This window comes from Jaculus jaculus, chromosome 9 (assembly GCF_020740685.1).
Source record: "Jaculus jaculus isolate mJacJac1 chromosome 9, mJacJac1.mat.Y.cur, whole genome shotgun sequence".
Taxonomy (NCBI): Eukaryota; Metazoa; Chordata; class Mammalia; order Rodentia; family Dipodidae; genus Jaculus; species Jaculus jaculus.
Window position 1 is genome coordinate 108389795 of NC_059110.1, and position 70363 is coordinate 108460157.

At 46.0% G+C, this 70363-nt stretch overlaps 3 protein-coding genes across 4 annotated transcripts; 2 read left to right on the forward strand and 1 right to left on the reverse strand.

Moving 5' to 3' along the window:
* The first annotated feature begins 3987 nt into the window (after nucleotides 1-3987).
* Nucleotides 3988-10031, forward strand: LOC101607719 (gastric inhibitory polypeptide). The gene is made up of 4 exons (XM_004655534.2): nucleotides 3988-4073; nucleotides 8474-8620; nucleotides 9187-9276; nucleotides 9926-10031. The coding sequence occupies exons 1-4, from the start codon at nucleotides 3988-3990 to the stop codon at nucleotides 10029-10031; spliced, it is 429 nt and encodes a 142-aa protein (XP_004655591.1).
* A 7993-nt stretch (nucleotides 10032-18024) lies between these two features.
* Snf8 (SNF8 subunit of ESCRT-II) lies at nucleotides 18025-34586 on the forward strand. 2 transcript variants are annotated; one of them, XM_045158086.1, is made up of 8 exons: nucleotides 18025-18118; nucleotides 18415-18465; nucleotides 19873-20011; nucleotides 21809-21913; nucleotides 26552-26624; nucleotides 32337-32478; nucleotides 33227-33301; nucleotides 34360-34586. In XM_045158086.1, the coding sequence occupies exons 1-8, from the start codon at nucleotides 18065-18067 to the stop codon at nucleotides 34495-34497; spliced, it is 777 nt and encodes a 258-aa protein (XP_045014021.1). In that variant the 5' UTR covers nucleotides 18025-18064; the 3' UTR covers nucleotides 34498-34586. The 2 variants fall into 2 exon arrangements, with proteins under 2 accessions (XP_045014021.1, XP_045014022.1); XM_045158087.1 differs by lacking the exon at nucleotides 21809-21913.
* Ube2z (ubiquitin conjugating enzyme E2 Z) lies at nucleotides 32592-60151 on the reverse strand. Its single transcript, XM_045158085.1, has 7 exons — nucleotides 59725-60151; nucleotides 57566-57638; nucleotides 54776-54963; nucleotides 51776-51887; nucleotides 45737-45849; nucleotides 43765-43855; nucleotides 32592-38136 (listed from the first exon to the last, which is right to left on the reverse strand). The coding sequence occupies exons 1-7, from the start codon at nucleotides 60060-60062 to the stop codon at nucleotides 37966-37968; spliced, it is 1086 nt and encodes a 361-aa protein (XP_045014020.1). The 5' UTR covers nucleotides 60063-60151; the 3' UTR covers nucleotides 32592-37965.
* Between the last annotated feature and the right edge of the window lie 10212 nt (nucleotides 60152-70363).

Below are 70363 nucleotides of genomic sequence, written 5' to 3' on the forward strand. Positions count from 1 at the left end.
AAGCACTTTCTTTATTTTATTTTATTTTTTTGAGGTAGAGTCTCGCTTTAGCTCAGGCTGACCTGGAATTCACTATGTAATCTCAGGGTGGCCTCGAACTCACAGTGATCCTCCTACCTCTGCCTCCTGAGTGCTGAGATTGAAGGCATGTGCCACCATGCCTGGTTCTCTTTGGGGGTATTTAAAATTTTTATTTATTTACTTGACAGAGAGAAAGATGGAGAGGGAGAGAGAGAGAATGGGCATGTCAGGGCATCCAGCCACTGCAAATGAACTATAGATGCATGCGCCACCTTGTGCGTCTGGCTAACGTGGGTCCTGGGGAATTGAACTTGGGTCCTTTGGCTTTGCAGGCAAACACCTTAACCTCTAAGCCATCCCCCCAGTCCCATTCTTTGCTTTTTAGTTTTTAAAAGCCAAACAGATTTTGTTTGTTTGTCTTGTTTTTCTGAGGTAGGGTTCAGGCTGACCTGGAATTCACTGTGTAGTTCCAGGGTGGCCGTGAACTCACAGTGATCCTCCTACCTCTGCTTCACAAGTGCTGGGATTAAAGGCGTGCGCCCCCACTCCCGGCTTGCAGTACTTTTCACCCCTCTTGATAGCATTGTCACGGTGCCAACACTGTGAGTCACTGTCCAGCGCTGGGGTTCAGACCACTGTGGCCCTTTCTGTTCTGAAGTCACTCGTGACCTGTGGGAATGCCCCTTCTCCATCAGGAATCCTTCACCAAGAAAACCCTTTCCATCTGCAGCACCCAGCAGGAAGCAGGGCAGAGAGGAACAGTGGGCCCTGTGCCCAGAAGAGAGACGAGGTAGAGAAAGGGGTTCTTAGGGTGCCCTGCTCACCAGGCATGCCCCTGATAGCACTGGAGATATCCAAATGTTAATCACCAATTAGCACAGCCCAGGCGGAAAGGGCGACTTCATTAGGTGTAGAAAGGCCTTTATGGGGCAGGAGCTGTGGGCTTAATTTCTTGAGATAAGGGGCTTTTAAGCTAATCATCAGGTCTTCGATGCCTGTATATAAAGGAGGCAGAACAGACTCTTGAGGTAGGATCCGAGGACCCTCAGGTTGGAGGAAGGGACCCCAGCCCATCCTTCTGGAAGAGCTGAAAAAGGAGTAAGGTGAGAGAGGCTGGAGTTGGCTGGGGTGGGCTGGTCAGAGACGAGGTGGGTCTGTGCAGCCTGAGGTGTGGCCCCTGGGCACCTGGTGCTCTTCCCCCGATAAGATGAGAGGCTGACTGGAAGGTAGCTTGGAGGTACACGTACAGCCTGTGCAGTGTCCAGTCTACTTCTGCTTTTCAGGGATTGTGAGAAAATTGCTCCTGCTGTTCATTGTGTGTGTGTGTGTGCGCGCGTGTGTGTGTGTGTGTGTGTGTGTGTGGTATGCATGTATAAGCACATTCTTTTTTTTTTTGGCTTTTCAAAGTAGGGTCTCTTTCTAGTCTAGGCTGACCTGGAATTCACTATGTAGTCTCAGGGTGGCCTCGATCTCACGGTGATCCTCCTACCTCTGCCTCCCGAGTGCTGGGGTTAAAGGTGTGCGCCACCATGCCCGGCTATATGCACATTCTTATATGTGTGTGTACATGCAGGTATGTTTGTGTGTCCATATGGAGGCCAGAGGCCAACATCAGGTGTCAGGATCAATCATCCTTCACTCTTTCTTTCTTGTTTTTTTTTTTTTTTTAATTTTTATTTATTTTTTTATTTTCTGAGCTAGGGTCTCACTAGCTCAGGCTGACCTGGAATTCACTATGGAGTCTCAGGATGGCCTCAAACTCACAGCAGCCCTCCTATCTGTGCCTCCCAAGTGCTGGGATTAAAGGTGTGCGCCACCATACCTGGCTTTTATTTTATTTTATTTTTATTATTTTTTAATCTTATTTTTCTTTTTCTCAATTTATTTTTAAAATTTGGTTTATTTTTATTTGAAAGTGACAGACAGAGAGAGAAAGAGGCAGAGTGAGACAGAGAGGGCGCGCCAGGGCGTCCAGCCACTGCAAACAAACTCCAGACGCATGAGCCCCCTTGTGCATCTGGCTAACGTGGGTCCTGGGGAATTGAGCCTTGAACCAGGGTCCTTAGGCTTCACAGGCAAGCGCTTAACTGCTAAGCCATCTCTCCAGCCCTTTTCTCAATTTTTTAAAACATTTTTCATGATTATAAAAAATATCCCATGGTAATACCCTCCCTCCCCCTGTTCCCCCTTGAAATTCCATTCTCCATCATATCCCCTCCCCTATGTTATTATTATTTTTTTTATATATTTATTTATTTGAGAGAGAGAGAGAGAGACAGAGAGAGAATGGGTGCTCCAGGGCATCCAGCCACTGCAAACGAACTCCAGATGCGTGTGCCCCCTTGTGCATCTGGCTTACGTGGGTTCTGGAGAGTTGAACTGGGATCCTTTGGCTTTTGCAGGCAAGTGCCTTAACCACTAAGCCATCTCTCCAGCCCCAACTATGTTATTTTTTAATGTATAATTTTTATTGACAACTTCTATACTTATAGACAATAAACCATAATAATTCCCTCCCCTCCCCCACTTTCCCCTTCACAACTTCACTCTGTCACATCTCCTCCCTCTCTCCATTAGTCTGTCTTTTATTTTGATTCATTGTCTTTCCCTCCTATTATGAGGGTCTCGTGAAGGTATTGCTAGGCACTGCGAGGTTGTGGATATCAAGGCAAATTTCTTCTCCTTCTTTTTTTTTTTTTTTTTTTTTTGGTTTTTCGAGGTAGAGAATCACTCTGGCCCAGGCTGACCTGGAACTCACTCTGTAGTCCCAAACTGGCCTCAAACACATCCATCCTTCTACCTCTGCCTCCCAAGTGTTGGGATTTAAGGCCTGCATGCCAGGCAGGGAGAATTTCTTTTTTTTTAATATCTTATTTCTAGCTGGGCATGGTAGCGTGCTTTATCTAGGGCCTCCAGCCACCACAAATGAACTCCAGACTCATGCACCGCCTTGTGCATCTGGCTTACATGGGTCCTGGAGAATTGAACCTGGGTCCTTTGTCTTTGCAGGCAAATGCTTTGATTTCCAAACCATCTCCCTAGCCCCCCTTCTTTTTATATTTCTTTTTATTTATTAGAGAGAGAGAGAAAGAATGGGTTTCCTGGGGCCTCTTGCCACTGCAGAAGAAATCCAGATGCATGCACACTTTGTGTATTTGGCTTTACATGGGTAAGGGGGAATTGAACTGCAACCAGCAGGCATTGCTAACAATCGCCCTTAACCCCTGAACCATCTCCTCAGCCCCATAAAAGGGGAAATCTTGCCAGTCACTAACCGTCTGATGTCTGGTGGCTGGAGCCAGAGAAGGGAGGTGTCCGGTACCCAGTTCTTCACTGCTCTATTTTGTCTAGAAATCTTGCTCCACCACGCTCCTCCCACTCACCTCAGAATGTAAACACAGAGGCTGGGGCTGGAGAGATGGCTTAGCGGTTAAGCGCTTGCCTGTGAAGCCCAAGGACCCCGGTTCGAGGCTCGATTCCCCAGGACCCACGTTAGCCAGATGTACACGCGTCTGGAGTTCGTTTGCAGTGGCTGGAAGCCCTGGCACGTCCATTCTCTCTCTCACTCTGTCTCTCTCTCTGTTGCTCTCAAATAGATAAAAATAAACAAAACAATTAAAAAAAAAAACACAGAGATTGAAGAGTTGGTTTAGCAGTTAATGCACTTGCCTGAGAAGCCTAGGGATCTAGGTTCAGTTCCCCAGAACACATGTAGGGCCAGACGCACAAGATGGCACATGTGTCTAGAATTTGTGAGCAGGGGCTTGAGGCCCTGGTGTGCCCATTCTCTCTCTTAAATAGAAAAAGAAAACACAAAGCACCCCCACCTACCACAGTCCCCCCTCAGCTCTCAGGACTCACTGACTCTCTAGCATCATTGTGTGGCCTCTCAAACACCCCATTCAGCATGGTGCTTTTTTTCATCCGGGCCTTTTTCTCTCTCAGCTCAGGAAACAACCTTGGAAGATGATGGCCTTGAAGACGTGCTCTCTGCTGCTGGTTCTCCTGTTCCTAGCAGTGGGACTGGGAGAGAAGGAAGAGGCTCCATCCAGGTAGGAGTGGTAGGGGGGCAGAGGGCCAGGAGATGAGTTGGAAAGAACTATAAATAAGACCCACATCATAGAGATGTGATGGAATAATCTGATGTACCAAAAAGCTTATATGGGTTGAGGATGTAGCTAGTGGTAGAACACTTGCCTACCTTGTGGGAAGCACTGGGTTCAACCTCAGCCCTGGAAAATGAACAGCAAAAAAAGCCAGGCGTGGTGGCCAATGCCTAGTCCCAACACTTGGGAGGCAGAAGTAGGAGGATCACTGAATTTGAGGGCAGCCTAAAACTACATAGTAAATTTTAGGTCAGCCTGGCCTAGAGTGAGACCTACCTCAAAAAAAAAAAAAAAAAAAAAAAAAAGCTTATTAAGTACACGAGTCACAGTAGTAAGGAGTTTTCCATAACTACTACTATTGTTCCTATTGTTATTATTATATTAAGACAGTCTCAACATGTAGCACAGACTTGCCTAGAAACTGAGATCCTCTTCTGCCTCTTGAGTGCTGAGATTACTGGGATGTGCCACCACGCCGGGCTCTGTGATTATTTATTTATTTATTTATTGGTCTTTTTGAGGTAGGGTCTCACTGTAGCCCAGGCTAACCTGGAACTCAGTATGTAGTCTCAGGGTGGCCTTGAACTCACGGCGATCCTTGCGCTGGGATTAAAGGCATCACGCCTTTAATCATCATGCCTGGCTGAGCTCATTATTTTGTTATTACTTTGTCTTGAATTTTTAAAATGTTCATTTATTTACTTAATGTAGTTATTTGAGAGGGCAGGAGAGGATGGGCTCGCCAGGGACTTCTTTCTGCTGCCACGAATGAACTCCAAATGCATGCACTACTTCATGCATCTAGCTTCATGTAGGTACTGAGGAATCAAACCGAAGCCATCAGACTTTGCAAGCATTTTTAACTGCTGAGTGGTCTCTCCAGCTCCTCCCTTTTTAAAATTTTAACTTGGAGCCGGGTGTGGTGGCACACGCCTTTAATCCCAGCACTTGGAAGGCAGAGGTAGGAGGATCATCATGAGTTCGAGGCCACCCTGAGACTACATTGTGAATTCCAGGTCAGCCTGAGCTAGAGTGAGACCCTACCTTAAGAAAACAAAACAAAATAAAATAAAATAAAATTTTAACTTGGGCTGGAGAGATGGCTTAGCAGTTAAGGTATTTGCCTGCAAAGCCTAAGGACCTTGGTTCGATTCCCCAGGATCCACGTTAGCCAGATGCACAAGGGGGTACATGTGTCTGGAGTTTGCAGTGGCTAGAGGCCCTGGCATACCCATTCTCACTTTCTCTCTCTCTCTTTCCCTCCCTCTCTCTGTCTCTAATAAATAAAAATCTTTAAAATTTTAACTTATTTAAAATTTTTAAATTTTTTATTTATTTATTTGAGAGAGAGAGAGGCATATGGGGGGCAGATAAAGAGAGAGACAGAGTGGGTGCATCAGCACCTCCAACCACTGCAAATAGACTCCAGATACAACCACTACCTTGTGCATCTGGCTTCCATGGGTTCTGAGGAATTGAACCTGGGTCCTTTGGCCTTGCAAGTAAGTGCCTTAACTACTAAGCCATCTCTCCAGACCCATTAACTTATTATTTATTAGCAAGGCGAGAGAGAGAGAGATTGCGAAAGAGAGAGAGGGGAGGGGAGATAGAGAGAAGAGAGAACAGAGAGGGAGGGCAAAAGAGAGCCTGGGTATTCCAGGACCTTCTGCCATTACAAATGAATGGCAGATGCATATGCCACTTTATATATCTGGCTTTAAATGGCTACTGGGGAATCAAACCTGGGCCCTCAGGCTTTGCAAGTGTCTTTAACCACTGTGGTGGTTTGGTTCAGGTCTCCCCCATAAACCTAGGTTTTATGAAACTAGAATCCCAGCTGATGGAGATTTGGGAGTTCACGCCTCCTAGAGGCAGTGTATTGTTGGGGTAGGCTTATGGGTATTATAAGCAGTTTCCCCATGCCGGTATTTGGCACTCTGTCCTGTTGCTATTGTCCACCTTATGTTGGCCAGGGGGTGATGTCTACCCTCTGCTCATGTCATCATTTTCCCCGCCATCATGGAGCTTCCCCTTGAGCCTGTAAGCCAAAATAAACCTCTTTTTCCCATAAGCTGCTCTTGGTTAGGTGATTTCTACCAGCAGTGTAAATGGCTTAGTGGTTAAGACACTTGACTGTGGAGCCTTAGGACCAATGTTTGACTTTTCAGATCCCACGTTAGCCAGTCGCACAAAGGTGAGGCAAGTGCAAGGTTGCACATTCCCACTAGGTAGTGCAAGTGTCTGGAGTTCTGTTGCAGTGGCTGAGGCCCAGGCATGCCAATTCTCTCTCTCCCCCTCTGTCTCTGGCTATCTCTCTCAGTCTCTCTAAAAATAATAAAAATAAATATGAAAAAGGTCTCATTATGTGGCCTAGAATTTGCAGTAATCCTTTTGCCTCTGCCTCTCAAGTGTTGGGATTGTAAGAGCCATCATGTCCAGCTGAATTCACTATTTTTAAAAAATATTTTATTATTTGGTTTTTCGAGATAGGGTCTCACTCTAGCTCAGGCTGACCTGAAATTCACTACGTAGTCTCAGGGTAGCCTCGAACTCACAGTGATCCTCCTACCTCTGCCTCCCAAGTGCTGGGATTAAAGGTGTATGCCACCATACCCAGCTTTAATATTTTTTTTTAATTTACTTATTTCAGAGAGAGAGAGAGGGAAAGTCAGAGATAGAGAAAGAAAGAATGGGTGTGCCAGGTCCTCCAGCCACAGCAAATGAACTCCAGATGCGTGTGCCACCTTGTGCATCTGGCTTACGTGGGTCCTGGGGAATCAAGCCAGGGTCCTTTAGCTTTGTAGGCAAGTGCCTTAACCACTAAGCCTTATCTGCAGCCCCACTATTATTATTATTGTTTGTCTTTTTGAGGCAGGGTCTTGCCCTGGCCTATCTGACCTGTTATTCACTACGTAGTCTCAGGTAAGCCTCGAACTCACGGTGATCCTCCTACCTCTGCATGTGTCACCATACCCAGCCCCCCACTATTAATTTTTTGAATTAATTATTTATTTATCTTATGACAGAGAGAGAGGTAGATAGAGAAGAAGAGAATAGATGTGCCAGGGCCTGTAGCCACTGCAAATGAACTCCAGATTCATGCACCATCTTGTGCATCTGACTTTATGTGAATACTGGGGAACTGAACTTAGGTCCTTAGGCTCTGCAGGTACCTTAACTTCTGAGCCATCTCTCCAGACTGAATTCACTATTATTATTACTAAGTGTGAACCAAAGAAGTGAATCAGGGAAAGAGGAAGAGAACTGTGTTTCAGTCCTCTGGGGATAAAGAGATTCCTGACTCATCTTTGCCCAGAATCCAGACACACACACACACACACACACACACACACACACACACACACACATTTTCTCTCTCTCTCTCTCTTTCCTGGAGAATGCAGTAAGTGGGCCACTGAGCCGGGGACAAAGTCCTGGGGGTTGCTCTGTTGACAACAAGGTATCTCCATAAAAACTAGCAACCAAGGGGCTGGGGAGATGACTTAGTGGTTAAAGATTAAAAGTGAGGTCGGGCGTGGTGGCACACACCTTTAATCCCAGCACTTGGGAGGCAGAGGTAGGAGGATCATCATGAGTTCGAGGCCAACTTGAGACTACATACATACATATATATATACATACGCCTTTGATCCCAACACTCAGGAGGCAGAGATAGGAGGATCACCATGAATTCAAGGCCACCCTGAGACGACATACTGAATTCCAGGTCAGCCTGGGCCAGAGTGAGATCCTACCTCGAACAAAAAAAGCTGATGGTGGCTCCTGCCTTTAATCCCACACTGGGGAGGCAGGAGGCCGAGGTAGGAAGATCACCTCATCATGAGTTGGGGGCCACTTTGAGACTACAGAGCGAATTCCAGGTCAGCCTGAGCTAGAGCAAGACCCTACCTCGAAAAACCAAACACAAGGTTAAAGGTGCTTTTGGCAAAACCTGCTGGCCTGAGCTCAATTCCCCAACAACCATGTAAGGCCAGATGCAAACTGGTACATATATCCATGACACCAATCCATTTCTGTGGGCCAGCTAGTCTGACATTGCTCTGCAGTCTGGCTGCAGCAAGAGACCCTGCCTCATAGAAGGTGGAGTCCAGACACCTCAAAGTTATCAGCTGGCTTCCATGTGCACCATGGCATGCATGTTCACACAGACACAAAGAAATAAAAATGAACCCACACACACATCCACCCCAAATCTGGCTCTTGAGAATGCCACTGGCTTGTTTTCAGATGTTTGCCTTCTGTTGATGACAGTCATTTATTTAATGATTTTCCCCCTTACACCCACCCATTCACTGGCATCCTGGTTTCTATCTCTCACTCATCAGATCCCATGCTAAACTGGGAGGCCCCCGACCTCGAGGCCCAAGGTATGCAGAGGGGACGTTCATCAGTGACTACAGCATTGCCATGGACAAGATCCGCCAACAGGACTTTGTGAACTGGCTGCTGGCCCAGAAGGGGAAGAAGAATGAGTGAGTGTCACCCACCGCCCGCTCCCATGCCCCAGCTACACTGCATTCAGACTTCACAGGTGGCCATATGGGCTGTGAGATGCACAGATCCAGTGGCACTTTCCACTAGGTGACGATGGGGTGTTGGCCATGCTGGCTGCGGCCTGGACCCGGAGACCCTGGGCAGCCGTGTAGTCTGAGGCAGGATGAAACCTGTTCCCCTGTCCTTTACCGCTCAGGGGAGGGGTCATGGACATGCGTGGAAGCCCCAGAGAGGAGCTGGGCTACCTCTCATCCCATCACTGCTCGGGGGTGCTGCTCACTCGAGGCTCTGGAAATAAACCACTCAGGAGCTTCCTGCTTCCTACTTCAAGTCTCTTTCCTTACTGCTTAGTCAGCCTGGGAGATTCTAGAAAGCTGTCCCTGATGGAGTCAACTGAAGATGGTGGTGTTGGGGGAGGGGATTGAGGAAGAGGCACCAGTGCTCCTAGTGTTAAGGTACCGAAAGAAAGATCCACGCGTTCCTGAGCAGCAGGACTTCCATCACCTCCCTCAGCCCACTCACTCCCAAATCTTCATGCTTTCAGCTGGAAACACAACATCACCCAGCGGGAGGCCCGGGCCTTGGAGCTAGCTGGGAAATCTCAAAGGAATGAGGAGACAGTGGAGCAGCAGAAGTGAGTCTCCCATGGGGAAAGAGAGGGCGCAGAGTCTCCTGTCCACTCATCTTTCTGCTCCCTCTCCCGCACTGCAGAGCAGGACAGGGGTCCATGATAAACATCCCCTTAGCTCTAAGAGGGGTCTCCACTGAGCAATGTCTTGGAGGTCAGTCTTGGGGGGACTTTGTAAGATCCATGCCATATTTAGTGTACACATGGACTCATGAATTACAGAGAGGCAGGGAAGGGGAGACCTCAAATCAGGGTGGCCTCTCCCCGCCAAACCTTAGGAAGGTTGTCTGGGAAATGGGGTATTTTCCCAAAATCACCCCAAAGAGTGAGCTTCCTCAAATCTCCCATGGGACCTTTAGGATGCATTCCCAGATAATTTTAGAGGTAGGTGGGTGGGTGCACTATCTCATAACATATTTCTGATTGGTTTTGCCTGGACTGCAGAACCCATATTCCCCAGGCAGGAAGAGTTGGGTCCCCCCACATCCGCCCCCCCCCAGGAGACTCAAGATCTGAATGCGGAGATAACTCACCCAGGAACAGATAGCTTTGTTTGCTCCCTCCCCCTGGGCCCCTTAGTGTCCTAGGCTCTGTATTTACACTTTGAGAGTGAGGCTAAGGCCAAAACAGCTTCTGAACTCTGTCTCCCTTGCAGACCCCTCCCAAGAAACTCCGGTGATGAGGATCTGCTAAGAGACTTGCTGATTCAAGAGCTGCTGGCCTGGATGGTGGACCAGACAGAGCTCTGCAGGCTCAGGTGAGGGAGCATAGTGGCCATGGGTGTGCTGTAGGGAGGAGGTCAGAGGTTGGAGTTTCCACGGGTCTGTGTGTGTATATGTGTGTGTGTGTGTGTGTGTGTGTGTGTGTGTGTGTTTCTGAGGATTGAACCCAGGGCCTTCCACATGCTAAGCAAGTACTCTACTACAGAGCTGCCTTATTTTATTTTTTATCTTTTGGTTTCTCCAAGGTAGGGTTTCAGTAGCCCAGATTGGTCTGGAACTCACTATGTAGTATGGCCTCAAACTCATGATCCTTCTACCTATGCTTCCCAGATGCTGAGATTAAAGGTGTATGCCACTATATTCAGTGCTATTTTGGTGGTTTTTTTTTTCTTTTTTTTTTTTTTTTGGTCTTTATTTAGCTCTTTATGTCAATACACACTGAAAAATTACTTATTCTTGGGGCTGGGGCAGTAGTTCAGTCAGGAAAGCACTTGGCTTGCCAGCATGAGGAATTCAGTTCAACCCTCAGAATGTATGTTTTATATATAAATATATAATGCCAGGGGGGCTAGAGGGATGGCTTAGCCATTAAGGTGCTTGATCCCCCAGGACCCACGTAAGCCAGATGCACATGGTGGCTCATGCTTCCTGAGTTCATCTGCAGGAGCTGAAGGCCCTGGTGTGCCCATTATCGCTCTCTATCTGCCTATTTTTTTTTTCTCTCTCTTTCTGAAATAAATAAAAATTTTTTTAAAAAAGCAAAAAAAAAAAAAGCAAGCCAAGGGTTGGAGCCTGGCTCAGAGGTCACGCCTGACCAGTTTAGTCCTACTGCTGGGAGCTAAGAAGAGGGAGAAAATCTGCGGAGTGCCCTCTAGAGGGGCAGAGGGGAGAGAGGAATGTGACAAGCCCAATGGAAGAGATCTGTGTGTGTGTGTGTGTGTGTGTGTGTGTGTGTGTGTGTGTAGTGGGGTATTATGTATAAATGTGTGTGGGGTGCATGTGTGTCATGGTGTACTTGTATGGATGTGTAGATTGGGGGTGTACACATTGTCAGAGGACAACCTCGGGTGTCAGTCCTCACCATCCACTTTGTTTGAGGCAGGGTCTCTTCTTCCTGGCTGGTATTCCAGGCTAGTTGGCCGGCAAGCGTCTGCGGGGTCTTCTTTCTCTGCCTCCCATCTTGACACAGGCGTGCTGGGGAATTACAGAGCTGTCTCACCATGTCCAGCTCTGTGTGGGTTCTGGGGATTTGAACTCAGGTCCTCACGCCTGTACAGCAAGCATTTCCTTTTCCCACTGAGTCTTTCCCTCAGCCCATCTGTACTTTTGTGAATTATTCTGACTATTTACCATTAAGAAGATCAGTTGAGGGCTGGATAGCTGCCTCAGCGCTTAAGGCACTTGCTGGCAAAGCCGAAGGACCCAGAGTTAATTCCCCAGTACCCACATAAAGACAGATGCACAAGTTGGTGCCCGTGTCTAAACTTCCTTTGCAGTGGCTGGAGACCCTGGTGTGCCCATTCCCTCTTTCTACCAGCCTTTCTCTATCTATCTATATCAAATAAATAAATAAATAAAATAATAAACAAAATAAATAAATAAAGAAAAAAGGTTAGCTAGGTGCGGTGGCACACACCTTTAATCCCAGCACTCCGGAGGCAGAGGTAGGAGGATCACTGTAAATTTCAAGCCAGCCTGGGACTACAGAGTGAGTTCCGGGTCAGTCTGGGTTAGAGTGATACCCTACTTCGGAAGAAAAAAAAAAAAGGAAGGTGAGTTGAAGGTAGAGTGGTTTAATGATGGGAGATGCCAGGATAACCTGGCTGGGCTGATTCCATGTTGATGGAAAAGCTTCTCTCTAACTCCTCCTCTCTCGTCGCCCTTCTTCCAGGTCTCAGTGACTGACCTAGCCCACAGCAGGACTGGACTCTGCCTTTCACTTACTCAGCTCCTGCTTCCACCCCACTCCAGAGTCTCCAAGAGAAAGCAAACCAATAAAGTCTTGCACTGAAATAAATCATGGCGTCCATTGTGAAAAGTCACTCAAATGTCAGCTGAGCACTCTCAGGGTATGTGAGTGTTGTGTATCTGTGTGTGCTGGCACCTCCCAATGCAATGGAACACCTCTACTTTTCATGTCCTCGTTTTATGACCACTCATTGGACACTTAACATAGGCAGGGACTATGCTAAAAACACTATGTACAACAGTGAAGGAAACAGACCCAGTGCTGGCTCCTGAGGAGCTTACGTTAAAGCCTAGTGACAGATCTTTAACCTAGCTTGGTGTGGTGGCACAAAATCTACGATCCCAGTACTTAGGACCTAGATGCAGAAGGATCAGTAGTTCAAGACCATCCTGTGCTACAGGAGACCTTGTATGAAACAAAACAAAACGAGAAAAAGAGTCAAGTACCCTGGAGCACACCTGTGATCCCAGCACTGGAAGAAGGAGGAGCAGACCTTCAAGGCTATCCTTAGCTACATAGAAAGTTTGAGGCTAGCCTGGGCTACAAAAGATTCTCCCTGGCTGGAGAGATGGCTTGGTGGTTAAGGTGCTTACCTACAAAGCCAAAGAACCTAGGTTCAATTCCCCAGGACCCACGTAAGTGAGATGCACAAGGTGGTGCATACCTCTGGAATTCATTTGCAGTGGCCAGAGGCCCTAGCCCGCCCATCCTATCTGCTTTTCTTTCTCTCTCTCAAAATAAATATATAAATAAAATAAAAACAAAACAAATTTTTGAAAAGGGCGGGAGTGGTGGTATACACCTTTAATCCCTGCCCTAAACTGTTACTGTGGACCAGTCTGAATTACAACCCCAAGGTATAAGAGAGGTTTGGATCTCTGGAGGAGATCCCCTGCTTGGTACTTGGTATTTGTTGGCTGGTGGTGATTTCTCTCTCTGGTTCTTTTTTTTTTTTTTTTTCCCCCTAAGGTAGGGTTTCACTCTAGTCTAGGCTGATCTGGAACTCACTCTGTAGTCCCAGGCTGGCCTCAAACTCACAGAGATCCTCTTACCTCTGCCTCCCACATGCTGAGATTAAAGGCATGCATCACTATGAGTGGCTATAGATTTATTTTATTTATTTTTTGGTCTTCTGAGGTAGGGTCTCACTCTGATTCAGGCTGTCCTGGAATTCACTATGTAGTTTCAGGATGGCCTTGAACTCACAGCCATCCTCCTACCTCTGCCCCTGACTGCTGGGATTAAAGGCGTGCATCATCATGCCTGTCTGGCTGGATTTTTTTTCAATTTTTATTTTTATTTTTTAATTTAATTAATTAATTAATTAATTTATTTATTTTGGTTTTTCGAGTTAGGGTCTCACTCTGGCTCAGGCTGACCTGGAATTCACTATGTAGTCTCAGGGTGGCCTCGAACTCTCAGCGATCCTCCTACCTCTGCCTCCCGAGTGCTGGGATTAAAGGCGTGTGCCACCACGCCCGGCTTTATTTTATTTATTTTATTTTATTTTTTTGAGGTAGGGTCTCACTCTAGCCCAGCCTGTCCTGAAATTCACTATGTAGTCTCAGGGTGGGCTTGAACTCATGGCAGTCCTACCTCTGCCTCCCAAGTGCTGGGATCAAAGGTGTGCGCCACCATGCCCGGCTTTCTGTTTTGTTTCTGGTTGGAGTTATGAAAGGGAGCCAGATTCTTCTGTCATTAATGGAACTTCCCCTGGATCTATAAACTTGAAATAAATCCCTTCCTCCCATAAAACTGTGTTTGGCTGATGTTCATGTCTGCATTGTGGAACTGTCTACTATAGCAGCCAAGGCTGGTCTTGAGTTCCTGATCATCTCAACTCTCCAGGTGCCAGAATTATGATTTTGTGTGCCCTTTGCCAAATTAATTTTTAAAATATATTTTATAAATATTTTTTTTGTTTGTTTTTTTGAGGTAGGATCTCACTGTAGCTCAGGCAGACCTGGAATTCACTATGTAGTATCAGGGTGGGCTTGAACTCACGGCAATTCTCCTACCTCTACCTCCCAAGTGCTGGGATGTGACACCATGCCTGGCTTATTAATTATTTTTATTTTAGAGAGAGCGAGCGAGAAAGAGAATTTGGTGTGCCAGGGCCTCAGCCACTGCAACTGAACTCCAGATGCTTGTGCCGCTTAGTGGGCACATGCAACCTTGCACTTGCTTCACCTTTGTGTGCCTGGCTAACATGGAATCTGCAGAGTCAAACAAGGGTCCTTAAGGTTCACAGGCAAGCGCCTTAACGGCTAAGCCATCCTCCAGCCCCACCCCCTTTTTTTGAGGTAGGGTCTCACTGTAGCTCAGGCAGGCCTGCAACTCACTCCTAGGCTGGAGTCAAAATCACAGCACTTCTATGTCTGCCTCCCGAGTGCTGGGATTAAAAGTGTGCACAAGAGCCGGGTGTGGTGGCGCACGCCTTTAATCCCAGCACTCGGGAGGCAGAGGTAGGAGGATTGCCATGAGTTCGAGGCCACCCTGAGATTACATAGTGAATTCCAGGTCAGCCTGAGCTAGAGTGAGACCCTACCTTAGAAAACCAAAACCAAAACAAAACAAAACAAAAAGTGTGCACAAGCACCCAGTAGCATTTTACTTCTTTGAAAGACAGAGAGGGTGGGTATGGGCACACTTGTACTTTCTGCCAACTGCAAACAAACTCCAGTCACATACACCACTTTGTGCAGCTGGCTATGTGTGGGTACTGGGCAATTGAACCTGGGCTGTCAGTCTTTCTTTGCAAACAAGCTGCCTTAATGTCTGAGCCCTCTCTGTGGCTCCATTTTTTTGTTTGAGGTAGGGTTTCACTCTAGCCCAGGCTGACTTGGAATTCAGCTATGTAGTTTCAGGGTGGCCTCAAACTCACAGCAATTCTCCTACTTCTGCCTACCAAGGGCTGGGATCAAAGGCATGCACTACCACACCCGGTCTCACCAAAATTTTTTGTATTTTTTATTTGAGATAGACAGAATATGAGTGAATGAATGAATGATTATGAGCACACCAGGGCCTCTTGCTGCTGTAAATGAACTCCAGGTGCCTATGCCACATTGTGCATCTCCCTTTACATTAGCACTGGTGAATTGAATTCAGTCCTGTAAGCTTGAAGGGAAACACCTTTAACCACCACACCATCTCCCCAGTCCCTAGAAATTCTTATTTTTATTTTTTAAAATTTTTATTTATTATTATTATTATTATTTTGCTTTTTCAAGGTAGGGTCTCACTGTAGCCCAGGCTGACCTAGAATTCCATATGTAGTCTCAGGGTGGCCTCAAACTCATAGCAATCCTCCTATCTGTGCCTCCCAAGTGCTGGGATTAAAGATGTGTGCCACTATGCCTGGCAAAATTCATATTTTTAGAAGACATAGTCTATTGATTCTACATTATAAAACTTATTGTCTTGGGGAGAAGTTTGGTTTTCCATTTATGGGGTCTTGGGTATCTAGGGGGTAGTATCAATGAGTCAAAAAAAAATTAAGACTTTTGTTTTTCTGAGGCAGGGTCTTACTGAAGGTCAGGCTGACCTGGATACTCATTCTGTAGCCTGGCCTCAAACTCATGGTTAGTCCTCCTACCTCAGCCTCCCACATGCTGAGACTGTGGGCATGTACCAAAATGTCCCACTTAAGTTAGATTTTTCTTCTTTCTTCATTTGTAGAATGTTCTTCATATGGGCCAAGAATTATGAATGGTATTTTATAACCATGTCTTTAAGCATAATGATCTTAGTGAAAACCTCTTCACAGCCCTTTAAAATAACATAGCAGGCACTGCCCTGCCTCCATCGGCTCATGGGTTAGAAAATCAAAAGTCCATGCACTTAGCCACCCTGCCCACGGATGAGTCACTTAAAGCAAGGGAGGCCACCTGGGATGGTACCTGTCCAACAGTGTGCTGAAGCAGAGCGGTAGGGAAAGCCATTGTTAGTCTTATCAGGAATTTTGAAAACAGGTTGTGAAATTAATGACATCTTGAAATTGAACTTAGATAGAACATTGACACCGAAGATATTGGCAAATGCTGTAAATCAGATTTTGTCTCTTCCACAACTGGAGTGGTGGCTGTTAAACATTTACCAGCAGGGCTTGGGATGCAGCTCAGTTGGCAGAGTCCCCAGCACTCCATAAAACCAAGTGTGTGGTGCACACCTGAGGTGGAGGCAGAGGGATCAGAGGTTCAAGGTCATTTTCCACTACATAGTGAGTTCAAGGCAAGCTGGGGATATAGGAGACCTGTCTCATAAAAGGAAAAATAAATGTACAGAATGGGGCTGGGGATCTGGATGTGGTGACACATGCCTTTAATGCGGGCACTGGGGTGGGAGGCAGAGGTAGAAAAATCCCTGTGAATTCCAGGTCAGTGATCCTACCTGGAGGTTAAAAAAAAGAATGGGGCTGGGGGATGGCTTAGCTGTTAAGGCACTTGCCTGTGAAGCCTAAGGACCCAGGTTCAATTCCCCAGGACCCATATAAGCCAGATGCACAAGGTGGTGCATGTGGCTAGCCTTCCTTTGCAGTGGCTGAAGGCCCTGGTGCACCCATTTTATCTGCCCCTTTCTCCCTCTTTCTCTCCAGTAAATAAATAAATTAAATATTTAAATTTGTTTTAGAAGATGCTTGCTAGCAAAGCCTGATCAGGGTTCAAGTCGCTCGAGTCCCTAGACACCCATGTAAAGCTGGACATTCATTTATAGCATATCCTCATGATCCCATACACAGCCCCCCCCAAAAAATAATAAATTAATTAACTTAAAAGTAACTGAGCCGGGCATGGTGGTGCACACCTTTAATCCCAGCACTCAGGAGGCAGAGGTAGGAGGATTGCTGTGAGTTCGAGGCCACCTTGCCACTACATAGTGAATTACAGATCAGCCTGGGCTATAGCAAGACCCCACTTCGAAAAACAAAACAAGAGAAAGAGGCAGATAGAGAAAAAATGGATGCAGTAGGGCCTTCAGCCACTGCAAAGGAATTCCAGAGATGCGCCCCCTTGTGCATCTGGATTACATGGGTCTTCGGGAATAGAACCTGGGTCCTTTGGCTTTCCAGCCAGTAAGTTATCTCTCCAGACTTTTTTTTTTTTTTTTTTTTTTTTTTGGCTTTTCGAGATAGGGTCTTACTGTAGCCCAGGATGACCTGGAGTTCACTATGTAGTTTCAGGGTGGCCTCGAACTCACAGTGATCCTCCTACCACTGTCTCCCAAGTACGGGGATTAAAGTCATGTGCCACTATACCCGGGTTGTTGTTTTTTTCCCCTCGAGGTAAGGTTTCACTCTAACTCAGGCTGTCCTGGAATTAACTATGTAATCTCAGGGTAGCTTCGAACTCACGGTGACTCTTACCTCTGCCTCCCGAGTACTGGGATTAAAAGGCGTGCACCACCACACCTGACTAAAGTTCCTTTTTAAAAGTTTATTTAATTTATTTGAGAGTGACGGACAAAGAGGCCGATAGAGAGATGGGGGGCAGGGGGAGGAAGGGAGAGAATGGGCGCGCCAGGGCCCCCAGTCACTGCAAACGAACTCCAGACGCGTGCGCCCCCTTGTGCATCTGGCTAACGTGGGACCTGGGGAACAGAGCCTCGAACCGGGGTCTTTAAGCTTCACAGGCAAGCGCTTAACCGCTAAGCCATCTCTCCAGCCCTAAAGTTCTTAATTGTACAAGACCGTCCCCTAGTCAGAGCCTCTGCGAACGACTGCAACAGACAGGCTCCTTGATGGCCGCATAGGTGAGATTCAGGCTTTGCTCAATAATGGAACCTTGCACGGTCACCAGCCGGGCGCTGCGGCAGTAGTCCCGGCGCGGCCAGGAGCCGAGGCGTCAGAGTCGGTGGCAAGCGCGGGGACCAAGGCGACAAGGACCGGGGCGCCCGGCCCCCCGGCGTCCGGGGCTTTCAAAGAAAGAGGCGGCCAGCAACCCCCGCGGAGGGAGACCTTTCCGCGGCCGGAAGTGGGACGCGCGACTTCCGGCGCGCGCGGATGACGCGCGGCCCCAGCTTCCGCGTCGGGAGCCGGCGGTTGGCGGTGGAAGCGGAGCCGCGGGGTCCCGAGCGCCGGGCGGCCCGCGGGCCCGGGCTGGGGATGCACCGCCGCGGGGTGGGCGCCGGCGCCATCGCCAAGAAGAAGCTCGCCGAGGTGACGCACCCCGCCCCGTGCCCAGCCCGCCCCTGGCCCGCGAGACACCGAGTTCTCCCGGAGCGCGGTTCTCTCTCCCCCTGAAGTCGCCTCCCCGGGCGCATTCGAACGTCAGGCTCCCCAGACCCACCAGCCTCGCCGCTTTCGTTTCTCCAAATCTGATCATACGCGGAAGCCGTGGTTCTGCTCCCTTCCTCTTAACCGCCTTCTTGTACCAAATTATTGCAGATAGACCCGCCTCCCCCTCTCACAGTGAGCTCGCTCCCTCCACTCATGCTGGTCTCTTTGTCTGACAGGCCAAGTATAAGGAGCGAGGGACTGTCTTGGCAGAGGACCAGCTGGCCCAGGTGAGTGACTGGAAGTTCAGGAAGGATGACCAGACAGGTCTGATCCGCACACTTTTGATGTGTACAGATTGTTTAGATGGAGTTGAAAATACAGTGTCTGGGGCTGGAGAGAAGGCTTGGCGGTTAAGGCGCTGGACTGCCAAGCCTGAGGACTCATGATCGGACTCTCCAGGTCCCACATAAGCCACATGCCCAGTTGACTGGAAGCGGGCAAGATCGTGCATGCACACAAGGGGCGCACCCGCCTGGTGTTCTGTTGTACTCGCTGGAGGCCCTGGTGCGCGGGTTCTCTCACTCACTCACTCACTCTCACATAAAGAAAAAAAATAATAATAATAAAAGGAATCTGTTGGGTTTGCCTTAAAAATTTTGAAAAAAATAGTGTCTGACATACCTGCATTTTTGAGGTGCTGTGCCCTTTTAGGGTGATTTTCTAATAAAATTCTTTTGTATGGCTTTTTCAAGATAGAGTCTCAGTTTTAGCCCAGGCTGGCCTCAGATTCATAGCGGTCAGTTTCTCCCTTAACCTCCCAAGTTCTGGTATTAAAGATGGGCAACACCAAGCGTGCATTTTTTTTTTTTTTAAGTGTTGGGGAGATGGCTCAGGGATTAAGGTGCTTAGTTAAACAAAGCCTGTTGTTGACCTAGGTTAAATTCCTCAGCACCCATTTAAGGGTTGACACAAAGTGGTTCAAGCACTCATTTGCAGTGGCAAGAGACCCTGGCACACTCGTGTGTGCACGTGCACACATACACACATTCAGAAATAGATATATAGAGAGAAAAGGTACAGTAAAAAGCATAATGGGCCAGACGTGGTAGCACATGCTCTTAATCCCAGTATTCTGGCAGAAGTCAGAGGATCCCTGTGAATTTTAGGCCATTCTGAGACTACAGCGTGAATTCCAGGTCAGCCTGCGCTAGAATAAAACACTTCCTCAACAAAAAGAAAACAAGAGAGAGCTGGGTGTGATGGCTCACACCTTTAATCCCAGCACTCAGGAGGTAGAGGTAGGAGGATTGCTGAGAGTTAGAGGCCAGTTTGAGACTACATAGTGAATTCTGGGTCAGCCTGGGCTAGAAGGAGAGCCTGCCTCGAAAAACCACAAACAATAACAAGTGCCTAATGTTACAACTTGAAGGATACAGATATTTGGACTTTCCTATGCCATTGACCATTGTCTAAGGACTTTTTTGTTGTTTTGTTTTTTCAGGTAGGCCTCACTCTAGCACAGGGTGATTTGGAATTCACTCTGTAGTCTCAGGGTAGTCTCAAACTCAAGGAACGTCCTACTTCTGCCTCCCGAGTGCTGTGATCAAAAGTGTGCGCTACCACACCTGGCACAGGACTATTTTTGTTAGTTGATTTTCACCCAGGTTTCCCCAATCTCCTCATCCATTCAACAGATGTCAAAGCAGTTGGACATGTTCAAGACCAACCTGGAGGAATTTGCCAGCAAGCACAAACAGGAAATCCGGAAGAATCCCGAGTTCCGGGTGCAGTTCCAGGACATGTGTGCGACCATTGGGGTGGATCCTCTGGCCTGTAAGGAACTGTCTGTAGGGGTCTAGTGTCCTTGTAAGGCTCTTAACATCAGGTCACCTAGTTGTCATTACCATTCCTAGAGCATCGTGTCTGTGAGCCTGCAGGGAGATTCTGAGAATGTTGTATTGCAGGAACATCCAGTAGGATGCTGCATGCCCAGTCAGAGGGGGGAGGATGGAGAACCAGGACTGCAGGACAAGTAGCCTGTAGGCATTATCCTCTGGATAATCTATAGTACGCTGTTTTTGTGTTTGCTTTTCTAAGTAGGGTCTCACTCTAGCCCAGACTGACCAGGAATTCACTATGTAGTCTTAAGTTGGCCTTGAACTCACAGTGATCCTCCTACCTCTGCCTCCCAAGTGCTGCTGGCATTAAAGGCATTTGCCACCACGCCTGTCTTTTTTTTTTTTTGGTTTTTCGAGGTAGGGTCTCACTCTGGTCCAGGCTGACCTGGAATTAACTATGTAGTCTCAGAGTGGCCCGAACTCTCGGCGATCCTCCTACCTCTGCCTCCCAAGTGCTGGGATTAAAGGTGTGTGCTACCACACCCGGCAACCTGGCTTTTTTGTTTGTTTGTTTCAAGGCAGGGTCTCACTATAGCCCAGGCTGACCTGTAATTTACAATATAGTCTTAGGATGGCTTCAAACTCACAGCAATCCTCCTAATTCTGCCTCCTAAGTGCTGGGATTAAAGGGTGCATCACCACTCCAGGCTGTATGCTTCTTTTTTTAAAATTTTTTAAGTTGAAAAAATTTGTTTATTTATTTGAGAGTGACAGACAGAAAGAGGCAGATAGAGAAACGGCACCCCAGGGCCTCCAGCCACTGCAAAGGTACTTCAGACACTTGCGCCCCCCCCCCCCCATGTGCATCTGGCTAACTTGGTTCCTGGAGAATTGAGCCTCAAACTGGTGTCTTTAGGCTTCACAGGCAAGCGTTTAACCACTAAGCCATCTCTCCAGCCCTCTATGCCTCTTTTCTTTCTTTCTTTCTTTTTCTTTTTTTTTTTTTTTGGTTTTGAAGCCCAACAGACTAGCTTTTAAAAAAAATTTTAAATATTTTTATTTATTTATTCTTTTGACAGAGAAAGAGGCAGAGCAAGCAAGAGAGAGAATTGGGCACGCCAAGGCCTCTGACCACTCTTTTAAAAACAAACTTTTATTTCTTGGGGTGGGGGGGAGGGAGGGAGATAGAGAGAATGGGCACACCATGGTCTCCAGCTGCTGCACACGAACTTCAGATGCATGCAATAACTTGTGCATCTGGCTTACATAGGTCTTGGGGAATTGAACCTGGCTCCTTTGGCTTTATAGGCAAGTGTCTTAACTGCTAAGCCATCTCTCCAGCCCCCTGTTCTTCTTTTTTTCAAGGCAGAATCTCACTCTATCCCGGGCTGACCTGGAACTCACTCTGTAGTCCCAGGCTGTCCTCAAACTGACATCTGATTGTTCTACTTCTGCTTCCTGAGTGCGGCAATTAAAGGCATGTGTCACCCCACCAGGTTCTTTTTTCCTTTTGAGATAGTATCTCATGTAGCCCAAGGTGGCCTCAAACTCTCTTGTATCACCAAGGATGCTCTTGAGCTCCAGACCTTCTTGCTTCTACCTCTCAAGTGCTGGAATTACTGGTGTGCACCCTTGTATCATTATGCTTGGCTCCAAGGATCTTGAGTAGGAAGTACAACAGGGTTTAGGGTTAGGTGGGAAGCCTTCCCTCAGGATAGATATTTAATCCAGTCTTGAAAAATAAGGAATGAAAGTTAATGAATTACCTGGCTTTTGCTTTTCTGTCTTGTAGCTGGAAAAGGATTTTGGTCTGAGATGCTGGGTGTTGGGGACTTTTATTATGAGCTGGGCGTCCAGATTATTGAAGTGTGCCTGGCCCTGAAACACAGGAATGGAGGTAAGGGTGTCTGGTTCTTGTGGACTGGGTTTTGGAGTTTTTTGTGGTAGGGTCTCACTCTAGCTCAGGCTGACCTGGAATTCATTATGTACTGTTAGGGTGGCCTTGAACCTCTGCCTTCTGAGTGCTGGGATTAAAGGCATGTGCCACCACGCCCGGCTTGGAGCTTTTTTAAGGGGAACAAGCTTCAAAAGGTTGTCTTTTCCTGGCTATAGTGTGTAGACCTGCAGGGTCTGAGGTGCATCTTGCTGCTTCATGGGGTTGACTTCCATTGCAGGTCTCCCCAGCCCAGGGCAGATAGGAGGGAGTGGGAAGCAGGGCCTTGTCCTTTGTAATGCACTTAGTTTGGGCTATGGTTTCTCACTGTGACTTGTAGATCTGCCCATAGTGTCTGAGTTCCCTCAGACCTGATCATCTAGGGCTGGAGAGATGGCTCAGCAGTTAAAGGCACTTGATTGCAAAGTCTGGCAGCCCAGGTTGCATTCCCAGATCCCATGTAAAGCATGTGCACAAAGTGGCACATGCATCTGCAGTGGCGGGAGGCTCTGGTGCTTCCATACTCTCTCTCTAGTTCTTTCAAATAAATAGACGTTTTATTTATTTGAGAGAGAGAGTGCACATGTGCATGCATGTTAGGGCCTCCAGCCGCTGCATACCAATTCTAGACACCTGTACCACCTTCTACAGATGGCTTACATGGGTACTGGGGAGTTGAACCTGGGTCCTTGTCCATCACAGGCAAGATCCTTAATCACACAGCCATCTCTCCAGCTCTAGAAATTTTTTTTTTTTCAAGGTAGGGTCTCACTCTAGCCCAGGCTGACCTGGAATTCACTATGTAGTCTCAGGGTGGCCTCGAACTCATGGTGATCCTCCTACTGCTGCCTCCTGATTGCTGGGATTAAAGGTGTGCGCCACCATGCCCAGCTAGAAACTTTTTTTAAGTGCTTATGCACCGAAGTAAAAGCTGCAAGTCAAAAGTGAGAAACATCTTGCTACAAGAGACCCTGGCATGCTCATACATACATATACACACCCATAAGATACATACATACACACATATGCGTACATACATACTATATATATGTCTTGCCCAGCCTGATCTGGAATTCAGTATGTAGTCTCAGGTTGACCTTGAACTCACAACAGTTCTCCTACTCAGACTCGAGTGCTGGGATTAAAGGCATGTGCTATATCATGCATGACTGGCAATTACATGTATGTATGTATGTGTGTGTGTGTGTGGTATATATACACACATATTTTCAAATTATCTACTTTTATTATTGATAGCTTCTACAGTTATAGGCAATAAACCATAATAATTCCCTCCCCCCTTCACTTCCCCTTCACAACTCCACTCTCCATCATATCCCCTCCCTCTCTCAATCAGGCTCTCTTTTATTTTGATGTCATCATCTTTTCCTCCTATTATACTGGTCTTATGTAGGTGGTGCCAGGCATTGTGAGGTCATGGATATCCAGGCCATTTTGTGTCTAGAAGAGTGTATTGTAAGGAGCCCTACCCTTCCTTTGGCTCTTACATTCTTTTTACCATGTCTTCTGCAGTGGACCTTGAGCCTTAGAAGGTGTGATAGATAAAGATGTTTCAGTGCTGAGCACTCCTTTGTCATATCTTCTCAGCACTATGGGGTGTTTTTAGTCATCCCAAGGTCACTGCCATCTGAAAAGAGAAGCTTCTCTAACCAAGAGTGAGAGTAGCATTAATATATGAGTATGAACATTAAGAGAAGTGCTTACTAGGCAGTTTGGTGAGCATAATATATGCACTTAGCCAGACAGCAGCAGATGTTACACCCCTAGGGCTCATGACTACCCCTATTGTAGGTTTTCGCTATCAGGCATTATATTCCCTCCATTCCAATTAGAGAGCAGTTGGTTTCCCCCATAATGGACATGCCACTATTGCACCTATTGTTGGCTCATTTGGCCTGGCTGGCCAAATTTAAGGCTTGTAGTGTCCAGTGTTGTTTATCTCTACTGATGACTTATCTCTCTCCCATTGAAATGCATACAGTGTGTTTTTTTCCAGCTTTCTGTCAGGTGGTCTACAAGGAGGAGGTTTTTAGCTCAGCTCCAGCTTGATTTCTCAGTGGCCTTGCAGCCCAAGTATGTGGAATCTTTAGCAGTAGGGCCTTACCATCTATTCTGGTAGGAAACCAAGAGCCTTGGCAATGGCCTGTAATGTTTTGAGGGCATCAGGGACCTCCCTGACCAACAACTCACTGAAAGGTACCCTATCCCTGGCACTGAAAATTTTCTAATAACAATCTATGACTTCTGAATGCTCCCTTGTGCAAAAAAGGAGGTTTCCATATGACTTATTCGTACCCTCTTAGATTTTGATTAACCCTCCCACCACCTTCCATTAAAAAAAAATTTTTTTTAATGTCAGCTTTGTTTTTTATTATTTATTTATTTGAGAAGAGAACATGGATGTGCCAGGGCCTGCAGCTACTGCAAATGAACTCCAGATGCATGCATGCATCTTGTGCACCTGGCTTTACATGGGTACTCAGGAATTGAACCTGGGTCTTTAGGCTTCACAAGCTAATGCCTTAACCATTAACTTAACCTTAACTTAAGCAATCTCTGCAGCCCTAGAAATATTTTTTTTTAAAAAGCTGATCATCTGGCTAGGTGTGGTGATGCATGGTTTTAAAACCAGCACTTAGGAGGCAGAAGTAGGAGGATTGCCATGAAGTTAAGGCCACCCCAAAACTACATTTTGAATCAGCATGGGCTAGCATAAGACCCTACCTTGAACCCCCCCAAAAAAACCCAAAATAATAAAATAAATTATAAAATAAAAGTTAATCATCTGGCCAGGCCTAATGGGCATGTCTGTAATCCCAGTACTCGGAGGCTAAGGCAGGATCATGAACTGGAAGCCACCTTGGACTACACAGTAAATTTAAATCTACCTGGGTTACATAATAAGACCCTATCTCAATAAAACTAAACAAAACAAAGCTGGATGTGGTGGCACATACCTATAATCCTACTAGTACTTGGGACGTAAAGGCAGGAGGATCACAAAATCAAAGTCATGCTTGAGTATATAGTGATTCGAAGCTTGCCTAGGCTGAGAGACCCTGCCTCAAACAAAACAAAACCAAGCAAGTCGGCCATCTGGCAATACCATTTATATTTTATTTATTTATTTTATTGTTTTTTTTTTTTGTTTGTTTTGTTTTGTTTTCCAAGATAAGGTCTCTTTTAGCTCAGGCTGACTTGGAACTCAATCTGTAGTTCCAGGCTGGCCTCAAATTCGCAGCTGTCCTCCTGCCTCTGCCTCGCAAATGCTGAGATCAATGGCATATCACCATGCCCGACTTGATCTTCATAATCTTATTTTTAAAATTATTTTTATTTATTTACTTACTTATTTTTTGGTTTTTCAAGGTAGAGTCTCACTCTAGGTCAGGCTGACCTGGAATTCACTATGTAGTCTCAGGTTTGCCTCAAACTCATGGCAATCCTCCTACCTCTGCCTCCTGAGTGCTGGGATTAAAGGTGTGTGCCACCACGCCTGGCTCATAATAGCTTATTTTTATTTTTTAAATCATTTTATTTATTTATTAGAGATAGAGGGGTGGAGGGAAGAAAGGAGAGGGAGGGAGAGAGAAAGAGAGAATGGTGCCCAGGGTCTCTAGCCATTGCAAATGAACTCCAGATGCATGTGCCACCTTGTGCATTTGGCTTACGTGGGACCTGGAAAATCGAACCTGGATCCTTAGGCTTCCAAGGCAAGCACCTTTAATTGCTAAGCTCTCTCTCCAGCCCATGTTCTTAGATTTTTCTTAAGTCTCCTCTAGTGAAGGTCCCAACAAGGTTTCAGGCTTCATTTTTCATGATACAGCCAGTTATTTTAGGAGAGAGAGAGAAAAAAAAGTTCAGGAACCAGAATGTCTTTTGTTTTTATCTAGACTGTAAGGCCATCCATTTATTTCTGGTTATTACATCATACAGGTAATTTTTAAAAAATTGTTTTGTTTGTTTACATTTATTTATTTGAGAGAAAGAGGGGGAGGAAGGGAGGGAGAAAATGGGCACACCAGGGCTTCTAGCCACTGCAAATGAACTCCAGATGCATGTTCCCCATTGTACATCTGGCTTATGTGGGTCCTGGAGAATCGAGTCTGGACCCAGGGTCCTTAGGCTTCACAGTCAAGCACTTACCCGCTAAGACATCTCTTCAGCCCTGGTAATTTCTTTGGGTTTTTGTTGTTGTTGTTGTTTTGGTCTTTTTTTAAAAGAATGTTTTAGCCGGTCATGGTGGCACACACCTTTAAACCAACACTCGGGAGGCAGAGGTAGTAGGATCGTCGTGAGTTCCAGGCCACCCTGAGAATACATAGTGAATTCCAGGTCAGCCTGAGCTGGAGTGAGACCCTACCTTGAAAAACCTAAAAAAAAAAAAAAAAGTATTTTATTTGTTTAAGAGAGGGTGTGAGCACCAGGGCCTCTTGCCACTGTGTATCTGGCATTACGTGGGTATTGGGGAATCAAACTTGGGTCCTTAGGCTTTGCAAATAAATGCCTTAACCACTGACCCATCTCTCCAGCCCCATACAGGTAATTTCTTCATCTGCTTTCTGTCCCCTTCTCTAACAGGTCTGATAACACTGGAAGAGCTACATCAACAAGTGTTGAAAGGAAGGGGCAAGTTCGCTCAGGATGTTAGCCAGTAGGTCTTGCCTTCCAACCCATGGAGTACAGAAAGAACTCTTTCTTTTAAAAAATATCATTCATTTTCACATGCGTGCATGTGTGTGTGTGCCCCACATGTGTGTGCCAGTCTATTGCCACTTCACTACAAGTGAATACGAGGTGCTGCTACCACTCTTCCTCTAGCTTTGTGTGGGTGCTGGGGAATCGAACCTGGGTTGGCAGGCTTTGCAAGGAAGTGCCTTCAACTGCTCATCCAAAACCCCAGCAGTTGTTTTGGTTTTTTGTTTTGTTTTTGGAGGTAGGGTCTCACTCTAGTCCAGGCTGACCTGTAATTCACTATGTCATCTTAGACTGGCCTCAAAGTCATGGTAATCCTCCTATCTCTGCCTCCCGAGTATTGGGAATAAAAGCCTCTAGTACCAAACATGGCCTTTTTTTTTTTTTTTTTTTTAACTTTTTTGAGGTCTCACTGTTTCACTCTAACTCAGGCTGAACTAGAATTCACTATGTAGTCCCAGGCTGGCCTCAAACTCACAGGGATCCTCCTATCTCTGCTTCTTGAGTGTTGGGATTAAAGGCGTGCACCACCATGCCAGGCTTGCTGTGTATGTCTGTGTATGAGAGAGAGAGAAAGACTGGGTGTACCAGGGCTTTTAGCTACTGCAAACAAACTCCAAATATATGTGCAACTTTGTGCATCTGGCTTTATGTTGATATTGGAGAATTGAACCCTGGTCCTTTGCTTTGCAGGCAAGTGCCTTAACCAGTGAACTCTCTCCAGTACTTTTTTTTTTTTAATTTTTTGTTCATTTTTATTTATTTATTTGAGAGTGACAGAGAGAGAAAGAGGCAGATAGAGAGAGAGAGAGAGAATGGGTGCGCCAGCGCTTCCAGCCACTGCAAACGAACTGCAGATGCTGCACCCACCCCCTTGTGCATCTGGCTAACATGGGTCCTGGGGAATCGAGCCTTGAACCAGGGTCCTTAGGCTTCATAGGCAAGTGCTTAATTGCTAAACCATCTCTTCAGTCCCAGTACTCTTTTTAATGATGAGACAGTGTCTCATGTAGCATAGGTATGGCTCCAAATTTACTAGATACTTATGTATTTGTTCATTTATTTATTATTATTTATTAAAATATGTATTTTGAAGGTACGGTCTTGCTTTAGCCCAGGCTGACCTGAAATTCAGTATGTAGTCTCAAGGTGGCCCTGAATTCATGACTATCCTCCTACGTGCTTGGATTAAAGGCGCACACCACCATGTCTGGCTTTGTAAAAATTTTTTGTTTATTTATTTATTTATTTATTTTTTTAAATTTATTTATTTGAGAGCTACAGACACAGAGAGAAAGACAGATAGAGGGAGAGAGAGAGAATGGGCGCGCCAGGGCTTCCAGCCTCTGCAAACGAACTCCAGACACGTGCGCCCCCTTGTGCATCTGGCTAACTTGGGACCTGGGGAACCGAGCCTCGAACCGAGGTCCATAGGTTTCACAGGCAAGTGCTTAACCGCTAAGCCATCTCTCCAGCCCTGTTTATTTATTTTTATTACGGCCAGGCATGGTGGTGCATGCCTTTAATCCCAGCACTGGGGAGGCAGAGGTAGGAGGATCACCATGAATTCAAGGCCACTCTGAGATAACATAGTGAATTCCAGGTCAGCTTGAGCTGGAGTGAGACCCTACCTCAAAAAACAAATTTTTTTTTTTTTTTAATTTGTTAAGAGAGAAAAGCAGGGGGAGAAAGAAGCAGAAAGAGAATGGGCACATCAGGGCCTTCAGCCACTGCAAGTGAACTACAGACACATGTGCCGCCTTGTCCATCTGGCATACCTGGGTATTAAGGAATGAAACCTGGGCCTTTAGGCTTCCCAGATAAGCACCCTAACCACCAAGCCATCTCTTCAGCCCTCATTTATTTATCTGAAAGAAAAAAAATAAGAGCGGGAGGGAAAGAGTATGGGTTTGCTAGGGCTTCCTGCCACTGTAGTTGAACTCCAGACGCATGCACCACCCTATACATGTGTCTTTATGTGGGTACTTGGTATACAAACCTGGGCCATCAGGCTTGCAAGCAAGTACCTTAACCACTAGCCCATTTCTCAAGCCCCCTTCCTTCCTTCCTTTCTTTTTTTTTTATAACTCTTATTATTTTTTAAAATTTATTTGACTGAGAAAAAGGGGGGGGGGAGACAGAGAATGGGTGTGCCAGGGCTCTAGCCACTGCAGAGGAATTCAAGACACGTGCACCTCCTTCTGCGTCTGGCTTACATGGTTCCTGGAGAATTGAACCTGGGTCCTTTGGCTTTGCAGACAAATGCCTTAACTGTTAAGCCATCTCTCTAGCCTTCTTTCTTTCTTTATTAGAGATAGAGAGGGGGAGAGAGACAGAGAGAAAATGGGTGCATCAAGGCCTCCAGCCATTGCAAACAAACTCCAGATGCATGCATGCGCCACCATGTGCATCTTGCTTATGTGGCATCTAAAGAATAGAACTGGAATCTTTTGGCTTTGCAGACAGACACCTTAACTGTTAAGCCATCTCTCCAGCCCCACCTTTCCTTTCGTATTTTCTTTCTTTCTTCCTTTCTTTCTTTTTTTTTTGTTCTCATGCTGATCTGGATATCATTATGTAGTTCCAGGCTGGCCTTGATTTTATAGCAATCTTCCTACCTCTGCCTCCTGAGTGCTGGGATTAAAAGCGTGCACCACAGCTCCCAGCTCCCTCCCTCTCTTCCTTTCCTCCTTTCCTTTTCTTTCCTTTCCTTTCCCTTTCTCCTTCCCTTTCCCTTTCCTTCTTCTTTCTTTTTCCTGAGGTAGGGTCTCAGTGTAGCCAGGATGACCTGGAATTCACTTTGTAGTCTCAGGGTGGCCTTGAATTTACAGTGATCCTTCTAGCTCTTGAGTGCTAGAATTAAAGGCGTGTACCATGACACCCGGCTCTGTTGGAATTTTTCTTTCTTTTTTTTCTTTTTTAATTTTTATTAACATTGTCCGTGATTATAAAATATATCTCTGTTGGAAATTTTTTAGACAAGATCTTGCTGTGTAGTTCTAGCTGGCCTTTAAAACTCTGTGCAGCCAGACCTCAAATTTTTATTTTATTATTATTTTTATTAACTTCCATGATTGTAAACAATATCCCATGGTAATGCCCTCTCTCCCCCAATTCCCCTTTGAAACTTCATTCTCCATCATATCCCCTCCCCCTCTCAGTTAGTCTCTCTTTTATTTTGATGTCATGATCTTTTCCTCCTCTTATGATGGTCTTGTGTGGGAAGTGTCAGGCACTGTGAGGTCATGGATATCCAGGCCATTTTGTGTCTGAAGGAACACATTGTAAGGAGTCCTATCCTTCCTTTGCCTCTTACATTCTTTCCACCACCTCTTCCACAATGGACCCTGAACCGTGGAAGGTGTGATAGAGATAATACAGTGCCGAGCACTTCTCTGTCACTTCTTCCCAACAGTGTTATGCCTTCTGAGTCATCCCAAGGTCACTGCCATCTGAAAAGAAAAGGTTCTCTACTAAAAATGAGAGTAGCATTAATATGTGGGTATGAACATTAAGAGAAGTGCTGACTGGGCAGTTTGATGATCATAGTATATACATTTACCCAAACAGCAGCAGATGTTACGCCCCTATGACATCCAATCAAATTTTTCTTGTTTTGTTTTTTGAGGTAGGGACTTCCTAGTTCAGGCTGACCTGGAATTCACTTTGTAGTCTCAGGGTGGCCTCGAACTCACAGGATCCTCCTATCTCTGCCTCCTGAGTGCTGTGATTAAAGGCATGTGCCACCACGCCCAGCTTCAAATCAAATTTTTGATCCTCCTACTTAAGCCTCAAGTAGATGGGCTTACAGGCATGTCATCACACCCCATATTATTTTATTTTTTGCATGTGTGGAGTGTGTGTTCTATGCATGTTTGCACAGATACGTGTTCCTTTTTTTTTGAAGTAGCGTCTCTATCCCAGGCTGACCTGGAATTCAGTATGGAGTCTCAGGGTGGCTAAGAACTCACGGAATCCTCCTACCTCTGCCTCCCTAGTGCTGGGATTAAAGGTGTGCGCCACCACGCCTGGCAGATATGCGTTCCTTTGTATACACACAGAAGCCAGAGGTCGGGTGTCCTCTATTGCTCATCCTCATAGTTCTTTGAGATGGAGTTTTCCCAAGCACCAGGGATTTTCCTCCAGTCTCCTTACCCTACAAGACTGGGATTACAGACCTGGTTACACTCAGATGTTTATGGGGTCCTGGGGAACTGAACTCAGGAAGTCTGAAGCCCTGTTTCTTGTGGCAAGTTTTCTTACCTGCTGAGCCGTCTATCCATCCTCTTTCTTTTGTTCTCTAAAACTTTTTAAATTTTCCAACTTCCACTCCATCTCCAACATATGTAGTGAATTCCATGTCAGCCTGGGCTAGAGCCAGTTCCTTCCTCAAAAAGCAAACAACCAAACAAAAAAAGAGGCTGAGGCCCGAAGATCATAAATTGGAGGCTAGCTTGAGTTATATAGTGAGACCCTGTCTCAAAAAACCAAAAGAGCTGGGCATGGTGGCACACACCGTTAATCTCAGCACTTGGAAGGCAGAGGTAGGAGGATCATGGTGAGTTCAAGGCTACCCTGAGACTATATATTGAATACCAGGTCAGCCTGTACTAGAGTAAGAGACTGCCTCAAAAGAAAAAAAGGGCAGAGAAACAAAGAGGGTAGGGGTGAAGCTCAGTGGCAAAATGCATGTGTTGCATGTTTGAAGTCTTGAGTCTTATACTTAGCGTTGATTAAAGCAAGAAGAAAAAAATTGAAGAAAACCAACTCATTTTTCAAGGAAGTATTTAGTATTTTTCTCCTGTACTTATTTGGCCAAGGAGTAAGTGCCTAGATAAGGAGGGGATGATGGCGCATAAATTGGCTCTGATTGACCAGAGCTTCAATATGTAAGTCCAAGTTGAGAAAGTATGGAACCCCCAAGAAGCTAGCACACCATGTTAGGGTGAAAACCTGGGATGTTCAGAAAGAAATAACAAAGATTTCTGCCATAAGGGCTGGGGCTGTGATCCATTTGCCAAATGCTTACATAGCACGTAGGAAGCCCTGAGTTCCATCCCAGCATTTCATGACCTGGGAGTGGTGGCACATGTTTATAATCCCTGTCAAGACAAAAACTAGACAAAGAAATTCCCAGCCATCCTTGTTACACAGTCACTTTTGGGAAAAGAGGATAAGCTACTGTGTTTGAAACCTCAAGGGCATTGGAAAAGCAGTCCAATTGTGGAAGTCTTCCCTGATGGGGAGAGTGAGTCTCAGTATGTATACTGTCTGTGTGATCTGTCACATTGACCTGTTGGTTTTTTTCTCTGAGTTATTGCCAATGAGTCAGAAAATTTGGCCATGCTGGGTGGAATTTCTAAGTGGCAGTAATCAGCAGATGGCCCCTTGAGTTTGGACAAGCTTTCTGTGGTTTGCTGCAGTTCATGACTGTTGCTCACTTATCCACATTTCTTAACGGGCTGCTGTCTGGTTGTTGTTGAGAACATCACCAAAGGCCTGTCCTCTGTCCCAAGTGTCCTGAGGACTGAAACCCAGGGCCTTGGGCGTGCCAGGCAAGCACTCTTCCAGCCGAGCTACATCTCCATTCCTATTTGGCCCTCTACTCGTTCATGTAGTGGAGTGTCAGATCTGAGCGGCCAGGATTTCTAAGGTGTTCTCCTCACTTCAGAGACGACCTAATCAGGGCCATCAAGAAGCTAAAAGCACTGGGTACTGGCTTCGGCATCATCCCTGTGGGCGGCACTTACCTCATCCAGTCTGTTCCAGCTGAGCTCAACATGGATCACACCGTGGTGCTGCAGCTAGCAGAGGTAGGAGTGTGCCTTCAAGGGAACGCGAGGGCCAGTCTGGGAGGGATCCACCAGCTCCTTCCCTGGGCTCAGGGCTTCTGTGGAGACTGTTTTGTGGATGAACTACTCAGGCCTGAGCTCATTCAGCAGACTTTTATTGAGCAGCTACAGCACAAAGCCCAGGGCGAGGCTGTGGGACACAGAGGTGGGTGATACAGTCCCTGCCCTCTAGGAGCTTACATTCTTGTCAGGTAGACAGGTACGCAGACAACTATTTCGTGGAGTGGACAGTCTCTGTCAAACCATTTGCCATCCCCCCTCCCTCAGCATACCTGATGCTTACACCTTCTCCAGGACTCCCATCCCAATGTCTTAGGGAAATTGGTCTCAGTTCTGTGATGTAAAGCAAAACTGCTGAGGGGTGTTAAGAGGATGGGTTGGGCAATGGCTGCCTGTTTAAATATTCTGATGTTTATCACTATCCCCATTCTTCCCGCCAAGTGACCATGCTGAATCTTCTCTTGGCATAGCGTTCCCTGTGGAAATCTAACTTGGTATCTTAAAATTGAGCCCACCAAACTGTCTTCCATCACCTTGAAAGTCATTTCTCTCTTCTGGAACCTTACACATTCTTTCCTGTGCTCTCACACCTGGCCAGCCAGGAGAAGCTCTTCCTGTCCGGATAAATGTGATGCTTCTCAGCAGGTGCTGGGCTCTATGGAATGCATGTACACTTAACTGACTTAGTCCCCATTCCTCCTCCCTCCAGAAAAATGGGTACGTGACTGTCAGTGAAATCCAAGCCAGTCTCAAATGGGAGACCGAGCGAGCGCGGCAAGTGCTGGTATGTGATTGAAAAGTCCAGAAAAGGTGGGCTCATGGTTGGGCAGAGGTGGATTTCACACAGACACTTGCTTTAACCAAGATTGTTGCTTCATGGTCTGGAGAAATGGCTTAGTGGTTAAGGCATTTGTGTACGAAGCCAAAGGACCTAGGTTCAGTTCCCCAAGACCCATGTAAGCCAGATGCACAAGGTGGCGTATGTGTCTCGAGTTCATTTACAGTGGCTGAAGGCCCTGATGTGCCCATTCTCTCTCTCTATCATCTGCCTCTTTCTCTGTAATAAATAACTTAAAAAAAAAAAAAAAGGATTGCTACTTTTACACTACGAACAAGCCCAGCATTTCTTTGTGGTTGGCACTGAGAAGCAGAACTTAACTTGAGGCAGACCTCTGAGCCTGGCATGCATGGAATGCCAGCTGCCTGTTTCTGGGGAGCCACCTATACCAGCTTACCCTCCTGGACACACAGACCCTGTCCTGGGCTGCTGGTCCAGGCTTAATATAGTTGTATTGGAAGTAACAGCAGAGTGAGGGCAGTTAGTAACACCTGTCACTATATACTCACAGTACATATCATATGGTGTATAGTTGTATACAGACTTGTACTGGTGAAGGGCTGGTGGTGTGAAGAGGAACATAATGTCTGACTGACAGTAGTGGACAGACACAGCTCATCTTGACGGAGGCCATTCTAGTATAAATATGGTCTTTCTCACTTGTTTCCAGCAAATTTTCAGCCAGCCACAGTGGTCTCAGCTTTGTTCCAGAGAGAGGGGCAGTTATTTACTCAAGGCCATACTGCAACTGCTATTGTAGCAGAGTGTTTTTCCTCTTCTCATTCTGTCCCCCAGCCCTGGCCTTACCTCTCCTCCCTAAGCAGGACAAGGTGAAGAAAGGCATGCTTGTACCTCAGGCCGAGGCCAATAGATCCTGTTTGGTTATGTAAACAGACTTGAAGGCATATGTAGGTTGTCAGAAAACCTCTCAGAAGCCAAAGTAGATTTGGGGGTTGCCATACTTAAAACTTCTTTCTGAAATCAGTCTTAACTCTTTCCTCCAGGAACACCTGCTGAAAGAAGGGCTGGCCTGGCTAGACCTGCAGGCCCCAGGGGAGGCCCACTACTGGCTACCAGCTCTCTTCACGGACCTCTACTCCCAGGAAATCACAGCCGAGGAGGCCAGAGAAGCCCTCCCCTGACTGTGTGTGTGGGGGGAACGTGTTGACAAATAAACGTGGACAACTTTTGTTTATAAAAAGAGAAAAGAAGTCCATGTTTTGCTTCCTTCCCCCAGTGTTTTATTTTTTTGGGAGTGCCTTCACATTGCTTGTTTAGAAGGAAGAAGCCTCATTTATCCAGGAAGAATTGCCTGAGTAACAGCACATAAAATGACTTGCACAAATGTCTACAAGGTCACAGAGATGTTGGGCCCAGAACTGATTTTAAAATATTTGCCAGTAGGTAGAGTGCACGTGTACACGAGCCAGGGCCACTTGCCGCTACACACTGTAGGCTCGTGTATCGCTTTGTGCATCTGACTGTACATGGATACTGGGGAATTAAACCTAGGCTTGTAGGCTTTGCAAACAAGCACAACTACTGAGCCATCTTTCCAGTCCAAGGGCCTAGTCTTTCTGTAGCTAAAGCAAATTACAACTTTGTTAATTCGAATTTTTCCCTAATGCCATATGACTTGGCATACCAGCAGACCCAGACTATAATGGGCCTGTACTAAGTTACCCTGATTTGTCTCTTCCAGTGTAATCTGCAGGTGTTAGAACAGACTACAGTAAAGAAACTGATAATGTTAGATGGAGGGAAACAAGCAATGAAATTGGAGAATCAAAAGTGAATGGTAATTTTTCAAGATACAGTTCTAGCCAGGTTTCACTAGGTAGACTCAGGCTGGCCTTGAGCTCATAGCCATCCTTACCTCACCCTCCTGTGTCCTGGTAGTGCACCAGCACACCACATCCTGTGTGAACACCATTGTGTTCCTCACATGCCTCTAGCTCTTGCCCCTAGACTAACCCCAGGCCTCTAGGCTCAGTGGTAAAGGGAACGATACTGAATACTTGTCCTGTAGTGCATACACTACCACGTAGTCTGGCACATCACGCTAAACAGCTGTCCTCAACAGGCCGTGAGTCCACCTCCCCATCACTGCCTTGCATAGTAGATTGGCAGGACATAAGGCATAGACATTTCCTTCTACACATGTGGTCAGCCAAGAGGAATAAAGCAGTGAGGGGATGATGGGGCAGTGTTCATGGTCTAAATGCCGACTTCAGAGTGTGGTGGCACAGGAGGATTGCTGTGAGTTCAAGGACATCCTGAGACTACCTAGTAGTCAGCCTGGGCTGGAGTGAGATCCTACCTTGAAAAACCAAAAATAGTAAATGCTGACTTCATAGTGCAGATAACTGGAATCCAGGGTTCTCCACTTACACCCCTCACAGATGTAGCCTAGGCATACCTCTACCTCCACCTGCCCTCACAAGACATGTTTACATCAAAGCTTCGCTAGAGGGTCAGTTGTTCCTACCAGAGCTGCAGCCTCCATTTTGAAACAGTGGAAAACGAGCCATCAACAGCGCTGTCCTCTGCTGAGGCCCAATGCTTCACTTCCAGACAACTGCCAAGCCTTGCCAGTGGACAGGTCCAGACCCAGGTGCAGTGTGGCTTGAGGTGTTTCTTTTTTTTTGTATTTTAGGGAGGAGAGAAGTGGCATGGCAGAACCTCAGCCACTGCAATCCAATGCCACACACTCGTGCCACCTAGTGGGCATGTGCCATCTTGCACTTGCCTCATCTTTGTGTATCTGGCCAGTGTAGGGTCTGGAGTTGAACAGGGTTCCTTAGGCTTCGCAGGCAAATGCCTTAACCATGGAACCATCTCTTCAGCCCGATTGCAGCTTTCTTTATGGAAACCCTCCCACACCCATAGGAGCTTCCTTCTGCCAAAACAAACTTTATTGCACCAAAAAGGAAAAAAAAAAAAAAACTTCATTATGTACAGTCAGATATAAAGACAACTCTTTGACTCCTGTGCATATATTTCCTCAATTTAAGATTAGGGCATAAAAGTCAGGCTCTGTGCCAGACATACTCTGCCCCAGGGCAGGGCCAAGGAGAAGATTGTCACTTGAAAGTGGGAACACTTAAATGAGTGGCAAAAAACACTGGACCCACAGACCAAGGGCATTCTTCTCCGCCCTGGACTTGCTCTGGAAATGGAAGAGGAAAAATGGAACAGGGTTCCTGCTTTGAGTCTCGATGGCAAAAGAGACAGCCTTCAGGTATCCAAGATAAAATTCCCTGTGTACAGCTTCAAGCCCTCCCAAAGTAGGAGGTTCCTCTTTGTGCCCTAATCCCCTCCCCCAGTCCCTCCAGGGGATTCCCATGATCCACAAGTCAGAGAACTTTGTAGCAGCGGACAGGATAGGTACTCTCCCTTCCGCAGGGCTGGGGGCCTGCAAGGTAGTTCACCACATACCCACTGGCAGCCAGAACAGCTAATTCTGGAATGGGGAGAACAGCAACTGATTCCCTTGACACCCAGTACCATGGGGGCACTGAAAGCACATTTCCCTGATCCAACCAGCAAAAGGACAGAAGCAAAGCAAACACCTGTCAGCTGGTGACAGAAAGCAACCCCAACAGGCAGGAAGAGGGAGAAGTCTCTAGTCTCTGCCCTAATCCCCTTCTGCCATTGGCTGCTCTACAAATCCCTCCCCCTGGGGGGGGGGCTTAGGAGGCGAGTGGGGGGGGGAGATGAAAATACATGAGGACTGGCAAACAAAATAAGGACTAGCATCAATTTCCCCACCCCTATAAGAAATACCCCCATTGACTAGTGCTCAGGAAAATCTGTAAATCTATTTTATGTAGTGGCTTGAATCCCATACACACTGCAGCTGCCTGTGCTGGGAACTTTTCAAATCACTGATTGTGGGAATACAGTTTGCAGCTTCTTCTGGTGCCTGTGCAGGACTCACCAAGACCTGGGTTCAGTCCCACTCTGGTTTACCTCTGTCCAAAACCTAAAACACTGAGGGAGGAAATGGGGGGAGGGTAGGGAAGAAAGGTGCTCAGGTGCTAGGTAAAGCTTACTGATCAGCAGCCTAGACTCCACCACTGTTCCTTCTCTTTGGTCTGTCTAGAACAGTGACTATAAATTAGGAAAAAGAAAGTTATGCTGGCCTGTGGGAAATAATGGAGGAGGCAGGGAGGAAAAGGGCATTGAGGAAGCCCTGCTTCAAGACTGAAGACAAACGTAACTACCCAGACTGCTTGTGTCACAGACAGCCCCACCCACCCCAAGCTCCCAGGTACCCCTAAACCACCTCAGCACGCCCCTCTTGGAACATGGTGTCTTCTTCTATCCCTAAGGGCTGGCCCTGCAGAGGTGTGTTGGTTGTTTAGCTTTGCCAGAGGCATCTTGCACCAGGTGCTCCTGCAAAGGAACCTTGGCCCCTTCATCCGGGATACTTCAGCGCCAAGGTCAGACTGGGAACAGCCCCACTCCCACACCCCAGGAAACAAGCTTGCTTGCTTCTGGCCATCTTGCAGGATGCTGTCACATCTGGAGGGAGATACACAGCGCCTCTCCATCCTTGGGGTGGGGGAAGGGACTCTTGTGTGGGGGGAGGGGCGAAGGAGCAGGGTCTAAACCCGCAGGCTCCCGTGCAGGTCAGTCTCTGTCCCAGATGAGCTGCTATCAGAGTCCATTTCAGCATTCTCATTATGGAGCCTCTCCAGCACTTTCTGCCGAATTAATCCCAGGCGCATCAACAGGGACTGGTAGTCAAAATGGCCTCGCTTCTCTCCAAAAGGGTCCTGTGGTAAAAGCAGATAAGGAGATGGAAGATTCAAGACTGGTTCAGTTTAGCAGCTTTGGACCCATGTGAAATGCAAGCTCATCTTATGGGCAGTGGAGGTACAGGAATACAGAGTGCAGTGTAGGTATCCCCAAATGCCACAGGTCAAGCTTGGGTTGATGGTTAAGTATTGTTTGGAGGCACTTGCTTGCAAAGGCTGCTGGCTAGGGTTCAATTCCCTATACCCTGAAGAGGCCCTGGTGTGTCCACATTCTTTCTCTCCCTTGCAAATAAAAAATTATGTTTGTGTTCTTCAATGTTAAGCTACTATGTAGAAGGGACATGGGAGACATTCTATGAGACATAAGGGGATCACTTTTGTAGAATAATTATAGTCTGTGAGACTTCTGAATTTCTAAGATAATGGAAGGAGAGAAATTCAAAACCACCACTGCAATCATGGCTCAGCAGTTAAGGCACTTGCCTGCAGAGCCAAACAACCCAAGTTTGATTGTCCAGTACCAAAGTAAAGTCAGATACAATGTGGCACATGCACGTGGTGTCTGTTGGCAGCAGCTAGAGGCAAGCTCATTCTCTGTCTCTCTCCTATATCTACTTGCAAATATTTAAAATTTATTTATTTATTTATTTTTAAACGTAGGGTCTCATTCCAGCCAGGCTGGGCTAGCACTCACTCTGTAGTCCCAGGCTGGCATGAAATCCCAGGGATCCTCCTACCTCAGCCTCCTGAGTTCTGGGACTAAAGGGGTGTACCACTACTCCTGGTCTCACTTGCTTTTTAAGTTTATTCGTTATTATTTGCAAACAGGCAGAGCATGGGCAGGCCAGGCCTCCTGCCACTGCAGACTCCAGTGCTGCTGCCACACTGTGCATCTGCGTGCGCATTACGTGCTACTGGAGATGGAACCTGGGCCATCTGACTTGCAAGCAAGCATCTTAACCACTAAACCATCTCTCCAGCCTTATCCTTCTCTATTTCTTGTCCTCACAGAGAAACTCTGCTTGTCTAAAATCACAGGCAGATCTAGAATGCAGGAGTGCTGACATCTACTTAAGTGGTTCTGAGGAACACTCCAGTGCCACCTACCCTTAGACCATGTTCTAGATCAAATTCCTCTAAACACTTCACAGAAAGGTTTTATTGTCTTCAAAACATCAAAGATAACTTTAGCCAGAGTATAGGATATTAAAAAATCGTTTAAAATGCTATAGGCTGGGGAGATGGCTCAGTAGATAAAGGTACTTACTTTCAAAACCTGATCTGTGAGTTTGATTCCCCAGAACCCACCTGCTTCTGAAGTTCATTTTCTTTTCTTTCTTTTTGAGGTAGGGTGTCACTCTAGCCCAGGCTAACCTGGAATTCACTATGTAGTCTCAGGGTGGCCTCAAACTCATGGTGATCCTCCAACATCTGCCTCCCTAGTGCTGGGATTAAAGGTGTGTGCCACCACAACCAGCCTGGAGTTCATGTTCAGTGGCAGGAGAACCTGATGCTCCCAGTCACTCTGTCCCAAATAAATAATGTTAATTAGGGGCAGTGACAGCTAATTAGTGTGGCCAGAGTTCAAGTACACGGGAGACTTTGTTTTGCAGTCACAAAAAGTTTCACAGCCTACAATAGATCTTTCTCCTGTTTGCTCCTCACAACTCCTACAATTTTTCTTTTGTGGTTATAGGGACTGAACCCAGGGCCTTGTGCATTCTAGACCACTACTTTGCCACTGAACTCTCAGCCCCCATTTCATGCTTCTGCCCCTATTACCTTTAGGAGGGGGCATCATGGCTGCTAGTCATGGCCCACCCTTTTCATCCATTAGGGCTATTATCTCAAAGGCGGAGGAGTTCCACCCTTACTCTAGGACTGTCAATTCTCCCAATGTTTCTTCTGTCTTCCGAATTTGTTCCCTTTCCCCTATTCTCCTCTCCCCAGTTGATGGCCCTACCATCAATGCAAGGTGTTTTTGTTTTGTAAATTTTTCTTTTCTTATCTTTTTTTTTTTTTTTTTTTTTTTGAGGTAGGGTCTCTCTCTAGCCCAGGCTGATCTGAAATTCACTATGTAGTTTCAGGCTGGGATTAAAGGCATATGCTACCACGCCTGGCTTTTTTTTTTTTTTTTGGTTTTTTTTTTCGAGGTAGGGTCTCACTCTGGCCCAGACTGACCTGGAATTCACTATGGAGTCTCAGGGTGGCCTTGAACTCATGGCGATCCTCCTACCTCTGCCTCCCGAGTGCTGGGATTAAAGGCGTGCGCCACCACGCCCAGCGACCTGGCTTGTTTATTAACAAGAAAGATACACACTGTGTACCATGTCCTCTTGCTGCTGCAAACAAACTCCAAATGTATTGGCCACTATGTGTGTCTGGCTTTGCATGGGTACTGGGGAATTGAAGCCAGGCCATAGGCTTTGCAAGCAAGTGCATGTAACCACTGAGCCACCTCCTGAGCCCTGCAAGGTGCTTTCATTCACACTGAGTATTGGTAATGCTATACAGACCAGAGATGAGATTTCCTCATGGGAACTAGGGCAGGCTTCCTCTACATGCTCTAAAAACAGGGTTCAGGAAATAAGCCTTATCTTTTCTGTTTAAGGGAAGCAAGTGAGCTAGCCGTGGTGGCGCACGCCTTTAATCCCAGCACTCGGGAGGCAGAGGTAGGAGGACTGCTGTGAGTTAGAAGCCAGCCTGAGACTACATAGTAAATTCCAGGTTAACCTAGGCTAGGGTGGGATTCTACCTTGAAAAACAAAACATCAGGGCTGGAGAAATGGCTTAGGGGTTAAAGTGTTTGCATGCAAAGTCAAAGGACCTTGGTTCGATTCCCCAGGACCCACTTAAGCCAGATGCACAGGGTGGTTCATGTGCCTGGAGTTCGTTTGCAGTAGCTGGACTCTCTGGCATGCCCATTCTCTCTCTCACTTTCTCCTCTCTCAAATAAATAAATAAAACAACATTAAAAAAGAAAAGCAAAGCAAACCACCAGCAGCAGTAGCAACAACAATAAAATCCTTCAGAGGAGGACAGAGAAGTTTTTTTTTTTTTTTTTTTTTTTAATCAGCACCAACATAAGGAAACACGACTTAGACCCTACTGTGATGGGTGTTAGGGAAGTAGAAAAAGCCCAAGAAGAGCTGGAGGGTGGTGCTTTGGGATCTTAGTCCACTACCAAACTCTTCCTAATAATTATTTTCTTTGTGGGTGGGGTTACTGATCAGGGGTCTTGTGCAAGAGCTCCACCACTAAGCTAATATTCCCAGTCCTCTCTCCCCCCCTCCAAGGCAGCGTCTTTCTCAAGCCTTCACTATTCACAAGAATTCGTAATTTAGTCTCAGGCTGGCCTTGTACTCACTGTGATCCTCCTACCTTTGCCTCCTGAGTGCTGAGATTAAAGGCATGCACTACCATGCCTGGCCTCCTCCCTTCCCCCCGAGATAGGGTCTGCTCTGGCCCAGACTGACCTGGAATTTACAATGTAGTCTAAGGGTAGCCTCAAACTCATGGTGATTCTTCTACCTCTGTCTCCTAAGTGCTAGAATTAAAGGAGTGCGACCAGGCCCAGCCCCTAAGTCCTTTTGAAGACAGTCTCATTAAGATAGCTAGATGACCCACGGTCTCCAAAGCAGCTGAGATTATAGGTATGTACCAATCAGCCCATTTCTAAGCAAGACAATTAGTGAGGGGCCCAAAGATAGAACTAATTCTCCAGGAAAGGCATCCTCGCCTTCTCACCAACTAGGTGAGATTATTTGTAATTTGTTCAACAAGAACCTAATTATTATTAAAATAAGCACTAGTCTGCCTTTAAAATGTCTGCATGTATATGTGATGTGTGCACATGGGTGTGGGTGTGCGTGTGCTTTATAGCATGAGAGCATGGCAGTACTGGTAACTCGAGTCCGTCCTCACCTTTCCTCCTCACTTGAGGCAGGGTCTCTCTGCTGCTTTCTCTAGTCTGGCTGGCCCTCAAGCTTCTGGGTGATCCTTCTGTTTCTGCCTCCCATCTCACCGCTGCCTGAGATGTTGAGATTATAGAATTCCTACATTTACATGGGGTCTGAGATACTGAACTTGGGTACTCAGGCTTGCATGGCGAACACATTGTTCACTGAACCCCACCCCTACATTTTTATAAAATTACAACAGGTAAAAAACAAAACAAAACAGACAAACAACAACAACAACAAAAAAAAAAAAACGCCAGGCATGGTGGCTCACACCTTTAATCTCAACACTAGGGAGGCTGAGGTAGGAGGATCACTATGAGTTTGAGGCCACCCTGAGGCTACATAATGAATTCCAGGTCAGCCTGGGCTAGAGTGAGACCCTACCTTGAAAAACAAAACAAAACAAAAGCATCAGGGTCCTGATGAGTAGCTATGAACACACTGTAACCTTAATGCCTCAGCTTCCCAAGTACTGGGATTATAGGTGTGTACCACCATCCTTAGCTTGCATTTTTTCCCATGATATAGGGTCTCATTCTAGCCCAGGCCGACCAGAAATTCACTCTGTAGTCCCAGGCTGGCCTTGAACTAACAGCAATACCCCTACCTCTGCTTCCTGAATGTTGGGATTAAAAAAAAGTGTGTGCATCACTATACCTGGCTGGATCTGCATTATTTTTTATAATAATTTTATAATAATTTAGAAAGAGGAAGAGAATGGGCAGACCACAGCAAACAAATTCCAGATGCGTGCACCCCCTTGTACATCTGGCTGACGTGGATCTTGGAGAATTGAACTGGGATCCTTTGGCTTTGCAGGCAAACGCCTTAACCTCTAAGCCATCTCTCAAGTCGCCCTGGATCTGCATTTTTATTTGAAGCCAAGAGCACATTTCTCCATCACAGGTAGAGAATAAACTGCTTACTGCTTTTTGTGACAAGCACCTTTAACCTCTGAGTCTTCTCTTCAGCCCCTGCTTGCCTCCTTTGGCATAGGGATCAAATGACAATGTACAACTATCTTTCTCTGTGAGCCTTTAGGGTCAAGGAAGGGATTTCAACAGACTTTATCCATCCCTACTTAAGTAAGAGGGCTAAATTCTTGGAATGACTGAGAGGATTTGACTAGGAAGGGCTACAGCCCACAGCGCAGATGATCCTGACACTCTGAGTTCTAACTATGCCATGAACTAGAAACCAACTCCACATTGGCTTAAGCAAGTCATCTCTCTAAGCCTCCATTCCTCAAATGACACAGGATCGCTTTAGTTGCAACATTCTATGAGATATAGATGTCATCTGTAGTGGCCCCATATAAACTTACATATTTTGAATGCTAGGTCCCCAGCTGGTGGCAATTTGGGAACTGGAGCCTCCTGAAGGTAATATATTGTTGTGGGCGAGCTTATGGGTGTTATCCCTAGATTCTCCTGCCAGTGTCTGGTACATTTTTCTGCTGCTGTTGTCTACCTAAGTTGGCAAGAGGCCAGCCTATGCTCATGCTACATCTTCCCCTGCCATCCATCATGGAGCTTCCCCTCAAGTGTGTAAGCTAAAATAAACTTTTTCCTCCCAGAAGCTGCTCTTGGTTGGGTATTTTCTGCCAGCAACTTGAATTGGCAAAATCACCTTTGTGAGAGGGGATATTTTGTGGTCTATGAATTCATAGTAGAGGCTGTATTACCTGCATAGTCTGGCCTTGAAGATGTAAGCGATCTTTGCAGGCCACCTCATAGAAGTCATAATACTCCAGGAAGGACTTCTCCATCACCCCTCTGGAAAACAAAGAGGAAAATTAGAAAACTGAAGGCATATCCTACTTTTTTTGTGTGTGCATGTATGTTACTTCCTATTTTTTAATGTTTTATTTATTCATTCATTTATATGAGGGGGGGATGAATATGGGTGTGCCAGGGCCTCTAGCCACTGCAAATGAATTCCAGACCCATGTGCCACCTTGTGCAACTGGCTTTACGTGGATTCTGGGGAATCAATCAAACCTGTGTCTGTAGGCTTCACAGGCAATACCACCTCAACTCATGTCATGTTTAATGTCCACCATTTTGCTAAACCATTCCTAATCCCAAACAAACCCTACTCAAAATCCTCCTAAAAAGTTTACCTGACTTTGACTTTGTTCAGCCTGTTTTAGCACTCAAGGAACATAAAATATGCTTATGAAGTGCTTGCGCTCGCTCGCTCTCTTTTTTGAGGTAGGGGTCTCACTCTAGCCCAGGCTGACCTGGAATTCACTAGCTAGTCTCAGGCTGGCCTCAAACTCACGGTGTTCCTCCTACCTCTGCCTCCTGAGTGCTGGGATTAAAGACGTGCAACCACCACAATCGGCTAGTACTTGTTCTCTTTTTAAAATTACTTCATTTAGCCAGGCGTAATTCTAGCACTCAGGAGGCAGAAACAGGAGAATCACCGAGAGTTTGAGGCCACCCTGAGACTACATAGTAAATTTCAGGTCAGCCTGAGCTAGAGTGATACCACCTTGAAAAGTCAAAAAAGTAAAAATATAAGTAAAATTATTTCATTTACTGTAGAGAGCAGGAGAGGCAGATACAGAGAATGGGCACACCAGGGCCTCCAGCCACTGCAAATGAACTCCACATGCATGCGCTACCTTGTGTATCTGGCTTACATGGGTCCTGGGGCATCAAACGTGGGGTCTTAGGCTTTTAGGCAAGGGCCTTAATCACTAAACCATCTCTCCAGCCCTAAGTGTTAGCTCTCATTTGGCTGCAGTTAATATGTTTAACCCTTCACAAAACCTAGGGCTTCCTGAGGGCATGAACTTGCCTTTCCCACTGACTTGGCAGTCTTAATGAACTGAGAAATTCTCTGAACTTCCTCAGGTAAATGCAGCCATTTTGCTCTTTATTTATTTATTTTTTTTGTTTTGGTTTTTCGCGGTAGGGACTCACTCTAGCCCAGGCTGACTAGGAATTCACTATGTAGTATCAGGCTGGCCTTGAACTCACTCCTCCTACCTTTGCTACCCACAATGCTGGGATTAAAGGCATGTGCCACCAGGCCCATTTCCTTTTTTTGTTTGCTCGTTTTTCTTGGTTTTTCAAGATAGGATCCCACTCCTGCCCAGGCTGACCTGGAATTCACTATATAGTCTCAGGGTGGCCTAGAACTCATGGTGATCCACTCCCAAACATTTTTTTTTTTTGTTTTTTTAAGGTAGGGTTTCGCTCTAGCTCAGGCTGACCTGGAACTCATAGCAATATTTCCATCTCTGCCTCCTGAGTGATGGAATTAAAGGTGTGCACCACTAAACCCAGCCATTTTGCTCTTTAAAAGCAGGAACCTGGGCCAGGTCTGGTGGCACAGTCAGTAGGCAGAGGTAAGAGGACCGCTGTGAGTTCCAGCACTCTGTCTCCCAGCACTCGGGAGACAGAGGTAGGAGGATCGCCATGAGTTCAAGGCCACTCTGAGACTACACAGTTAATTCCAAGTCAGCCTGAGCTAGAGTGAAGCCCTACCTCAAAAAACCAAAAAATAAAAATAAAATAAAATAAAAATTTTAAAAAGCATGAAAAAAAATCTCTACCATCTCTATTTCCTTAACTCTGCACCAAAGGTTCTTGAAGACACAACACAAACTAAGTCTATAAAACAAATGACTAACTCTTGACACATACCTTAGGGGTTCAGGACAGGGACACTTTCCTTCCATCATGTCACAGACTGCAACTCTGATGGTCTCATGTCGGATACATTCATTATAGTTTTTGCTGTCTCCTGGATGTCTTTCCTGTGATTTGAGAGAGGCCATAGTGTTCACTTAACCAGAGAAAAGCTGATAAGAAGACTTCAGGGATAGTCCAGTATATGTGACTTAAGCATACAAAGTAAGAGGATATCTTTCTCATTGGCAATCCATGAAGAGTTAAGCCTTTTTTTTTTTTTTGTGTGTCATTCCAGTTTATTGAAATGAGTAAATTTATAGCTTTATTTGCATACAGAAAGTGCACAGGAAAACAAGTATGTATACAACAGTTGTGTGGCTGATCAGCACTTGTAAAAACTCAACTATCTAGAAATAGTTGCCTCCAGTTTAGCACTTGAAGTGTTTGGACTTTTAAAGTACTGTTTCAAGTTTGTGTTTATCATGACGAAGAAAGAAGCCAGACAGAAAAATATGCCATAGATAATCGACTATTATTAAACATAAACCCACAGACTTTTAGCTTGGACTGCTTGGGGCTAAATCAATAGAGGCTCACAAGGCCACCTTCTTGTTTAAATCCTGAGCAGTCATTTTCTTCTTCCACTTAAAGGTAAGCTTATATGTGGTTGATTAACATAAGCCTTTTTTTTTTTTCACAGCTCTTTTCCTCCCCATATATAGTAACACCCATTCTGTAACAGTTATTTGACATGAAATCAGGAAACTAGACCTATCAGATTTTCCTGAATCAATCTCAACTGAAAGACCTATCAAGTAAGGATTAAGTGAGAAATAATCATATTTATAAATGATAGTGGAGCTGGGCTTGGTGGTACATGTCTATAAACCAGCAATTGGGAGGTGGAGGCAGGACGATCAGGAACTTCAAGGTCAGCCTGGATACATGAGACTGTTGGGGGGGGGGGGAGAAGAACAAGAGAGAGAGATAAAAAGAAAGTATATAAATGTAGTTAGGAGCTTAATATGGACAACCTTTAGGCATCAACCAGTAAAATATTTCCTGGTTAACTCTTTTAAATGTCTGTAGGGTTTCACCATCATTGAATCTTATCAGAAGAACTTTTTTTTGTTTCTTTCTTTGAGGTAGGGTCTCACTCTGGTCCACACTGACTATGTAGTCTCAGGGTAGCCTTGGCCTCATGGCAATCCTCCTACCTTTGCCTCCTGAGTGCTGTGATTAAAGGCATGTGCCACCATGCCTGGCAGAAGGATAACTTTTGATTTAGACAAAAAATTCCAAATTTTGAAGCTAGGGGTGTGAATCAGTGGTAGAACACTTATTTCATTTTTAAAATTTTATTTATTTATTTAAGAGAAAGCAAGAGAGAAAATGAGAGAATAAGTGTGCCAGGGCCTCTAGCCAGTGAAAATGAACTCCAGACACACGTGCCACCATGTGCATCTGCATTACATGGGTTCTGGGGAATTGAATTTGAATACTTAGGCTTCGCAGGCAAGTACCTTAACCACACTAAGCCATCTTTCCAACCCAGAACATTTATTTCAAATGCACAAGGCCCTGGGTTTTATACTCAACAGAAGCAACAACAAATTAAACTACTTATTTATTTATTTTTAATTATTTTGGTTTTATTTTATTTATTTTAGAGACAGACAGCGAGAGAAAGAGGCAGAGATAGAGAGAATGGGCTTCCAGCCACTGTAAACGAACTCCAGACACATGCGTCCCCTTGTGCATCTGGCTAACGTGGGTCCTGGGGAATCGAGTCTTGAACCAGGATCCTTAGGCTTCACAAGCAAGCGCCTAACGGCTAAGCCATCTCTCCAGCCCGAACTTTTTATTTTTTAAAATTTATTTGAGAGTGACAGAGAAAGAGGCAGATAGATAAGACAATGGGCATGCCAGGGCCTCCAGCCACTGCAAATGAACTCCAGATGCATGCGCTCCCTTGTGCATCTGGCTTACACGGGTCCTGGGGAATTGAGCCTCGAACCAGGGTCCTTAAGGCTTCATAGGCACTAAGCCATCTCTCCAGCACAAACTGAACTTTAGAAAGATTTTTTAAAATTTATTTGAGGGAGAGGAGAAAAAATGGGCATGCCAGGGTCTCCAGTAATTGCAAATGAACTCCAGACACATGTGCAATCTTGGCTTATGTGAGTACTGGGAAATTAAACCTGGCTCCTTAGCCTTCAAAAGTGAGCATCTTAACGACTAATCCATCTCTCCAGCCCAAATCAAACTTTTTTCTAGCCAGGGGTGGTGGTGCACACCTTTAATCCCAGCACTTGGGAGGCAGAGGTAAGCGGACTGCCATGAGTTTGAGGTTACCCTGAGACCACATAGTAAATTCCAGGTCAGCCTGAGCTACAGTGAGACCCTACCTCAAAAAAACCTTGAAAATTTTGTTTTAAATTTTTATTTGAGACAGAGAAAGAGGCAGATAGAGAGAGAGAGTGGGCGTGTCAAGGCTTCCAGCCACTGCAAAACTCCATGTGCCACCTTCTGCATTTGGCTTACATGGTTCTCTTGAACCTGGGTCCTTTGGCTTTGCAGGCAAAACAAGCACCTTAACCATTAAGCCATCTCTCCAGCATATTTTATTTGATTTATTTGAGAAAAAGAAAGAAGCAGGGGGGCGGGGGAGAGAATATGAGTGTGCCAGTGCCTCCAGCCACTCCAAACAAACTCCAGACACATGTACCAACCTTGTGCATCTGACTTACATGGGTCCTGGGAAATCAAACGTGGGTCCTTTGGCTTTGTAGGCAAGCGCCTTAAGAGTTAAGCCATGTCTCCAGTCCTCAAAATGTTTTAATCATCAAAATGGAATTAGTCCAACAAGGCATAGAATATTCATGGTAGAACTTGGGGTCCACTGGCAAATCCTGAGTCCTACACTACTCTGTCATTAGGAATGTTAATTGGCATCTCTGAGCCACTTCTGCATGTGTATTTGTAATCCTAGCACCTGAGTGGTGGAAACAGGAGGATCTTAAGTTTAAGAACAGCTTCTGGTATAAAGTGCGTTAAAGACCAGCCCACACTACTGAGACTTTCTGAAAACAAGACTACAACAACAAAACCCTAATCTCTAAGCAAATTTCCTCACTTAAAAATGGGGACAAGCCGGGCGTGGTGGCGCACGCCTTTAATCCCAGCACTTGGGAGGCAGAGGTAGGAGGATCACTGAGAGTTCGAGGCCACCCTGAGACTACATAGTGAATTCCAGGTCAGCCTAAGCCAGACAGAGTGAGACCCTACCTCAAAAAACCAAAAAAAAAAAAAAAAAAAAAAAAAAAAAAAAAAAAAAAAAAGGGGACAGGACTGGAGAGATGGCTTAGCGGTTAAGCGCTTGCCTGTGAAGCCTAAGGACCCCGGTTTGAGGCTCGATTCCCCAGGACCCACGTTAGCCAGATGCACAAGGGGGCACATGTGACTGGAGTTCGTTTGCAGTGGCTAGAGGCCCTGGCGTGCTGATTCTCTCTCTCTGTCTGTTGCTGTCAAATAAATAAATAAAAATAAACAACAACAACAACAAAAAAACTTAAAAAAATGGGGACAGCTAAGCGGGGTGTGGTGGCACACGCCTTTAATCCCAGCACTCAGCAGGCAGAGGTAAGAGGATCATTTTGAGTTCAAGGCCACCCTGAGACTAATTCCAGGTCAGCCTGGGCTAGAGTAAGACCCTACCTCGAAAAACCAAAACAAAACAAAACAACAAAAAAAATGGGAACAGCTAGCAACTGCCTTGAAGCCAGCTCAATACAGGGATGGTATGAGACTGGTCTCTGCTACACTCAGGACCAAGTCGTAACAACATGCTACACTGATGCTATTGATCTCACCACTCTGCCTCCTTATCACCTGCTCTGAAGAGCCTCTCCAGGGGCATAAGAACTCATCACCCTCAGGGTCAACATAAAAAAAAATTAATCTGTGACTCTTATCATTAACAAGAGGCTGGAATGGTAGTCAGGACAAAATGGAGTAACAGGACAGCTGAGGGGGTGACAGATACCAGGGATTGGGTCATCCACATTCCTCAAGGAGCCACTCAGCCATCATCCTTTCCTTGCCTAACAATACCCCAGGTCTAGGTGTCCTGCCCCCTTATCTCTCAGGACACCAGGTTAATGTTCTGGTGACACACCCTGGCTATCTTAGCCCTCCCCTAAAGAAACCTTTCTTTTACTTCTCCCTTCCTCACCTTCCCTCAACTGAAGAGCTCTATAAAGCCTACTATGTGTAACCCCAAGTTGACTGCTCTGCTCTTGAGAGTCAGTCCCTCCCCCACTACACCGCAATAAAAACTTCCATGTTTGGGCTAGAGAGGTGGCTTAGTGGTGGTTAAGGGCTTGCCTGTGAAGCCTAAGGACCACAGTTAGAGGCTCAATTCCCCAGAACCCACGTTAGCCAGATGCCCAAGGGGGCGCACGCACCTGGAGTTCATTTGCAGCAGCTAGAGGCCCTGGCGCACCCATTCTCTCTCTCTCTCTCTGCTTCTTTCTGTCGTTCTCAAATAAAAAAAAAAATAAATAAATAAAAAATCAATGAAAAAAACCTTCCATCTTTGCCTCAGAAAATAAATAAATAAAAAATGGCAACAGGCCAGGCATGGTGGCGCACACCTTTAATCCCAGCATTTAGGAGGCAGAGGTAGGAGGATTGCCATGAGTTTGAGGCCATCCTGAGTCTACATAGTGAATTCCAGGTCAACCTGGGCTAGAATGAAACTCTACCTTGAAAACCAAACCAAACAAAAGGAGACAGCCAGCTGGGGGTGGTGATGCAACCCTCCCTTTAAACACGGAAGGACTGTCATGAGTTGAGGCCACTAGTGAATTCCAGGTCAGCCTAAGATATAGCAAGACCCAGGGGGAGATGGGGAAGAAGTGGGGACAATATGTGAGGTGTTGTGACAGACCCCTTTAATCCCAGCACTCAGAAGGTAGAGGGAGGAGGATAGCTTTGAGTTTGCAGTCAGCCTGCCTGGTCTACAGAGTGAGTTCCAGGTCAGCTTGGACTATGGTGAGACCCTGATTCAAAACAACAAAACAAGCCACAACAAGCCACAAAAGTACAAGACCAGCCTGGAAAACTTAGATCCTGACTCAAATGAAAAAGAAAAAAGGGCTGGTAGATATTTTGTCTTCCATGTGCTAGGCCCCTAGGTTCAATCACCAGCACCAAAAAATTATTTATTTATTTATTTATGAGATAAAGAGAGTGTATGGGCAAATCATGGCCTCTTGTCCCTACAAAGGAACTCCTGATGCATGGGACATTTTGTGCATCTGGCTTTATGTAGGTACTGGGGAACTGAGCCTAGGCCCACAGGCTTTGCAAGCAAGTACCTTTAACCACTGAACAATCTCCCCAGTTTGGGGAATACCTTAGGATTATGCTGTAGAATGCAGACTCACTGAAGAAGCCACTGGCTACCACCACCCCTAAAGGAGGCTCAGAATTCCCAAATAGCAACACTGACTTCCACTCTGTAGGTCAACCCAAATCAAATACTGAACAGTATTTAATTAGCTACTCTAATTCTTAGAAATAAAGAACAGAGAGCTGGGCGTGTTGGCACATGCCGTTATCCCAGTACTCAGGAGGCAGTGGTAGGAGGATTGCTTTGAGTTCGAGACCATCCTGAGTGAATTCCAGGTCAGCCTGGGCTAGAGTGAGACCTTACTCCCACTCCCACTCCCCCCAAAAAGAACATGCATGTCAGTTCCCTTTCTCTCGTATCGTGACAAGTGTTTAATATGTGGAGCTGTGCTAGATAAAATGAGACGTCTTAGGTCTCTTGAAGCACACAATGTCAGCCGGGTGTGGTGGCACATGCCTTTAATCCTAGCACTCAGGAGGCAGAAGTAGAAGATTGCCATGAGTTCGAGGCCACCCTGAGACTACATAGTGAGTTCCAGGTCAGCCTGGGCTAGAGTGAGACCCTACTGCGAAACCCAACCCCCCAAAAAAGCACACAATGTTACAAGCCTCACAGCAGGACCCAGTTGGTCTTACCTGTTCAAAACCAGGTTCATTGTGGTAGGGATTCTCTGTCATCAGGGACTGTATGGAAATGAGCACAGAAGAGATGCTCTGTGCTGGGCTCCAGGCAGGGCCAGTCCACGTACTACAAACACAGCACAGGGTGGGAAGAAGGTGAGACAAGAACATTCGGGGAACCCTGACAGCAGTAGCACTATTAGTGAGACACCATCAGTTTCTCTTTCCCTATTAATACTCTGGAAATTACCAACCTCTGTCTCACCCTCATTCACCAGAAATCAGCTAACTGCCTAAATCCTGCTATTAAAAGGGGGATGAGGCAGGCACGGTGGCTCATGCCTTTAATACCAACACTCAAGAGGCAGAGGTAAGAGGATTGACCTAAGTTCGAGTCCACCCTGAGACTACAGAGTGAATTCCAGGTCAGCCTGAGCTAGAGTGAGACCCTACCTCAAAAAAACAAAAAATAAAAAATAAAATAAGGGGAGGGGAAATAGAAGAAAAGAGAGCAAAGTTATTATGAAAGGACTTTCTTTGTGCTAGAAAAGAAATAGTATCCAAGTAAGGCCACCACGTCAAACAAGACATTAAGAAAATAACTCTAAAGGTTGTCTAAATGTTAATCTCTATGTCCTCAAATGGCTTATTTATTTATAGGTGGTGACAGGTAGAGATGGCAGAGCAGCTAAGCAGAGGCCCAAAGTGACTGAAGCCACCTCAGAGGCCATTTGGCAAGGGTTGTGGTCAGGGACTGTATCAGGGTCAGTATCAAGCATACAAGGAGGGTCAAATTCTTTGAAGACCACTTACTTCTGCCAAGAAAGGAAGAGATTAGGGACACTTTCACACTGAGAGGGTCTCAAAATATTAAATGGAAATCAATGTGAAGAGCACACATGTGTTTTGAGGCAGGGTCTCACTTTCACCCAAGCTGACCTGGAACTCCCTCTGTAGCCCAAGGTGGCCAGCCTCAAACTCACTGGTGATCCTCCTACCTCAGTCTCCCAAGCACTGGAATTCAAAGCATGTGCCACCATGCCTGTCTTAGTGTGTGCTTGCTTCTGAGACAGGGTTTTATTATTGTATTTTATTATATTCTGAGACAGGCTCTGATTGGTTGGTTTTGCTACACACACCAGGATGGCCTTGAACTTGCAGCAATCCTATCTCTGTCTCCTAAATGCTGGGATTACAGACATGTACTATCTATTACACCTAAGTACATATGATCAAGTGTTAACAGCAGGGGGTGGCTTGGATATCAATGGCATATATTTTAGCTCATTTGATAAGATGGCACCAGAGCTGGAAGCTGAACACAACTGGATCCAGGGCTAGGCTGTTCAAGTTAACTGGCCACTGTCCTTCTCCGCTACACTTGAGGGGGGTATGCAACAGTAATCGCATCAGAGGCTGCTTTTCAGTGGTTCCAACCTGTTCTCCCAGCTCTACTCCCTACAAGCTCTGTTCCTTCTACTCTCCACTTTCCATATTTGAGAATTCAAGTCAACAGAGGCAAGTCTCACTTCATTTCTTTTATCACTGAGTCAGCCCAGTATTTTTCTACGTAGGAAGGGAAGGAATTAGGAAAATAAACCTAATACAGCCAATTACAAATATGGGAATTTCCTACCACATGTTCACCACAAAATTTCAATTTCTAGGTAGCTTCTCCTTTTCCACCCAGAAAACTTTTACTTCCACCCCACCACTTTCTTTAGTCTGTTCCTTCCATGAGGGGCTGCCTGCCCAAATTACCTTTATATTAACCTAACGAGAGAGAATTTACTACATACACACACACTTTCACGAACAAACTTCATACAGAAGCAAGGCCTCAATTTCCTTACCATCATGGGACACAGAAAAATCACAATCCCCCCCAGCTAAGAAGACAATGTACCCTAATAATAGGAAAGACTTTTTTTTTTTTTGAGGTAGGGTCTCACTCTAGCTCAGGCTGATGTGGAATTCACTCTGTATTCTCATGGTGTCCTAGAACTCATGGCGATCCTCCTACCTCTGCCTCCCAAGTGTGCGCCACCACACCTGGCATGAAAGACTTTTTTAAGGACAACCTCCTTTAATGCACTTCCTTCAGTTGCCATACTCCTAACAGAATATATTCCTGCACTTGATCGTTCTAGAAAAAAACCCTATTTTTAATGTTTCAGCTTATTCCTGCACTTGATCGTTCTAGAAAAAAACCCTATTTTTAATGTTTCAGCTGTTTTTCCCACATACAAACCTGGAAATTTGTTAGAAAGAAAACAAGATCACCAGTTTGTACAACTTTCTTGGCCTTTAACCTGTAATCAATTCCCTGTCTTTCCAGGGAAATTCAGACCACAAAAGACCAATCCTAAACATGCTACACTTCTATTCTGAGTTTTTAGCCCACAAAGGCAGGCTTTGAAATGGAATGAATGAGAACTCCATGAAACAAAAATCACAGTAGCACCCAGGAAGAAGATATTCTTGAAACTTCTGTTCAAATGTGCTATTTTTCCAAGCTCAGACATTTCCATTCAATTGTTATAATCATTATTATCACCAAAGCCTCCAAAGACCCTCTTGAGATGCTCAAAAAAGGTACCCACAATCTTAAATGCACCAGATCTGTAGCATTTCTCAACCTGTCTGGGAGACAGTAAGGCCCTGGTGTCCTAAGGGAGTGGTTCTCAAACTGCAGTGTGCAGCACAATCACCTAGGCAGCCGGCAGAACTGCTGGCCCCACCCGGGTTCTGACAGAACAGGTCTGAGATGGGGCCCCCAACTCTGGAGATGCTGCAGCAGCAACGAAGGAACCATGCTTTGAGAACCACACCTCCTAAGATGTGCCTTGTTTGTGATCATTTAACTTCCTTCCATTCTATCTAGAATGGCACCAGTCACGTACACCATCCTAAGAACTGAGACGGGGTTCAGATGAGGAATCCTGGCTGATGAAGGCTGGCCTAGAGTAATTATTTGCTAATAAATAACTTGGCCAGTTAGAAGTCTCCTCTTACCCTAGAATACTCAAGCAGACTTTCCCATTGCGGTAGAAGTTGGGGTTAAACCTCACTGTGTTATTGCCCGTTGTCATCAGTTTGACCCGAGGTGGGTGGATGGGATAGTCGGGCGGACACCGAAACACGAACAGGAAGAAACCCCCTTCATAAGGAGTGTCAAATGGGCCTGTGATCAAAGCATGAATCTGCAAAATAAAACCCCATCTCAAAATTGTGAGGTGATGCCCCACCCAAGCCCACCTGCCTTCCACCTGCTACCCCGGCCAGAAGCAGGGCCCACAATCTGCTGTCCATATTCCACGTGCTCTTCATGCAGACTCACAGCCTGTACTCACTCATAGAAGGTGGGGTGGAATTTTAAAACATCCCATTACAGTGGAGTATCATCACACCTGAAGGTCATGTTCTAAAGTTGAGCCCAAGGTTAAAACTGAATCTAGTCAAAATGAACCTAAGTATTCCTTAAAGCATGCTTTTGTTTAGACTTCTCTGATTGTACCTAACAAACTGAAAAAAAAACATAAATGTGTAAAATCTGGAGCTGGAGAGATGGCTCAACGGTTCACGCCTTGACTGCAAAGACTAATGACCCAGGTTCAGTTCCCCAGTGCCCACATAAAACCAGATGCACAAGGTGGTACATGCATCTGAAGTTAGTTTGCAGCAGCTGGAGGCCCTGGCACGCCCATTCTCTGCCTCTCTTCTTTCTGCTTGCAACTGAATAAAAATACACTAACAAAAATTGTGTGAAATCCATATGCAGCAATAAAATAGTCTTTTTATTGATTTGTTTTTATTTTATTTTATTCTTTTGGTTTTTTGAGGTAGGGTCTCACTAGCTCAGGCTGACCTGCAATTCACTATGTAATCTCAGGCTGGCCTCCAAGTCGTGGCAATTCTCCCAAGTGCTGGGACTAAAGGCATGTGCCACCATGTCCAGAGAAAGTCTTTTTAATGTTTAAGAAATAAATACCTATTTTTACTGAGATGTTTGTATTTGCCTACATTAAACATGCATATCATGCAACTCCACCCTCCACTTATGTGGCATGAAGTGGAGGTTGGTGGTGTGATGAATGGAAGAGGAAGGGGACTGAAGTCGTAGTATCACAGCACCAGTGTCAGTAACAGTACAAAGGGTGTCTTCTTATTTCCTCCACAGAGGATCAAGCCTAATGTGGGGGATGGGGCATAAGCAGCATTCAGCTGTTAAAGATATTAAGCAAAGTGGGGAAAACTCAGGGTCCACTCAAAGGAATTGTTTCTCTCCAGAAAATTTTGGGGAGATGGTTGAGCAGTTAAAGGTGCTTGCTTACAAAGTCTGCCAGCTAGGATTTAATTCTCCAGCATCCATGTAAAGTCAGATGCACAAAATGGCACATCTAAAAGGCACTGGTACATCCATACTCTAGCTTTCTCTGCTCACAAATAAAAACATTTAAATAAGTATATCTATATATACGCATACATTCACACAAGCTTTTTTTGTCTTGTTTTGTTTTTTGTTTTCCAAGGGTCTCACTCTAGCTCACGCTGACTGACCGGAAGTTCACTATGTAGTCTCAGAGTGTCCTTGAACTCATAGTGATCCTCCTACCTCTGCCTCCAGGGTGTTGGGATTAAATGCATGCGCCACCACGCCCAGCTCAACATCAACATTTCTTAAAGCAGAGCATTAAACTCTTTTTCTCCACCAACCATAATTATTAAACATGATTTCCCTTCCTGAAGAGGAAAATCTAAGCTAACTCAATTATATTTCTTATTTTTCAAAGGAACATATAAGTCTGCTGAAAATGTGAACAGTAAGAGGAAAAACGGCCTTGCACTTCTATGCCTCAATCTATAATCCCTACCACCCTGGTAACACACTCCGTGGTATTCTAGCCCCCAAACACTGGAAATAGCAAATTCCACTGTTCTCAACATGGCATCAATTCTGGGGCCCCAGAGGCCATCATATTAACTACAGTAGTTGACCGGGGACAAGATGTCCAAGGAAAAACATTTCCTGCCACATAAAAAGGGGGAAAAAAATTTAAATAGAAGTCTACTGAAAACACACACACAAAAAGCACATATCAACAATACAAAAACAGAATTTTTTACTTCAAGAAAATTGATCCTAATAGTTTTCACTTGAAATAACTCTAGATTTAGGAAGTCTGTTTTTTTTTCCTTAGAATCAGTTCATGAACAAATTCACTCCTGAGAGTAGAATTTTCAGTAATAGAGAAATCTATGTACCAGAGAAATGTGACATTATACAGTAAGCTTTCTGTGTGGAAGGTAAGAGGATAGAACTTTGAAGTGGAAGATCCTCAAAAATAGTTAAGGACAGGACCCTAAACAAGGCCCTTTAATCACAATACTCCTGCCAAACTAGCCCTATACCCCACTTTTCCTGCACACGACTTACACAATCATAGTTAAGAGTGGTAAGATGGGGCTAAAGCTGGGAAGTACAATGGACAGGTGATTGAATACCTGATCCAGACTGGAACATTCTGAGAGGGAAAAAGTGGCCTATAGTAGCTAAGGTGGAGCAAGAGACATGAACTGGGGGTTTCCAAGCCAATCAGTACCCATGTGTACCCTAACAACAGATACTTGTTTAAGGTTCTGTTTTACTTCACTATGTGACCATGGGCAAGTCATTTTCTCTCCTGGGGTCTTAATTCCTTCATCTACATAACCAGAGGTGAGCTGGATAATCTCTTTTAGAGTCTCTCAAATTTTAAGGGCCCAATTTCCCAACAGTCCCCTCCCCCATATCAAGTTACATACCTTAGTCATGTCAACAGTATCTGGTACAACGAACATTCCTGGAGGAGGCTCCTTATAAATGGACATGATATCCCTGTATAACACCAAGAGGAGATCAGAGGAGAGAAAGGGGAATTCCTTGAGCAGGACAGCTGTTATGGCTTCAATGAGGCCAGGGTTCGAGAAAGTGGTGCTTGGTACCACAAATGTTTGCACTGTCGTGTTGGCTGGGAAATCTCAGCTGAGTACTTGTCAGACAGGGAGAGAGCAAATTATTATCAAAGGGGCATTGTTTCCTCAGGAGGAGGGGACTGACAGGGGAAAAATAACCCAAGATACCAATGGTATCAGATGCCACTCTGGGAAAGCCACATCCCATTTTTTCTCACTTCTTCCCACATGGAGACTCATTCATTTCCCAGCTCCCAGATTCTCAGGCACTACACTGAGTGAAAAAAATTAATAAATAAGTAACTGGGAAAGCATAAGTAACTCCATTACAAAACTAGTTCTATAACCCATTCTGTGGACCTTTGTTGATAAGAAGATTGTATGGAGCCAGCAAGTCAATCACAGCCCTCTTGTCCAGGACACTAACAGGTCAGCAATCTTTACATGTTGGGTAAGGGGGCCCTCTGCAATTGCTATTATCTCACACCTGTGAAAGATGGCATTCAACGACTATAATAAATGAGTAAGTTTCTAAGTTGTAATCTTATCAACTAGGATAGATCAGTTGACAGGAAGGCTTAAAAAGAATTCTACTATGAGGAAGTCTAGGGACACTGCTAAGGTGGAAGGGATGTAAGTGTAAACATGTTGAGAGAACAGATCAAAGTATGGGCCAAGACCAATGGTGTATCATTCATCAAGAATGAAAGAGCTAAAAAAACAAAGCTGCCAGGCATGGTGGCGCATGCCTTTAATCCCAGCACTCACTCGGGAGGCAGAGGTAGGAGGATCACCATGAGTTCAGGGCCAACCTAAGACTACATAGTGAATTCCAGGTCAGCCTGGGCTAGAGTGAAACCCTACCTCGAAAAACAAACAAACAACAACAACAAAGAGCTGAAGGAATACAAAAGTCGCATGCTGAATTTAAGTTAGAGGTGGCGATCTCTGAGAAGTTGGCATCTTGTGTCAGGCATTGTGCTAGGTATTTTACCTGCTTCAGGTTATTTATTAGAAAAGCAGGTGGACAGACGTCTGAAGGCACTTAGCACATGGGGGGGGGGGAGGATAATCCCTAGAAAAGGGCCACAGGGAGAGTTAACTGGGTCTTCAGGATTCATAGCAGCTCAAGCCCTTTTCCTAGTCAGTAGGTATACCAAGCACTTGTGCATAAACATATTTATCCATTAAGTGATATGATCTGAGATCACTCATCCAAGAAACAAGCACAAAAGGAACTTAGGCCTTTGTTTGCTTCACAAAAAGTACATCAGAAAATCCAGGGGTGGGAGGTGGATACAAAAAAAAAAATAATAAGGTCCCGAATGGGATATTACAAGCTCCAGTGTGTGCTGGGAAAGCCGGACCCTGAGTTGCTGGAAGAGGTGTGAGAGCAGGACAGATCTGGGATACCAGAAAAGGGAATCAAGAGAAGACGTGGAAGTCAGGGAAGTGATCTAGACCTGGGGGTTAGGACCATATGGCAGGGGTTTGAAGAGGCAATCAAAAGGAAGGCTGGCACAAAGTCTGAGGTTGGCCAAAGCACAGTATGTTATCAAGGGGACTTGAGAAGGGACGGGGTGCGGTGTGTGTGTGTGTGTGGGGAAGAGTACCAATGGGTGGGGCCTGCGGGCATCACCCATAGGTAGTCTGCAAAGGTAGGGGAAGAGGGGTGGCGCGAGGGCCAGAGGGGATGTTACTGAAGGGTCGGGGTCCGGGTGGGAGGGAAGGAGTGTGTTGTGGGGGAGAGGGTCCAGCACCTAGGCGCGGGGAGGTCGCCGAGGGGCGGGGTCGGACCTGGGGCACCTGAGGGGTTTGCGCAGGTTGGGGCTGGGCAGTGCGTCCGGGAAGGGGCTGGGATCCCGACGACGCGGTGTGCCAGCGGTCTCGGGGCCTGGGAGCGAGGCGGCGGGGCGAGCTACCCGGAGGTTTTGGGGCGGGGGGGGGGCGGCGGCGGGGAAGGTCGAGCCCTGGAGCTCCGGGCTGGAGGAGGAAAAGCCCCGGCTCACCGCTTGATCCGGAGGAGACACTGCGGAGCGGTTCGCTCGCCGTCCCAGTCAGAGCTGAGCGTGGGGTCCCAGTGGCTAAGCAGCGCGGCCCCGTGGGCAGCGGCGGAGGGCGGGAGCCCCGGTAGCGGAGCCAGGCCGCTCCCCGGTCCCCCGGCCCCGCCCGCCGCTGCCGCCGCCGCCCACACATCCGGCAGGAAAGGCGGCCCGAAGCCGCCGCCGCCGCCGCCGCCGCCGCCGCCGCTGACGCCGACCACACCGGCTACACCGCTCGACCCGGGGCCTGCAGCCCCGGCACCCGCCGTCGCCGTCGCCGCCTCCTCAGTCGGACTCTCCGCCATCGCTGCTTCGCTTCCGGGACTGCCGAGCAGCACGTCCGCCGACCAGAGCGGCCGCTGCTTCCCCGCACCACCGAGAGCCGGGCCAGAGTGTCCCCACCCTCGGCTTCCCCGAGCCCTGCAGGCGCGCTGGCTCCGCCCACCTCCGCCCCGACCAGCGAGAGGCGCGCGGCAAGAGCGTCCACCCACGGTCCTCCAGCGCGGGGGCTCGCCGGCCGCCGGGCCGCGGGTTCCGGGCGGGCCGTGCGCGCCGGGGGAGGGAGGGAGGGGGGGGGGGAGGCGCGGCGGGCCCGCCTCGGCGGCGTGTTTCCTTTCCCGAGTGCCGGGGAGGGGAGGCGCTGGGGAGAGCCGCGTCTTCCCCCGCGGGGCGAGGTGCCCACCTTCCCCCTGCCCCGGGGTAGCACGGCGAGGACCGGCCTCCCCCGTGGGATGCTCGGTCGCCGGGAGAGGGATTGGGGGGGGGGGTGCGTGCCGGGTCGGCCGCCTCCCGGTCCACCCCGGGCTCCTCCGATCCCCATCGCTCGCTGCCGGCGGCTGTACCGAGACGGGGACGGCCGTCTCAACCTGCGAATGGAACGCCGCCTCGTTTCCGTTTGCTCAACATTTATTTGCGGAGGGCCTGCTAACGGCCGGGCGCTGTTGCTAGGCATTGGCCCCGAGATCCCGAAACAAGTAGACAGCTTAGGGAAGGGAAGGAAGATGAAGCTTGACTCCAAGCTCCCTACTTTGTCTTTCCACACATCCTTAAGCGAACAGGAATTAGGGGACTGTGAGTAGATCTGGAAGATGGTTCCATGTTATTTTCTTGAGAACTATAGTAGGAAAAGTAATCCTACGGCTAAGGATATTAAAAAAGGGGGAGGGGGGGCTACCGCCTGCCTGCGAAGCCTGAGGACCCCCGTAAGCAAGATGCACAAGGAAGCACGCAGGCGTCTGGAATTAATTTCCAGTGGCTGAGGCCCTGACGTACCCATTCGTTCTCATTCTCTCTCCTATTCTCTCTCTCAAATATAAGTAAAAACAAAATATATAAAAAAAGACCCCCCCCCCCAATTTGCAAGTAGGGAGAGAATATCGAGAAAGTGCAAAAGGGTGCATCAGCACTTGCGGCCCCTGCAAACAAACTCCAGATGCATGCACCACCTTGTTTATCCACCTTTACATGGGTACTGGGGAATGGAACAAAAACATCTCTTGGGCTAGAGAGATTGCTGAGTGGTTAAGGCACTTGCCTACAAAGCCCAAGGACCCAGATTTCATTCCCCACTACGCACATAAGCCAGATGCACATGGGGTGCATGTGTCTGAAGTTTTTCTTCAGTGGCTAGAGGCTTCTCTCGCTAATAAATAAATTTTAAAAATTAAATATTTAAAAAAACACCTCTGGGCTGGAGGGATGGCTTAGCCGTCAAGGCACTCACCTGCGATGCCAAAGGATGGAGGCTCAATTCTCCAGGACCCATGTAAGCCAGATGCACAAGGTGGCACATGCTTGTGGAGTTTGCAGTGGCTGAAGGCCCTGCTGTGCCCATTCTCTCCCTCCCCTGTATCACCCTCTTTCTCTATCAAATAAAATAAAATAAAAACTACCTCTTAGAGCTGGAGAGATGGCTCAGTGGTTAAAGGTGATTGCTTGTAAAGTCTGATGACCTATGTTTGATTACCTAGGATGCACCTAAAGCTAGATGCATAAAGTGGCACATGCATCTGGAATTCCTTTGCAGTGGCAAGAAGCCCTGGTAGCCAGGCGTGGTGGCCTATGCCTTTAATCCCAGCACTCGGGAGGCAGAGGTAAGGAGGATAACCATGAATTTGAGGCCACTGTGAGACAACATAGTGAATTCCAGGTCAGCCTGAACCACATTGAAAAACCAAAAACAACATCAAAAAGGAAGAAAGAAGGAAAGAAAAGAAAAGCAGCAGCAGCCCTGGTATGCCCATTCTCTCACTCTGCCTGTCTCTCTTTTGAAATTAAATAAGTAAAATAAAGGTGGACCTGCTGGAGCTGAGCTGAAAACCTCCTCCATTTAGACCAGCTGACAGAAAGCTGGAAAAAGCTACGCTGCATGCAGTTCAATGGAAGAGAGGGAAATCACCAGTGGAGATACTCAACAGTGGACACTGCAAGCCTTAAATTTGGCCATCCAGGCCAAATGAGCCAACAGGTGCAATAGTGGTATGTCTGTTATGGGGGAAACCAACCACTCTCTAAATTGGACTGGAGGGAATACATGTCTGATACTGAAAACCTACAACAGGGGTAGTTATGAGCCCTAGGAGTATAATGTCTACTAGTGTCTAGCTAGATGTATATACTATACTCACAAAACTACCCGGTAAGCACTTCTCTTAATGTTCACACTCATATATGAATGCTACTCTCCCACTTTTGGTTAGAGAAGCTTCTCTTTTCAGACGACAGTGACCTTGTAATGACTCAGAAGGCACCATGGTGCTGAGAAGTGACAGAGGAGTACTCAGCACTGAAATATCTCTTATCACACCTTCCAAGGCTCAGGATCCATTGTGGAAGAGGTGGCAGAAAGAATGTAAGAGCCAAAAGAAGGGTAGGACTCCTTACAATGTGCTCCTCCAGACACAAAATTGCCTGGATATCAATGACCTTGCAGTGCATGACACTACCTGCACAAGACCATCATAATAGGAGGAAAAGATAACGACATCAAAATAAAAGAGAGACAGAGCAGGGCTTGGCAGCACACACCTTTAATCCCAGCACTCAGGAGGCAGAGGTAGGAGGATTGCCGTGAGTTCCAGATCATGCTGAGACTATATAGTGAATTCCAGGTGAACCTGGGGGGCTAGAGTGAGACCCTACCTCGAAAAACCAAAAACAATAAAAATAAATAAATAAAAATAAAACAATAAAGGTGGAAGAAAACACCTCTTTTTTTTCTAGCTCATATATGTATATGTGCTCATTGCATATGATGCTCATACAATATATGTTCATTAGAGTGCCTGGAAATCAGTGGTGCATGTGTTTCAGAATTTAGACACGCCAAAAAAAATAATTTATTTTTTATTGACAACTTCCATAATTATAGACAATAAGCCACGATGATTTCCTTCCCCACTTTCCCCTTCACAATTATACTCTATCAAATCCGCTCCCCCTCAAGCAGTCTCTTTTTATTTATTTATTATTTTTATTTTCTCTGTCTCTCTGGGTGTGTATCTGCCTCTTTTTTTCTCTCTGTTAAAATTAGTTGATGAATTAAAAAATTGAGCTGGATGTGGTTGTGCATGCCTTTAATCCCAGCACTCAGGAGGCAGAGGTTGGAGGATTACCATGGCTTTGAGGTTACTCTGAGACTACATAGTGAATTCCAGGTCTGCCTGGGCTAGAGTGAGTGCCTACCTTGGAAAAAAAATATATTATTTTTGGAGACTGGAGAAATGGCTCAACAGCAAAGGTTCTTGTCTGGGCTGGAGAGATGGCTTAGCAGTTAAGCGCTCGCCTATGAAGCCTATGGACCCCAGTTGGAGGCTCGGTTCCCCAGGTCCCACGTTAGCCAGATGCACAAGGGGGCGCACGTGTCTGGAGTTCGTTTGCAGTGGCTGGAAGCCCTGGTGCGCCCATTCTCTCTCTCTCCCTCTATCTGTCTTTCTCTGTGTCTGTTGCTCTCAAATAAATAAATAAAAAATGAACAAAAAAAATTAAAAAAAAGAAAGGTTCCTGTCTGTTAAAGTTTAGAGATCAGAGTTTGATTCGCCACTACCCACATATACCTAGATGCACTAAGTGGCACATGCATCTGGAATTCATTTGTAATGGCAGGAAGCCCTGGCCCGCCCATATTCACTCTCTCTTGAGTGCTGGAGAGATGGCTGAGTGGTTAAGGTGCTTGCCTGTGAAGCCTAAGGTCCCATGTTTGACTCTCCAGATCCCACATAAGCCAGATGCACAGAGGTGAGGCAAGAGCAAGGTCACACACGCACACAAGATGGCACACACATCTGGAATTTGATTACAGTGGCTGGAGCCCCTGGTGTGCCAATTCTCTCTCTCTCTCATAAAAATATAATAATTTGAGCCCAGCATGGTGGCACATGCCTTTTTAATCCCAGCACTTGGGAGGCAGACAGGGTCACTCATTTGAACGCAGAGTTTGCTGAATCAGCTATTCTAGCTCCCTGTCCCAGCTGTGAGGATGCTGATGGCGCAGGCAGGCTCCCACGCCCATCAGAATTTACAGGGGTCTTGAGGACCCAAACTCCTGTCATCATGCTTGTCTGGCATAGGCTTTATCCACAAAACCATCTCCCCAATCTCCTTGGTCTGGTTTTTGAGACAGTGTCGTACATTGTAGCCCAGGCTGGCTTCGAACTCAAGGATCCTTCTGTCTTAGCCTCTGGAGTACTTGGTGGAGGCAGGCATCAACACACATTTTAAGAGATTTAGCTTTTGGGGCCAGGTATGGTGACAGTGACATACATTTGTAATCTCACTCAGGAGGTAAAAGCAAGAGGATCAGGAGTTCAAGGGCATCTTCCATTATATTCTTTGAGGCCAAGCTGGGTGACATGAGACCCTATCTCAACCCTCCATCTCCCAACAAAATTCATTATTAATTTTTTCCTTTTCTTTCTTTTCTTACTGACAACTTCCATAATTATAGAAAATAAGCCATGATAATTCCCTTCCCTCTCCCACTTTTTATTTATTTTTATTTATTTATTTATTTTTATGGTAGAGTCTCACTGTACTAAAGGCTAACCTGGAAATCACTGTGTAGTCTCAGGCTGGCCTCAAACTCATCGCAATCTTCTGACCTCTGCCTCCCAAGTGCTGGGATGAAAGGTGTGCACCACCATGCCGGGCAAGATTCTTTTTTCTAAAATTTTATTGTGTTTATTTCTTTGAGAGAGAGAAAGAAGCAAAGGGTGTGTCAGGGCCTCCAGCCACCGCAAACAAACTCCAAATTCATGTGTCACCTGGCTTACATGAGTCCTGGGAAATCAAACCTGGGTCCTTAGGCTTCCCAGGCAAGTGCCTTAACTAGTAAACCATCTCACCAGCCCAATTCTTTTTGGGAGGAGAGGGGGTGAGTGGGTGGGATTTGAGGTAGGGTCTTGCTCTAGCTCAGGCTGACCTGGAATTCACTATGTAGTCTCAGGGTGGCCTCAAACTCATGGCATTCCTCTTACCTCTGCCTCCCTAGTACTGGGATTAAAGGTATGCATCACCATGCCCAGCTCAAGATTTTCTAGAAGTGTCTTGCCATGTGGCAAACACTATCTAGATAATTGGCACCTCATATGCCTGTCTCCCTTCTCCCTTCTAGGTGTTTATATTTTTCCTACTTGGAATACTTTTTCCCTCTACCAGAGGAAATCCTAGTTACCTAACCCCTCCAACCCTCTGCTCCTCCCGGTAAACCCAGGGCAGTAGCTGGTAAAGGAGACGACAACATAACGCGCGACCAGTGTCTATTCACTCCTGTTCTGATTCATCCTTCAAGGCTGGTTGGAAGATTACTTCCTTTGCCACGCCTTTAGCACTTCCAGGCACATTATTATTATTAATAATTAGTCTTAATCACTCCCTCCTGTGGCTCTTATGGCTTATTACTCATGACTTTATTATAGTACATAGTGATTTTTATTTTATGGTTTCGTTATTCATGTCTGGCCGTTAGCTAGAGCCTCCTGTAGGGCAAGAAGCATAGGCCACCTGTCTTTGTGTCTCTAGGACCCGATGGTCAGTACAAGTTACAGCTGTGATGAGCAGAGTGGAAAGGAGGTCATGCATGGCTGCCGCTGGCTTTTCCCCTGGCCAGAGGATTTTACCTCTCTTCCTCCTCTGGTGCTGAGCCAAGCTTGAACCAGGAACCTGCAAGTCAGGGTCTGAGGGCTGCTGGGGAGTGGCAGCTGCTTAAAGGGCCAGCTTATCACCATACTTGGAAGCCCAGACGTGGAGGGAAATCCAGATAGGAGCAGGCTGGACTACTTTGTCCAAGGCTGACTTCAAGGCAACACCTGGCTGCTTCTCACCGGTAGTTTGGCCAGAGGGCAGTAGCAAGGCTTCTAGGGGGTGACTGACAGCTGGGGAGGCTGGTTTCCTATAGGACCCAGCTCCAAATCTTCCTTTCCTCCCCATTCCTGCCAATTGCCCCAGCATTGGGCCAACAAAAGTCGGTGGCATTTGCTGGTGGTATCTAGATATGAGTTGACAAAAGATCTAGCATGAAGATTCTTCTCATTTCCTCCCCAAGGTTGTGTCCAAATGATGCCCAAGGGCACTCCTTCTCTTATAGGACCCAGTATTTATATTGCTCTAACACTAGGAATACTTGAAACGTCTTCCCTCAGGTCAGTAATCCTGACCTAAGGAAAAATCAGAACTTGTGCTGAATGTTTTAAAGCTTTTTTTCTGTTTTTTTTTGTTTTGTTTTGTTTTGTTTTGTTTTGTTTTGAGCGGGGTAGGGTCTCACTCTAGCCCAGGCTGACCTGGAATTCACTATGGAGTCTCAGGGTGGCCTAGAACTCACGACAATCCTCCTACCTCTGCCTCCTGTGTGCTGGGATTAAAGGCATACGCCACCATGCCCAGCTTGGCTTTAAAGCTTTTAAGAAATGGGACTGGAGTAAGATGGAATCTCAACATAGTTTTAATCTGCATTTCCCTGATGACTAGGGATGTAGAACATTTTTTTCAGATATTTATATGCCATCTGTATTTCTTCTTTTGAAAACTCTCTATTTAGTTCCATAGTCCATTTTAAAAAAAAAAATATTTGAGAGTGACAAAGAGAGAAGGAGAGAGAGAGAGAGAGAGAGAGAGAGAGAGAGAGAGAGAGAGAAAGAGAATGGGTGTGCCAGGGCCTCCAGCCACTGCAAACAAACTCTAGACACATGGGCCACCTTGTGTATCTGGCTTACATAGGTCCTGGGGAATCGAGCATTGAACCAGGATCCTTAGACTTCACAGGCAAGCGCTTAACTGCTAAGCCATCTCTCCAGCCCCATAGTCCATTTTTTAATTGGGCTGTTTGATTTCTTATTATTTAGTTTTCTGAGTTCTTTGTATATCCTGGATATTAATCCTCTGTCACTTATATAGCTGGTAAAGATTTTCTCCCATTCTGTAGGTTGCCTCTTTGCTCTATTCAGTGTCCTTTGCCATATAAAGCTTTGTAACTTCTTGAGGTCCAGTGGTTAATCTGTGGTTTTATTGCCTGAGCAAATGGGGTTATATTCAGGAAGTCTGCTAGGACCAATATGTTGTAGGGTTTCCTCTACTTTTCCCTGTAGCAGTTTCAGAGTTTCAGTTCTGATATTAAGATCTTTGATCTATTTGGACTTAAGGATCTATTTTCATCCTTCTACAGATACAGATTCAGTTTTCCCAGCACCGTTTGCTGAAGAGGCTGTCTTTTCTCCAATGAGTATTTTTGTCAAATATCAGGTGGCTATAGCTACCTGGGCTTACATCTGGTCCTTTATTCTGGTCCATTGATCTATATCTCTGTTTCTGTGCCAGTACCATGCTGTTTTTGTTACTATGGCTCTGTAGTATAGGTTAAAATCGGGTATGGTGATACTACCAGCCTTATTTTTGTTGCTCAAAACTGTTTTAGATATTCGAGATTTTTTTGTGTTCCAAGTGAATTTTTGGATTGTCTTTTCTATTTCTGTGAAGAATGCCATTGGAATTTTGATGGGGATTGCATTAAGTGTGTAGATTGCTTTTGGTAAAATTGCCATTTTCACAATATTGATTCTTTCGATCCAAGATACTTGCTCAACGATGTTTATTGCCACTGTATTCACACTAGCTAGGAAATGGAATCAGCCTAGATATCCCTCAACTGATGAGTGGATAATGAAGATATGGCACATTTACACAATGGAGTTCTACTCAGTGGTAAAGAAAAATGAAGTTATGAAATTTGCAGAAAAATGGATGGACCTGGAAAGGATTATACTAAGTGAGGTAACTCAGGCCCAGAAAGCCAAATGCCACATGTTCTCTCTCATATGTGGATCCTAGCTACAAATGATTGGACTTCTGTGTGTGTAGGAAGAAAATTGAGTAGCAGAGGCCAGTAAGCTAGAAAAGAGATGTAAAGGGAAGAGAAAGGAAGGGAGAGGGTACTTAATAGGATGGTATTGTATATAAGTAAGTAGAAGAATAGATTAATGGGGTGAAAAGGCTCAAGACCTGATGGGAGTTTTGAGGATGAACCGTGGCTTGCAGTGGAAACCCAGTGGAGATGCTGGGACTACGATACCGCTGCCAAGGAGAGATGCTGGCCCCAGATGAAGTTTTCCAGGACTGTCAGTAGTCTATCTGGAGGGGAGGAATTAGAACTCCAGAGACTTGTTGCTGGTTAGGATTATTAGACTTGAGACTTGTCACTGGCTAGAGTTGGTCTTGGAGCTACAGTTTAATGTTTGCCCTTGTTTTAAATTCTGTATTGGTTGAGTATTTCTTTGCTATGCCCAATGCCATATTTTTCAGTGATTGTTTATTCTGTGCCATTATGGGTGTTTTGGGGATTTTTTGGTATTATGGCTCAGTTAGATCTTGGTCTATGGAAATGTTTGAACATCATTAGGACTAATAAAAGCAATGGGAACTTTAAAAAAAAAAATTTTGCCAGCCAGGCCAAATGAGCCAATGGGTGCAATAGTGGCAATCTGTCATAGTGGAAACCTACCACCCTTTAATTTTTTTATTCTATTTTATTTTTATTTATTTGATAGAGAAAGGGGGGGGGGAGGGAGGGGATGGACACGCCAGGGCTTCCAGCCACTGCAAACGAACTCCAGATACATGTGCCCCTTTGTGCATCTGGCTAACATGGGTCCTGGGGAGTCAAACCTGGGCCTTTGGCTTTGCAGGCAAAGGCCTTAACCGCTAAACCATCCCCCCAGCCCTTTCCCCTCTAATTTGACTGGAGGCCTGCTCCATGAGAGGGAATACATCCCTGATACTGAAAACCTACAACAGGGGTAGTCATGAGCCCTAGGGGTGTAACATCTGCTGCTGTCTGGCTAAATGTATATACTATGCTCATCAAACTGCCCAGTAAGCACTTCTCTTAATGTTCATACCCATATATTGATGCTACTCTCACTTTTTTGTTAGAGAATTTTCTCTTTTCAGATGGCAGTGACCTTGGGATGACTCAGAAGGCAGTACAGTACTGGGAAGAAGTGACAGAGGAGTGCTCAGCACTGCAATATCTCTATCACATCTTCTAAGACTCAGGGTCCATTGCAGAAGAGGTGGCAGAAAGAATGTAAGAGCCAAAGGAAGGGTAGGACTCCTTACAACGTGCTCCTCCAGACACAAAATGGTCTGGATATCCATGACCTCACAGTGCCTGACACTACCTACATAAGACCATCATAATAGGAGGAAAAGACCATGACATCAAAATAAAAGATACACTGATTGAGAGGGGGAGATATGATGGAGAGTGGAGTTTCAAAAAGGAAAGTAGGGGGAGGGAGGGAATTACCATGGGATATTGTTTGTAATCATGGAAGTTGTTAATTATAAAAAAAAAAGAAATGGGACTGGGGAGATGCTTCTGTGGGCATAAGTGCTTTCTGTGCAAGCATGAGTTCAATCCCAAGCACCCATGTAAAAGGCTGGCTGTGACTGTGCAAAGTTAGGTGTACCCATGCACCCCGACAACCCAGTGCTGAGGGGGAGGCAAAGGCAGGTTTGCTGGGACCGGCTGGTCAGCCAGCTTAACCAAAACCAGGAGTTTCAGGAACTATGGTGGAAGAGTGGTAGGAATCCACTGAACATCCTCTTGTGCCTTCCATCCAAGGCATGTGCATACACCACACACACTACAGACACCTGAACAAAAAGCTAATAAAGAAAAGTAATAATGTTTTGTTTTTTTCTCTCTCTCATGTGTATGTTTGTTTGAGATTTTGTTTGAGGTGGGGTCTCAGGTAGCCCAGGTTGGCTTCAAACTCCTGGCCAGACTGCCTCCACCTCCCAGGTGATGGAATTGCAGCCCTGCGCCACCATGCCTAGCTCACAATACTGTTTAGTAATTTAATAAAGCATCTATGTTGAGCTGGGCTTGGTGGCACATGCCTTTAATCCTAGAATTTAGGAGGCAGAGGGAGGAGGATTGCCTTGAGTTCAAGGCCACGTTGAGACTACATAGTGAATTCCAGATCATCTTGGGCTAGAGAGAGATCCTACCTTGAAAAACAACAACAAAAATATATTTTGGTAGCTTCATTAGAAAGTTTTTTTTTTTTTTTTAAATTCATTTATTTGACAAAGAGGGGGAGAGAGAGAGAGA

Excerpts from the sequence above, each read along its gene's own strand:
- Ube2z (XM_045158085.1), bottom strand. The coding sequence starts at position 60,062 with ATGGCGGAGAGTCCGACTGAGGAGGCGGCGACGGCGACGGCGGGTGCC. Across the intron at positions 45,850-51,775 it reads ATGAACCTGGTTTTGAACAG|GAAAGACATCCAGGAGACAG; the intron begins GTAAGACCAACT and ends CTCAAATCACAG. Across the intron at positions 38,137-43,764 it reads TTCAAGGCCAGACTATGCAG|GACCCTTTTGGAGAGAAGCG; the intron begins GTAATACAGCCT and ends CTTTTACCACAG.
- LOC101607719 (XM_004655534.2), top strand. The coding sequence starts at position 3,988 with ATGATGGCCTTGAAGACGTGCTCTCTGCTGCTGGTTCTCCTGTTCCTA. Across the intron at positions 8,621-9,186 it reads CAGAAGGGGAAGAAGAATGA|CTGGAAACACAACATCACCC; the intron begins GTGAGTGTCACC and ends TCATGCTTTCAG. Across the intron at positions 9,277-9,925 it reads GAGACAGTGGAGCAGCAGAA|ACCCCTCCCAAGAAACTCCG; the intron begins GTGAGTCTCCCA and ends TCTCCCTTGCAG.
- Snf8 (XM_045158086.1), top strand. The coding sequence starts at position 18,065 with ATGCACCGCCGCGGGGTGGGCGCCGGCGCCATCGCCAAGAAGAAGCTC. Across the intron at positions 18,119-18,414 it reads CCAAGAAGAAGCTCGCCGAG|GCCAAGTATAAGGAGCGAGG; the intron begins GTGACGCACCCC and ends TTTGTCTGACAG. Across the intron at positions 20,012-21,808 it reads TGGGGTGGATCCTCTGGCCT|CTGGAAAAGGATTTTGGTCT; the intron begins GTAAGGAACTGT and ends TCTGTCTTGTAG.